The sequence below is a fragment of the Perca flavescens genome, chromosome 18, assembly GCF_004354835.1.
Source record: "Perca flavescens isolate YP-PL-M2 chromosome 18, PFLA_1.0, whole genome shotgun sequence".
In the NCBI taxonomy this organism is placed as follows: domain Eukaryota; kingdom Metazoa; phylum Chordata; class Actinopteri; order Perciformes; family Percidae; genus Perca; species Perca flavescens.
The window spans coordinates 1-65,000 of NC_041348.1; the positions used below are offsets into that span (position 1 = coordinate 1).

General features: G+C 42.3%; 2 protein-coding genes across 4 annotated transcripts in view; both read right to left on the minus strand.

Moving 5' to 3' along the window:
- Positions 1-946: 946 nt before the first annotated feature.
- Positions 947-33,322, minus strand: lbr (lamin B receptor). 3 transcript variants are annotated; one of them, XM_028605844.1, is made up of 14 exons: positions 33,174-33,322; positions 29,278-29,452; positions 28,286-28,501; positions 27,509-27,592; positions 24,201-24,384; positions 22,126-22,322; positions 20,317-20,371; positions 19,835-20,029; positions 19,643-19,746; positions 12,010-12,135; positions 10,999-11,167; positions 10,732-10,812; positions 3,153-3,275; positions 947-2,706 (listed from the first exon to the last, which is right to left on the minus strand). In XM_028605844.1, exons 1-14 carry the CDS (start codon positions 33,182-33,184, stop codon positions 2,546-2,548), a joined length of 1,881 nt encoding a protein of 626 aa, XP_028461645.1. In that variant the 5' UTR covers positions 33,185-33,322; the 3' UTR covers positions 947-2,545. The 3 variants fall into 3 exon arrangements, with proteins under 3 accessions (XP_028461645.1, XP_028461647.1, XP_028461646.1); XM_028605846.1 differs by lacking the exon at positions 33,174-33,322 and adding an exon at positions 32,019-32,129; XM_028605845.1 differs by lacking the exon at positions 33,174-33,322 and adding an exon at positions 29,659-29,827.
- A 2,620-nt stretch (positions 33,323-35,942) lies between these two features.
- Positions 35,943-65,000, minus strand: part of enah (ENAH actin regulator) — a 46,977-nt gene continuing 17,919 nt past the window's right edge. The window contains 12 exon segments of the mRNA XM_028604531.1: positions 35,943-39,473; positions 42,159-42,216; positions 42,986-43,070; positions 46,612-46,678; positions 46,802-46,856; positions 47,661-47,709; positions 49,139-49,281; positions 49,722-50,017; positions 52,361-52,520; positions 52,523-53,148; positions 56,572-56,858; positions 63,691-63,763. Of these exon segments, the coding sequence (XP_028460332.1) occupies positions 39,436-39,473; positions 42,159-42,216; positions 42,986-43,070; positions 46,612-46,678; positions 46,802-46,856; positions 47,661-47,709; positions 49,139-49,281; positions 49,722-50,017; positions 52,361-52,520; positions 52,523-53,148; positions 56,572-56,858; positions 63,691-63,763 (1,937 nt within the window). The 3' untranslated portion in view covers positions 35,943-39,435.

A 65,000-nucleotide genomic window follows, 5' to 3' on the forward strand; every position in this document is an offset into this window, starting at 1 on the left:
CGCCAATTCTTCATTACTTAATTCGTTTAGCAACGGTTGCTTGTTTAGAATGTTTTGAACAAACCTTGAATTCACAATCCAATTGTAATTAATCAATTTTATCTTACCGTGCTGCTTGAAATCGCTTCCTGTTCGTTTTTAATGGAGTGGAAAACAGTCAAGAGCTCTCCGCGGTCCTAACCCTCTTCTCTCTGAAAAACCTTTTTAAGGTTAGAGGTATGAGGCAGGTGATTTTTGATCCCTGGATAGCCAGTCATCAGAGACCCAACGGAGCTCTTTTCTCTGTTAACTCAACAGTCCTGCTAGACAACGCCAAATTGTGGTGGAAGTTTTCCTTGAAGCAACAGCGTTAGTGATATTCATGATAAAATCAAAACCAATAACGACCGTTTGAGAATTAAACCAAAGTTTGGTCTTTGAGTATTTATTTACATTTGTAAATGGAGAAAACTGTTTCAAAGGTACACGCAGCACAACTGAAAATGTCTTTCTAACCTAAAGTCTAAACATCCAAACATCATATAGTGAAGACCTCTGTTAAGCCACCCATCTAAATGTATCTTTTAGTATGGCCATAGTTGAAAAGAGACATCATTAACAGTCACACCATTGTCTCACCTTCCTCTCTGCTCCTGTTCTTTTCATTAGCCTAAACAACAGTTTATCTCAGGAGGCAGGAGACACGGTTTGTGGCCTTCTCGACTTCATCTGCTATAAAGTCAACAATGTGAGAAGGTTCAAACTAGTAAAACTAAATAATTCTACTGGGCTATAGTTCACGGTTGCAAAATATTTCACTTGGAGCCTTTTGAATCTACACATGAAGAAGCTAAATCTTGTGGCGTTATAAAACAATCATTAAACCAATGGTTAATATCATTAAACAAATGGTTAAAATAAAATTTGCCACCACACTGCACATGATCAAAGTCCAAAGAAGCAGAAAAAGGAAATACTGTAGATCTTTATTTCATGCTGCAACATTTGTACAAATAAGCTTTTTCCAGCTACTGTCACAGATGGGAGTCATCCTAACTGACAGTCAGGGCCCACTTTACTTCTCATTCACTGTTGTCAGATAGTACATCCAACTTATTGCTTTGTACTCAGACTGCCGAGCCAAGGAGACATAAGATATTTATATTCTACATCACCATAATGTGCCCTGTGTTCTCTCTGACCACGGAGTGTTACAGACCATTTGATTTCATGCATGTTGAACTATTGTCCAGAAACATGGCAGATCTAGGTGTAGACAGAACTACAGTGGTCAAAATTACAAAGTTAACCTAAAAAAAAAAAAAGCAATATTAAATATCTATTAAAAACGTTACTATTACCACTACTGTTGCCAGTTTACTGAAAAAAAAACATGATTTATTTACATGGTATTCAGTCAGCACAGCATCAAAAATGCTATCTAGTCACTGTATTGCTACTTTTGTACTCCTCTTTAGCTGCACAGGTGTAAAAATATTTTTTGGGGTTAGCAAATGCAGTTTGTAAATGCTACCACAGTCAACAGCTCTCCATGTTGTCACAGTATAAACATCATCAAAATAGTCATGACCCGCAAGTTAAAGCTTCAAAAGGTTCAGACCAAACTCATGTGGCAGTGGTTGGAAATGAACAGCCAGTTCATAAAAGAGAACAAAAAACACATGGTTTCATTAGAAAAATGTAGTTTAGCCTGAAACATGCAATATGGTTAAACAGATACTACCATTGTTGTTGTTGAATGAAAAACAAGTCTAAGTTCTTTTCCGTTTTAAGCAGTGACATCATGCTCAGAATGACACAAACTGCCCTCTGGAGGAGTGAGTGAACCTGAGGTAGCAAAGCCAAATCAAATACCTGTTTGGGACTGATAATGGAAGGAAAAAAACATGCATCTACACATTAGTGCATTTTCTTGAAACCTCCAAAATCATTTTACACTCTCAAGTCAAAACTAGATATCTATATAAAAGACACACAATCAAAGTATTAAGACAAAACTTTTCCAATTAAACTTCTGGGTCCTGAGAAAGAATATGAGTCCTAGTTCCACTGCGCACGTTACTAGAAACAGATTGTAAGAAGGCGTACTTATAAAATTATTCATAATAGCCAGGCTGATACATTGGAACATTTTGAATATGGGAGCAAAGAGCAAAAAATTACCAAAATTATTCAAATGGTGAGATATTCTTGAAGTATAAAAACAAATGTGTATATACAAAAATATACATCCTAACAAGACATTCCTAGCAAGGGGCATTTCTATTTTCCCCCAGAGTTTGCAAACTTTGAGTTTATATTTTTGAGTATTTTCTATTAAAAAGGCAATTTTTAAATAGTCCACAAAACCAATGATTGACAACCAATGATTGACAAATAATCAAGTAATGTAGCTCCTTCAGTCCAGAATCAAGATTTGAAAAATCCAAACACAAAAAAAGATTATAAAAAGTCAAATCAGTCAGTCAATCCATTCATATTTGAGTTTTTGGTAAGACTTCACAGCCATTATTTGGGTTAAAAGCCCTTAGCAGTGCCAGGTTCCTCAGTAGACGCGGGGAATGATCCGGTAGCGAACCGTTCGGCAGTATTCGTCCCACGCCGAGCCGTACTTCCTCCTGCACTGGGTCATGTCGCGGGAGTCTCGGTGCACCAGCAGGATGATGAAGTAGACCATGTAGTACCACGGCAGGAGGTGGCTGAAGCCTGCAGGGATGGACGTCAAAAACATTTCAATGGGACTGAATTCATCAGCTGGTAAAAAAACAATGTGGATGTTGATAGCATTGTGATCCTGTTGCATACATTCATAGTGGTATTGGGGGCGTGTATAAAGTGCACCGGGCTTTGAAGCCAATTTGACTTTGTGGCCAAACGTTGGAATTACAACTTCTGTGTCAGTCACGTGATGCCCTCCCGGTCACATCACGGCCAATAATGTTTTTGCTATTTTTTCACATAAATCTTAAAGATAAAAAGGTAAAAAATACAACTGAGGAGTCATAGTGCCAGGAGTGTGTAAGCTATTTTGTCTGTGTGGAAAACATGCAAGCTAATGAGTAAAAAATGTAAATCAGATTTGACTTTGTGAATTCTATGTCGGGACAGCCATAGAAGGAAAATCCTGAAATGCTTTGTAGTTTGAGACTGACCACAGGGCAGAGACCAGGCCAGAGCCATCAGCAGGTCTCCCAGGTAGTTAGGGTGGCGGACCACCCCCCACCAGCCGGACACCAGCAGACTCTTCCCTGTGGCTGTGGGGATAGTCTTCACATCTGCAGGGAACACACACACACACACACACACACACACACACACACACACACACACACACACACACACACACACACACACAATGTAGACATATTATTATCATGTACAGTGGGGTAAAAACTTATTTAGTCAGCCACCAATTGTGCAAGATTATGAGAGACCAAATAAGAAGTAAAAAATCCAGAAAATCACTTCATGATTTTTAATGAATTAATTGGTAAATTCCTCAGTAAAATAAGTATTTGATCAAATCAAGAGGCTCTTCTTTAAGAGGCTCCTCTATCCTCCACTCGCTCCCTGTATTAATGGCACCTGTTTGAACTTGTTATCAGTATAAAAGACACCTGTCCACAACCTCAAACAGTCACACTTCAAACTCCACTATGGCCAAGACCAAAGAGCTGTCAAAGGACATCAGAAACAAAATTGTAGACCTGCACCAGGCTGTGAAGACTGAATATGCGATAGGTAAGCAGCTTGGTGTGAAGAAATCAACTTTGGGAGCAGATGGAGAAAATGGAAGACATACAAGACCACTGATAATCTCCCTCAATCCGGGGCTCCACGCAAGATCTCACCCCGTGGGGTCAAAATGATCACAAAAACGGTGAGCAAAAATCCCAGAACCACACGGGGGGACCTAGTGAATGACCTGCAGAGAGCTGGGACCAAAGTAACAAAGGCTACCATCAGTAACACACTACGCTGCCAGGGACTCAAATCCTGCAGTGCCAGATGTGTCCCCCTGCTTAAGCTAGTACATGTCCAGGCCCGTCTGAAGTTTGCTAGAGAGCATTTGGATGATCCAGAAGAGGATTGGGAGAATGTCATATGGTCAGATGAAACCAAAATAGAACTTTTTAGTAAAAACTCAACTTGTGTTTGGAGGAGAAAGAATGCTGAGTTGCATCCAAAGAACACCATACCTACTGTGAAGCATGGGGGTGGAAACATCATGCTTTGGGGCTGTTTTTCTGCAAAGGGACCAGGACGACTGATCCGTGTAAAGGAAAGAATGAATGGGGCCATGTATCGTGAGATTTTGAGTGAAAACCTCCTTCCATCAGCAAGGGCATTGAAAATGAAACGTGGATGGGTCTTTCAGCATGACAACGATCCCAAACACACCGCCCGGGCAACAAAGGAGTGGCTTCGTAAGAAGCATTTCAAGGTCCTGGAGTGGCCTAGCCAGTCTCCAGATCTCAACCCCACAGAAAATCTTTGGAGGGAGTTGAAAGTCCATGTTGCCCAGCGACAGCCCCAAAACATCACTGCTCTAGAGGAGATCTGCATGGAGGAATGGGCCAAAATACCAGCAACAGTGTGTGAAAACCTTGTGAAGACTTACAGAAAACGTTTGACCTCTGTCATTGCCAACAAAAGGGTATATAACAAAGTATTGAGATTAACTTTTGTTATTGACAAAATACTTATTTTCCACCATAATTTGCAAATAAATTCATTAAAAATCCTACAATGTGATTTTTTTTTATTTTATTTTCTCATTTTGTCTGTCATAGTTGAAGTGTACCTATGATGAAAATTACAGGCCTCTCTCATCTTTTTAAGTGGGAGAACTTGCACAATTGGTGGCTGACTAAATACTTTTTTGCCCCACTGTATATAATAAGCAGTCAGAGGATGGGATGAATAAACTTTAGTTTCTTACACAAACAATCATAACTTAATGTTATTTTTTAACAACAGACAAAAACTGTGGACATACTGTAACTCAGCTCAAAAAGCCAGTCAGCCTTAGTGATTTTCCCGTGGAGGGTAATCAAGTCATAATCAGGGTGGGGAATTAACTTTTTTGCCACAGTGGCTGGTGGATGCCCAATTTTACCAGCCACTTTTTTTTACCAGCCACTTTTTCCGGAATTCAAATTTATAAAAAGTGCACTAGCATATTTTGAATTGCTTTAATACATTATTTTTTATTCCATCCATCCATCCATCCATCCATCCATCTTCGTCCGCTTATCCGATTGTCGGGTCGCTGGGGAGCAGCTCCAACAGGGGACCCCAAACTTCCCTTTCCCGAGCAACATTAACCAGCTCCGACTGGGGATCGGCGTTCCCAGGCCAGGTTGGAGATATAATCCCTCCACCTAGTCCTGGGTCTTCCCGAGGCCTCCTCCCAGCTGGGCGTGCCTGGAACACCTCCCTAGGGAGGCGCCCAGGGGCATCCTTACCAGATGCCCGAACCACCTCAACTGGCTCCTTTCGACGCAAAGGAGCAGCGGCTCTCCGAGCTCCTCACGGATGACTGAGCTTCTCACCCTATCTCTAAGGGAGACGCCAGCCACCCTCCTGAGGAAACCCATTTCGCCGCTTGTACCCTGGATCTCGTTCTTTCGGTCATGACCCAGCCTTCATGACCATAGGTGAGGGTAGGAACGAAAACTGACCGGTAGATCGAGAGCTTTGCCTTCTGGCTCAGCTCTCTTTTCGTCTGGCAGTGCGATAGATTGAATGCAATACCGCACCCGCTGCGCCCGATTCTCCGACCAATCTCCCGCTCCATTGTCCCCTCACTCGCGAACAAAACCCCAAGGTACTTGAACTCCTTCACTTGGGGTAAGGACTCATTCCCTACCTGGAGAAGGCATTCCATCGGTTTCCTGCTGAGAACCATGGCCTCCGATTTAGAGGTGCTGATCCTCATCCCAACCGCTTCACACTCGGTTGCGAACCGATCCAGTGAGTGCTGAAGGTCGCAGGCCGATGATGCCATCAGGACCACATCATCTGCAAAGAGCAGCGATGAGATCCCCAGCCCACCAAACTGCAACCCCTCCCCACCCCGACTACGCCTCGATATCCTGTCCATAAATATTACAAACAGGATTGGTGACAAAGCGCAACCCTGGCGGAGGCCAACCCTCACCTGAAACGAGTCCGACTTACTACCGAGAACCCGGACACAGCTCTCACTTTGGTCATACAGAGATTGGATGGCCCTGAGTAGAGACCCCCTCACCCCATACTCCCGCAGCACCTCCCACAGTATCTCCCGGGGACCCGGTCATCGCCTTCTCCAAATCCACAAAACACATGTAGACCGGTTGGGCATACTCCCAGGCTCCCTCCAGGATCCTTGCGAGAGTGAAGAGCTGGTCCGTTGTTCCACGACCAGGACGGAATCCGCATTGTTCCTCCTCAACCCGAGGTTCAACTATCGGCCGAACCCTCCTTTCCAGCACCTTGGAGTAGACTTTACCAGGGAGGCTGAGAAGTGTGATACCCCTATAATTGGCACACACCCTCTGGTCCCCCTTTTAAAAAGAGGAACCACCACCCCAGTCTGCCACTCCTTTGGCACCGTCCCAGACTTCCACGCAATGTTGAAGAGGCGTGTCAACCAGGACAACCCCTCCACACCCAGAGCCTTGAGCATTTCTGGACGGATCTCATCAATCCCGGGGCTTTGCCACTGTGTAGTTGTTTGACTACATCAGTGACTTCCGCCTGGGAAATCGGCGACAATCCCCGTTATCCTCCAGCTCTGCCTCTAACATAGAGGGCGTATTAGTCGGATTCAGGAGTTCCTCAAAGTGCTCCCTCCACCGCCCTATTACCTCCTCAGTGGAGGTCAACAGTGTCCCATCCTTACTGTACACAGCTTGGATGGTTCCCCTTCCCCTCCTGAGGTGGCGAACAGTTTTCCAGAAACACTTTGGTGCCGACCGAAAGTCCTTCTCCATGTCTTCTCCAAACTTCTCCCACACCCGCTGCTTTGCCTCTTTCACGGCAGAGGCTGCAGCCCTTCGGGCCCCTTCGGTACCCTGCAACTGCCTCCGGAGTCCTCCGAGATAACATATCCCGGAAGGACTCCTTCTTCAGTCGGACGGCTTCCTGACCACTGGTGTCCACCACGGTGTTCGTGGGTTACCGCCCCTTGAGGCACCTAAGATCCTAAGACCACAGCTCCTCGCCGCAGCTTCAGCAATGGAAACTTTGAACATTGTCCACTCGGGTTCAATGCCCCCAGCCTCCACAGGGATGCACGAAAAAGCTCCGCCCGGAGGTGTGAGTTGAAAGTCTGTCGGACAGGGGCCTCCTCCAGACGTTCCCAATTTACCCGCACTACACGTTTGGGCTTACCAGGTCTGTCCAGAGTCTTCCCCCACCCCTGACCCAACTCACCACCAGATGGTGATCGGTTGACAGCTCTGCCCCTCTCTTCACCCGAGTGTCCAAAACATACGGCCTCAGATCAGATGAAACGATTATGAAATCGATCATTGACCTTGGCCTAGGGTGCTCTGGTACCAGGTACACTTATGAGCATCCCTATGTTCGAACATGGTGTTCGTTATAGACAATCCATGACTAGCACAGAAGTCCAACAACAAACAACCACTCTGGTTTAGATCAGGGAGGCCGTTCCTCCCAATCACGCCTCCAGGTGTCTCCATCATTGCCCACGTGTGCGTTGAAGTCCCCCAGCAGAACAATGGAGTCCCCACTGGAGCCCCATGCAGGACTCCAGTCAAGGTCTCCAAGAAGGCCGAATACTCCGAACTCCTGTTTGGTGCATATGCACAAACAACAGTCAGAGTTTCCCCCCACAACCCGCAGGCGTGGGGAGGCGACCCTCTCGCCCACCGGGTAAACTCCAACACAGCGGCGCTCAGCCGGGGGCTTGTGAGTATCCCCACACCCGCCCGGCGCCTCACACCCTGGGCAACTCCGGAGAAGAAAAGAGTCCAACCCCTATCCAGGAGTATGGTTCCAGAACCGAGACTGTGCGTAGAGGTAAGCCCCACCAGATCTAACCGGTAGCGCTCCACCTCCCGCACCAGTTCCGGCTCCTTCCCCCACAGAGAGGTGACGTTCCACGTCCCCAGAGCCAGCGTCTGCCGCCCGGGTCTGGTCCGTCGAGGCCCCTGACCTTCACTGCCACCCATTAATATAGGCAAATAAAAAGTGATGTGAAAAAAGCCTGCAATACCCTGTTTAATTGTGTTTGGTCAATCATAATCTACAGTAATTGTAGGCCTACATGTTTAAGAACAGAAAAAATATTGACTCTCTCAGTAACATAGAATTAAACAGTCCCTCCAGGATTTTGCGGCCTTTTCTTGAGATTGTTGCGGCCCAAAATGCCTGATTTGCGGGAGCTTTTGTAAAAAATTGTGATAAAAGTTGCGATGCCTTTTGTATTTTTGTTGCAATGAAGTTGCGAGAGACAGTGAAAGTTGCTTTTTTGTATAGTTCTTTAAAAATAAAAAGGAAACTTATTTTGGAGAGAGTAAAATTACTGTCCTAGTAACTTTTCCAAAAAGGCTCAGGATGCTGCAAATGTTGGTATAATATGAAAATGGCTGGTGGATTTAAGACAAAAAATAATAATTTCTTGAATAGATTAATTTGAATATTTCTGTCAGTGGCGTGTTGATCTTTGCATTGTTAGTTTATTTCCTAACCTGGCCTGGGACACATTCATACGGTTTGATAAAGGACTTTAACTTATTTATTGTTTCACTTAAAATAAGTGTAGATGTCCTCAATTTAGGTCATCCTGTACGTTTCATCTCCGGTTTTTCCTGCATCCACTGTATGTGTGTGTGTGTGTGTGTGTGTGTGTGTGTGTAGGCCTGTCACGATAACAAATTTTGCTGGACGATAAATTGTCCCAGAAATTATTGCGATAAATGATAATATTGTCATCGAGAGACCATTTGCATCTAATATAATGATAATGTCATAATAATAATAATAATACTACTACAGGTACACCTTTTCAAAGATCAATACACTTTTATTTCTAAAGAATATTTAACACTGGAACTGGAAGACATTTTAAATATCCACAATATGTCTTTGATCTCCTTTGGTATGTCGTCTTTCACGCTGATGTACAGTTGTGGAATTGCCATTTGTGACACGTAAGTTCTCAGACTAGAGACTCTGTACTACATTTTACAATTATTTAACACTAAATATTACATTTAAATAATATATAATTAATAAATAAAATCTATATGTATGGCTATCTGCCACGTGGCGAGTAAATGTACCAAAATAGTTCTGTTTTTCAGTCTTCATTTTGGCGAAGGTATGGCTTCTGCTCCTCTGCAGGTCGGAGCTTCGTGGGTGCGGGCCGACACACACACACACACACGCACACACACACACACACACACCAACTCTGACATACTTTCCACACTCCATGTCCGCGGACAGCTGTAGGCTTGTACCGTTAATGTTCTGTGCATTGTCGGACACATGCAGCCACTTTCCTGAAACCGCTTGCGAGACTGACGAGTCTACAGCGGCGTGTATGTCCGAGGCCGTCTCCGCAGTCTCCACCTGCAGGTTGTCAGCTGTGTGGTTTGGAATGAAAGGGAGAAAACGGGACGCCGAGTAACACGGTGGATGTCGCTCATATACTTTTTTTTTTTGACGCCGCCTTAACTGCAAAGTGCTGCAGGAAACCCTGCTCCAACTCTCTCTCTCTCCGCCCTGAGTAGCCTACCGCCCACACAAAGACCATGCGACTGACAAGAGGGTTCACTCCTCGTTACGCTAAGGAACCGAGAGTGGTCCTTCAGTCTCTTTGGTAGAGAAAGAGAGGGAGAGATGAGGAAAATAAACAAGCATGCAAATGGAAATTATCGCGGCCGGAAAAATTATCGAGCTCATTTTTTTTTTTTATCATGCGATAACTCGATTTATTGACTATCGCGACAGGCCTATGTGTGTGTGTGTGTGTGTGTCAGTCGCGGGGGGAACTGAGCAGCAGAGAGCCGACAGGATTAAAACGGCAGCAGCTTTCAGCGACTGAAAAATCGTTACAGTGTACATTGAAGTTTAATACAGGTTGGCAGGACGGTCTAAATGTTTTGCACGATCTTTCGCTGTTTGTTTTGTCAATGCGCCACTTGTTCCAAAAGTAACTTCTCTTATTCTTTACTTCGCCCTCAACAGTTGGTACAGTTATAGCCGTGGAGGGCCTCTTAACACCAGGGTTATGTCACCACATTTTAACCGATAATAATCGTTTTGTCTGTACCTCAGCTCAGCTACATGGTGTCACGGATTAGCGCTGAAAACTACTCGACAAAAGTCTGGAGTTGACGGAAATATGCGTGGCCAAAGACACGGCCGTGAATGGTTTTCATTTCCTTGAAGTTCTTCACTATAAAAGTCCTCTGTTATTTTGGTATTTGAATGTTTTTATTATGAAGCAGCTAAATCCGGAAATGTTGGGGACTCATTAGCAGTAACATAACACGACTCCTATAAGCATTTTGCATTGTTACTTAGCAACAACATTCTTTGACAAAAGCTGTCCAATCCGTTACAAGGAATGTTTTACAATCCACCCTTCTGTGGCTGGTATACAGTACAAGGCAAAGTCAGCCGCCACTTTGAAAAGGTACCCGCCAGTGGCAGTTGCTAATTTCCCACCCTGGTCATAATCAGCTTTAAGCCAGCAGGAGAACTTACCAGAGTGTTTGGGGTCTGACGGGTTCCTCCTGAAGGCATTCTTCTCAGAGTTGGACTTCCTGAAGATGTAGAAGCCACCGACTGAAAGACAGAGACACCCAGAGAAAACATTAGCTTTGGAAACTGGGAAAATAGAATGTTAACTTTATCTCTTTGGGACTAGACAATAAGTCAATACAATACATGACCTCAAGATAACGTAAGAAAAAATAAAGACAAATGCAGTTATGTAATCAAAGCGAGATGCTCAGTGGCTTGGTTCCCTACGTTTGAGTGTGACGAGGGCTGCCACGGCGGGGGGGCTCAGGGGGTTGGGATGGCTGACCAGGTAATAGGCCTGCAGGGTGTAGGTGAAGGGAACCCACACTAGATCACCAAACGCCAACATGAAGCCAAAGCCATCGTGCATCAGGTCCATGGTGGTCAGGATGGCCTCCTGAGGACACAGAGAGACAGTCAGAACAACACATTCTCTTTTATGTATCAATGGATTTTTCCTGCTGCCTGCCGCGGGTTGTGCGACCGTCTATCAACATTAAATTGAGACGTTTCATAACCTGTAAAATTGTCTCGTAGCCGCGTTAAATACTTTTCCCCATGCTTTGGTACAGTTATTTAACGCCTGATGTGTGCCGTATGTTAGTATGTTATGCATGAAAACCAAAGTTTTGAGTGCTTTATCGGCATTGCCCCGACTCTCTGCTGAGCCCCGTTCATTTAACAGCAGCAGTTAAACTATATTTCACACTACGATGGTTACATTTGCTATTAATCCGCAGTTCACATGCCTGCTGAACCGTAGGGGCGGTTTGTTACTCTACTGTAGGCCTATAGGCTATTATTGTACAAATCTGTAATAGCAATTACATTATATAAGTCACGCCTACATTTTTCAACTGCTCCTTGGGAGAAAAAAAAAAAGATCTGTTTATGCCCTGTTCATACTAATCAGATGAACTGGTCTTTGTGGTCAAGTAAAAGCCACCTTCCCTTACTGCATAATATTCCATTATATTAAAAAATTTGAATTGTTACCTGCCACCAGAACTTTGTATTTTCCTTGACATATATTAAGATATTTTATCATAAATATGTGCCTGAACATGTATTAGAACGCAGGAAATTAAGTCTTTGATGCTCCAAATCTCCTGGGGCAGGACCCCCAGACCCCACACTTCATATGTGTCCCCCCAAAGGCCCATTCTGAGCCAGGGAAAAGTGAAACCCTGCAAAATCATTGATTGGTACTCTGGAGACAATGTGCTGAGCTGAGCATACCTCGTTCCAGAGGCCGTCGGCCACGTAGAGCAGCTGGAAGAGGTTGACAAGGATCATGGAGTAGGACGGAGCATCCAGAGCCTGCTGCTTCATCTCAGCCAGCGCCAGTGCAAAGTTGATCAAACACTGAACAATGACACACAAATAACATCCAAAATCATTAGCAATGTTTAATGTGACCATACCTAGGGCTGCACGATTATGGCCAAAATGATAATCAGGATTATTTTGATCAATATTGAGATCACGATTAATTATCAGAATTATTTGTTGATTTAACCAAAACAAATTTGATTGTCACATAGGCTAATTATAACTGCTTTTACATCCATATTGTGCTACATTCCTCCTTTATTGAAGGATACTGTGAATGAGTATGCCATTTCAGCTGTTGTGCGACTGCTTTCCATACATGCACGTTTGCCGTAAGGTATCTACCTGACGAAATAGCAACGCGGATTTCATTGGTTCATTACACTGATACTTACATGTCTGCGTTTAGCTCTGATGCTCCGAAACCCTCGTTAGAGGCAACATAAACATTGCTGCATGTCACGCTAGTAAACACTAATAACACGTTACACAGCAGGTAGCGTTAGCCTACCATGAGCTACAGTAAACACTAAGGGTGTGACGAGATCTCGTTTTACAAGATCTCGCGAGATTAAAACGTGACGAGATTTCTCGTCGAGGTGAAAAGTTGTCTCGTGAGGCAATGTGATGTCAGCGTGATGGAGCATGAAATTATTATTGAAGATCCCCCTGCCACTTTTAAAACATTTGTGTGGCAACATTTTGGTTTTCCTGCTGAAATAATAAATGGCAAAAGAGTGACAGACAAGACGAACACAATATGTAAACATTGTAAGAAAAATATGCCGTATACCGCGGCTAACACGAGCACTATGCAAAAACACTTACAGCACCACCACAGCTCTCTACTAACTACTGCACCCGCGACGAAAACATTTACAGTGGGGGAAATAAGTATTTGACCCCTTGCTGATTTTGCAAGTTTGCCCACTTACAAAGAATGCAAAAATCTACAATTTTAATCATATGTACATTCTAACAGTGAAAGACAGAATCCCAAAGAAAATTCCAGAAAATCACATCATATGAATTTATTAAAATTGATAACCATCTGATGAGGAAAAACAAGTATTTGACCCCCTGGACAAACAGCATGTTAATATTTTGTAGAAAAGCCATTATTGGCCAGCACAGATGTCAAACGGTTTTTATAGTTGGTGACAAGGTTTGTGCACATTTCGGCAGGGATGTTGGCCCACTCCTCCCTGCAGACAGCCTCCAAATCATTCAGGTTCCGAGGTTGTCGCCTGGCAACTCGAATTTTAAGCTCCCTCCAAAGATTTTCAATCGGATTCAGGTCTGGAGACTGGCTAGGCCACTCCAGAACCTTGATGTGCTTCTTCTTCAGCCAATCTTTTGTTGCTTTGGCGGTGTGCTTAGTGTCGTTGTCGTGCTGAAACACCCATCCTCGACCCATCTTCAGCTCTCTCACTGAGGGAAGGAGATGTCGGTCCAGAATTCCACGATACATGGCCCCGTCCATCCTCCCCTCAATACGATGGAGTTGTCCCGTCCCCTTGGCTGAAAAGCACCCCCAAAGCATGATGTTGCCACCACCATGCTTGACGGTGGGGATGGTGTTCTTTGGGTTGTACTCTGTGTTCTTTGGCCTCCAAACACGACGAGTTGAGTTGAGGCCAAAAAGTTCTATTTTGGTCTCATCTGACCACATCACCTTCTTCCAGGCCTCTTCGGAGTCGTCCAGGTGGTGAATGGCGAACTTCATGCGGGCCTGTACATGTTTCTTCTTGAGCAGGGGGACCTTGCGTGCGCTGCGGATTTCAATCCATGACGGGCGAGTGTGTTACCAACCGTTTCTTTTGTAACTGTGGTCCCAGCTGCCTTCAGTTGATTCATCAGTTCCCCCCTTGTGGTTTTGGGATGATTCCTCACCGTTCGCATGATCAGGGACACCCCACGAGGCAAGATCTTGTGTGGAGGCCCAGACCGAGGGAGGTTGGCGGTGGTGTGGTGCTTCTTCCATTTCCTGATAACTGCTCCGACAGTTGATCTTTTCTCTCCAAGTTGCTTTCCGATTCTCTTGTAGCCCATCCCAGCCTTGTGCAGATCAACAATCTTGTCCCTGATGTCCGTAGAAAGCTCTTTGGTCTTGCCCATGGTGGTGATGTTGGATGCTGGTTGTTTGGGTGTTGACAGGTGTGTTTTATACAGGTAACGAGGTGAGGCAGGTGTATTTGATGTAGATAACTGGTTCGGATTGGGGCTGTGTCTTAAAGAAAGACTAACTGGCTTGTAGGAGCCAGAATACTTGCTGTTTGTCCAGGGGGTCAAATACTTGTTTTTCCTCATCAGATGGTTATCAATTTTAATAAATTCATATGATGTGATTTTCTGGAATTTTCTTTCGGATTCTGTCTTTCACTGTTAGAATGTACATATGATTAAAATTGTAGATTTTTGCATTCTTTGTAAGTGGGCAAACCTGCAAAATCAGCAAGGGGTCAAATACTTATTTCCCCCACTGTAAAGGGCAAACAACTCTAAAAGCCTTTGCATCTCTGCCACCGGTAAGTGCAAGAGCCACGGCAATAACGAGGGACATAGGCGTTTTCATTGCAGCTGATATGAGGCCATTTTCTGTGGTGGAAAATGTCGGATTTCGGCGACTCCTCCACACACTGGAACCAAGGTACGGCATGCCATCACGCACGCATTTAACTCGCTCGGTAGTCCCAAACCTCTACAAAGAAGCTAAGGTCAAGGTTGTACAGAGTCTGAAAGAGGCAGAAAGCATTGCCATTACTACTGATGGTTGGACTTCTAGGTGTACGCAGGGCTATATCACAATTACAGCCCACATAATCAACAGTGACTGGGAAATGGAAAGTTTTGTACTGCAGACTCGCCCACTTTTCGAGTCCCATACAGGGGCAAACATAGCTGAAGTTTTACAAGCAGCTGTCACTGACTGGGAGATTAAAAAAACAAACCATGGCATCGCAATTGTGACTGACAATGCGCGTAATATGGAAGTCGCTGTGCGTGAGGCGGGATTAGAGCCGTGTAATGGCAAAATTACATTTAAGCACAATTCCTTATATTTTTATGTTTTATTTCTACTTTACTGCTCTCACAAATGCTGAAAGAGTCTCTCATTCCCACATGCAGATTTTGATTCTAACTTTGTGAGACATGCAGTCTGGAACATTATGTGAGCACTGTTAGCCTGAACCGATAAAGGTACAAGGTCACCCTAAAACTATCTCTAGTTTTCTCATGCCAGTTTAGCTGTAACTGGGGGTTGACAGTCGTACAGGGAGGAGGTGAGATGGCTCCGAGATGTCTCTTGTATTCATCTGATTGTCTTCATGTGTATCAGATTGCCTGTCAAAATTGTAGCGTCATAATAATCCAAGTGCGTGTGTGTTGTCACTCTGAAGATGCATATAAGCCTAGTGTTCTTGTTCACTCATTTGAGAAACTGACTCCACACTGGGCTGCGGCCTTTTGTGAAATCATGTTGATCCTATTTGCAAATATATCTTTTTTAATAAAATACAAAAACCCAACTTGGTTTTAGTCTCAGTCTGTCTTATTTGTTTCAATTTACTAAACTCTGAAATTCCCCCCCCTGCTGCAAAGGAAACTTCCATAACAGCCACACATCAATTGCTTTGCACACACGATCAACCTCGCTACCCAGGCTGGCCTCGCTTGCTTGGGCGGGTGAGACGAGTAAGAGCTTTTTTTACCGGAGTTCAACGGCTGCCGCGTTATTCACGTCCAAGCAGAAGCTGCTACAACTGCCACCACACAAATTAATCATGGACGTTACCACGCGATGGAATAGCACTTTAGATATGCTGGTTCGTTACCTGGAGCAGCAAGCTGCCATATCAGCAGCTCTCACCATCCCTGAGATGAGACAAAATGCCTGTAACATTGACACACTGGACAGCAGCGATATCGTGAATGCCGAAGACCTTGTGAAGCTGCTGAATCCTTTGAAGACAGCCACCACAGTCTTATGTGAGGAGAAGAGCCCCACAGTGTCTCTCATTGTGCCTCTGAAGATCATGATTGAACAGAGCATGGCTCCAAAGGACGGCGATTCCCCCACCGTGGCAGACACAAAGAGAGCAATCCTCAGTAATATTTCAGGGAGATACAGCGGAGATGTATACAATATTCTGTTAGAAAGCACTGCGCTGGACCCAAGATTCCAGACTCTACCGCAACTAGACCATAACCAATGCGAGTCTGTCTTCCTGAGTGTGCAGAAGAAGGCAGAACAATTGCAGCAAAATCAGGTATACATCAATTTGAATTGCTTTACTCCTTTTGTGTGAAAGTGTGTGTGATTTATTTTTTTTGTACAAGATTTATGTTCCCAGTACCAACTGAAAATGTTTAATGGATTAATGCTGTGTGTGTGTGTGTGTGTGTGTGTGTGTGTGTGTGTGTGTGTGTGTGTGTGTGTGTGTGTGTGTGTGAAAGAGAGAGTGTGTGTGTGTGTGTGTGTTAGAAACATGACCGCATCTGAGTGGGTGTGTTTGTGTTTAGAGGGAGAGGGGGGACTGCTTTGCTGCTTAAGGTTAAAACCAGTGTGTCTGCTGTTTAAAGACCACAGGAGAGAAGAGTACAGAGAGAGAAGAGGCAGCAGCTCACTGTTCCACACATGGAGGAGAGGGGGCTCTGGGAGTCGAGTCAGAAGAGGGAGAACCTGTTTCCAAGAAGTCAGTGCTTGAGCATCTACTAGGGGACTCTTTCAGACAGACAGAAAAGTCCAGCAGAGGGACTGAGAAGGAAATTGATCTCTACAGAAGAGAGGCCCTTATCCCACTCAGTTGCTGCCCTCTGAAGTGGTGGAGAGAAAACAGCTCTAAATATCCTTTGGTGTCCCCACTTGCCAAAGCATACCTTTCCATCCCTGCTACCTTTGTTCCAAGTGAGCGTGTTTTTTCTACTGCAGGAGACATAGTTACTGCCCAAAGGTCTCAACTGCTGCCAGAAATAGTCGACATGCTTATATTCTTGAAAAAGAACATGACCATATCTTAGGCTGTTCTGTGTAGTTTATATTTTTTTCATGCTTGAAGAAAAAAATTGTTTGTTTGCACTTGTAGTTTTGAGAGAGCAGTACTTTGGTTATTGATACACTTACTGTTTGCATTTAAAGTGTTATTTTTCTGTTATTTACACATTTATTTTATTTTTCAGTTGAATAAAAAACTATTTTCCATTCATATATTTCATCATTGAGGATTTCTTTAAATTTTTTCTAAAAATCTCGTCTCGTTCTCGTGAACCCAATCTCGTGATGTGTCTCGTCTCGTGGAGTAAGCGTCTCGTCACACCCCTAGTAACACGTTACACAGCAGGTAATGTTAGCCTACTGTTAGCCACAGTAGTAACTGGATTAAACACAGCTAAAATGCTGACAGCTAAACGGTGTAGTGTGACTGTATTTCCAACAACGGGACGTCAAACAGTCTGCTGCTAAAGCTATGAGCTAACAGACACAAACTAGCACTATGGTCACTGCTGTTGTCTGAAAAACAAAACATACGGGACATAATGTTGCGTTTACTGGTAAACTCGTAAACATTGTGACTGGCTTATGATGACCGACTGCTACCTGTTGTGGAATTTTCCTCACGTTACTCTGTCCTCTGTGACTGTCTACATCTAGAAACTAAGCTGCGCGGTGCAGGGAACAACTCTGATTGGCTCGTGGCACGTGATCCAAAGCGTGAGACAGTGGTTTATGGAGCGCTAGAGTCATTGCTAGAGTGGCTTTGCAAAAACTTTGATAAGGAGCGTTCTATGACGTATTTAAATATTGCTTGATCACACAAATTTGATCGTGGGAAGCCAAAATCGTGATTAAAATTTGATTAATTTTTGCAGCTCTAATACCTGACTAGTCTCATTCAAGGTTCTGATTAAACAAATGATTGCAGTCTTGACGCTGCATCAAACGCTTCAGAAGTGAAGCCTAGGTAAATTCTTTACAACAGCTTGACAACAGTTGATTTCATGCTAACCGGCATTTGTCGCAAATTAAAAAGTAGCAGACATCAGCAATCAGTGCTGAAAGCGTTATTCAATTTATTCATCTGTTCTTTTGGTGGTCAGCGACAGGAGTTTTACCCTTTGTATATTACCACCTACCCATAGAGGGGTTTTCTTGCACCAAATGCATAACTGCAATGCACTGTGGGTGATATCCACCTCTGGAGTGACCATAGTTCACTCGCTCCCTCAGCCGTTTGAGGCTCCATCTCACCAAGTTCACGTGAGTTTTTCAGACACTTCTAAAGGCGGCGTGGTAAAAGAGGGCGTGTTGAACCACTATTGAAACGCAGCACTAGGCGTAAAATTTGGTATACAGTTCCGGTTTTACACCGGCCCAAGCCTGCCGATCACAGGGACCCATGTTCACAAACTGTGGTTCTCCAATGCTATAAAATCTAAAGTGAATGTCTGCATTAGCCTCATAGCTACAAGCAAACACAAGGGGCCCTATTTTAACGATCTAAGCGCACAGCGTCAAGCATAGGGCGCAGCTGCGTTTAGGGCGTGTCCAAATCCACTTTTGCTAGTTTGACGGCAGAAAAAAGGGTCTGTGCGCATGGTTCAAAATGGCTGGTTGTACACTTTGTGTCTTCAATAATTTTAGGTGTGTTTTTGGCGTAACATGCAATGAACCAATCAGAAAGTCATCTCCCATTCCCTTTAAAATCCAGACACAGTTGGACCTTGGAGCATTGCTATTATGATTCATAAAATCATGATTATGATAAGCAGGAGAGAAGAGAGAAGAAACTGATCTGCTCGTGTGTCAAGTGAAAGCGCGTGAGCAGATCATATAATACTATTTCACATTGTAATACTTTTATTTTTTGCATGTTTGTGTGCTGCTGCACATCCCTGCGCCTAGGCTCACTTTACGACTGTTAAAATAACAATGAAATGCTGCATTATTGACTTTAGACCAGGTTTTTTTGGTCAATGGTGCGATCACTTCCCGCTGCCTCAAGATAGCAATACGCCCAGAATGCACCTGAACACACCTCCCTGTAAGACCAGCACACCCATGGGCCACAGATGAGCGCAGGTACATTTGCTATTTACACAACGTGGGCGCTGGACCTCATTCTGAATATTCATGAGCATACCATATTTGGAAGAAAAGCTCTTGTTCCAAATAGAGCCATATTCACAGGGTAGTTAAGGGCCTAATAAAATAGCATTAGGGCAATTTTCAGCCCAACCAATGTTACATACCCCATTAGGAGACCTTAAGGAACAGTGTAAAATACCCTATATAATCAGTCTATCACCCCTTTAAATATACGTTTTTCTAAAATTATACTTTAAAAAAATCCCAATATATCACATGGTTAGTAAGGATCCTACGCACAGTTTTAGAAATGAGACCCCAGGTCTTTTTAAATCAGTTTCCAGGCGTTTCCATGACTGGATTCTTTTTTTCAGGACACCTGGGAACCCTGATAGTGCTCACTAAATATATTTTTAAGACAAATGTTTGCTTTAGTGTCCCATGACAACTCACCCAGCCAATCAGACCAGGGCGCATCTCGCAGAAGAATTTCAGATCGAAGTCTTTGATGCGGGGATTGAGCTCACGTCCTTTAAAAAAGTCATAAGCCACATTGCCTGGTGAAGTAGAGGGAGAGAAAATGAATGAATGAATAAAAGAGGCACAACACAAAGTGATGTGATCAGTGAGTAATATGGATCTTACCAGAGCTTCCCCCCAAAGCCAGCTGCTCTGCAGCAGCTGAGCGAGAGCGTACATACAGGTAGAGGCTGAGCACGACCGATATGAGAAAGGAGGCCGTAGTCAGCTGCAGGAAGTGGCTGTGGATGTAGGTGAGGTCAACACCCTGGTGCACAGCTGCTGCTACCGCTACACTACTCACCACCATGGCAAAGAAACCTGGAGGGACACAAACAGGTTTGGATACAGATGGACTTTAAATGCGATTGAAACTACAGAGCATGGAGGGTTAAAAGATTACATTTGAATAGGACAGCAAAATCGTTGTCCCTTAATGAATATTTTAAGCCTGTGTGATCCATTAATAAAGCAAAAAATGAGCCAGCACCTTAAGATTAGTTGTCAGCATTGGTGAATGGTAGTAAAAACATAAATTCACTGAATCAACGGAGACTTGCGTGCAGTTAAAGACACAACTGGCTCACATTTCCTTCACTCAGCCTCACCATTGGTTCTGTACTTCAGCCTCTCCCCAGACCGCAGTGGCATGCCCTCGCTCAGCTGAAGACAGAAACACAAGAAGGTGTGATTAACAGACAGGGCTCCAGACTAACTTTTTTCACGAGGAGCACAGTGGCCCCCTACTGAAAATTTTAGGGGCGCAACCAGAAAATTTAGGGGCACACACCGTAAATCAACATGCTAACCAAATATTCACATTTCTACTAATTTCCACTGTATTACTAATAAATACTTATAGATAATAGATATAGATAATAGATGCAGAAATTACAATGTGCTGTTTCAAATTCAGTGTCACTTTTGAAGATGCAACATAGAAGGCACCATTGCTGTCTGTAAACAAAATATTAAAAAAATATACCAACTCTAGTCTACAATTACAATGAATTCACCTTAAAATTAAACATGCATTGTTTAGGCTACTACCCTTAGAGTTGGGTACCTTTCGCATCTGAACCAATATTGGTACAGATACCTGACATTATAACGGTAAATTTTTTCGGTACTTTCCCTCTATTAATTACAAAACAATTATTTCAGTTGTAAAAATAATTCCAAACCTATTTATCCTATGTAGTTAGAACATTATGTTATTTTATTAGAATATGTTACACTCTAAAGAAATTAAACAAAAATAAAAATCACCAGGGCACAGTTGCACACTGTTGAGCCTGCTGCTTGTCTCAGAGGAAGTGTAACGTCAACAGCACCGTGACCGTTTTTAATATCATATCGCAGCAAACGCTGTCTGCGTGAAGTTTTTAAAAACTGTAACCATTCTTGAAACCACTTTAGCGGCATCACTCACTGTGACTTCAACAAAACAGCCGACGTAGTTTGCGCCGATCGCAACTCTGCACGTGTGTGCGAGTGTGTGTGTGTGTGTCGGAGCACCGCTCTCTGTCAATTTTCAGAGAGGACAGATAAGTTTGTGCTTACGCGCTCAGGTACCTACGTTTCGACATTTAACGTGTAAAAAATGGGGGCAAATTTACTGGTCGCACATGTGCGACTGGATGTAAAATTCAGTCGCACACTCTCAAATTTTGGTCGCAAAATGCGACCATTTGGTCGCAGTCTGGAGCCTTGACAGATGAACGAGAGCACATTGAACTAACCGTGATGGAAATGACCAGTAAACACATGCATGCTAATGACATTTGTAGATAGGAATAAAAGCTACAGACACGTTTGCTTCTCCGGTAGTATTGGTTTTCATTCATTTCAGACACCAAGTCAGTATTTCATTGCAAACATCTGTTAGGAGAGACGTTTTTCCTCATTGTACCAGAAGATGAAAGACACACTGCACCAGTGAATACACCTTACTACACTGGTTGTACTGGTGAACTACTGTACTGATAACTGAGGAGAGGCTGAAACAGATGGTGTTTGTGTGTAATTGCTCTTAATTAACTCATGCATGCATTTTTACATCTTTCCCCATTTTATCAGAAGATGAAAGACATAATATACATCCACTTTTTGACTACATTAGAAGAAAGTATTATTTGGACTGAAATCCCACCAAACACAAAACAATGTTCAAAAGGTTTATCATTGAGGAGAGTAAATTCAGTTGGAGAAATAAGAACTAAGGGGCAAAAATGACTCAGTGGGGAAAGAATGAGAGCTGTCTGCCTCCTGCCACATCTAACACTGTACCAGTGAGTACTATACTGGCTGTACTGATGATGACGGAGGAGAGGCTGAAACTGTGTTTGTGTGTAATTTCTCTTAATTAAGTCATGCATGCATTTTTGTGGGTACCGCATTTAGCTCTTCTAGCTCACCTTTCCAACCGGCAGGATGTAGAGCAGGACCTGGAATAAGACCCACAAGATGACAAATCCAAGAGCCTGGGCATCCCAGAAGGCATGGAGAGGGGGCAGAGGAGGGGGGAAGTTGGTCAGGCTGGGGTCCTCCAGGTTGACTTGGAGTACCAGGAAGAGAACCCAGGCTGGCAGGAAGAGCAGCCAGAAGTATGCTCCTGGAGGAAGGAAACACTTCCTTTACCACAACTTGTCTGCATGTTTAGCTAAACACCAGCGCCATGGAGACACTGGTGCAAATAAATGAAGTGACTGCTTTCACACAGACCACTATTATGCTCCCCAACATACAAGCTATTGCAGTGAATCCTTCTCTGTAAAGCTGTGCAAAGTTTCTGAGAGCACAGAATATACACGGTTGTGTTAAAACCTTACCAGCTATAGCTGGTCAATATGGAAAAAAAAATTCAAATATCATGATATTTTTGATCAAATACATCAATGTCGATATTGTAACAAAATTGTAGGGTTGAATATTGGTGCTTTCACAAATATTTACACAATGAAAGTTTTGATAAATAATCACCAGTAATGTGGATACAATGACTAAGTGGGTAAAGGAAAACAATAAAACTGTCACATGACATCACTTGACTGTAATGTAGCCTTTAAAACCAAGAAAAGACATGATATTAATATTGCCCAGTGCTAGTTTATGCTACATTCTGTCTTCCCGCCTGCGCTGCCAGGATCTCTGTAGGCCGTGAGCCAACTAGTTCTCCCAGTGATTTACAACATATTAACACCAACAAACTAGATGAATATAGAGTAGGGATACCCCGATTGATTCACTGTCAATCATTATCGGTGATCAGGTGCTCAGCATTCATCTCTTCTAGCCAATAATAAACTACTACTCACATATTGTTAAACACTTGGCCGAGAACAACAACCACATGCCTGTGCCTGATTGGCTGTTCATGTGTAGTGAAGTCATCCTGCGGCCACTTCCCACCCACCTTATTGGCTAGAAGCTGCACGTGGTTGCTGAGGCGCGCACACACACTAATACAAACAAAACAATAGTTGGAGAGTCGTCACCCAGCGGAGAGTGAGAAAAAACAGCACCCAAACGCCAGATAGTGACGTAACGATAGTAACAAGCAACTATAACTAGTTGTTTTGGTGCTTATTCCTAACTGCTGCATGATGCTCTCCCCCCCCCTAATTCATAGGTCTACTAAAGAGTGACCCACCATTATATAGCTGGTTACACTGCCACCTGGTGGAGATCCCGATACACTACAAACAGGCAAACTGGCAAATGCTTGACACAGCCACATCAGAAACACAAAAATGATTGACATCGGCCCTCAATCAGCAGATATTGCTCATTGATGATCGACAATCGGTATCGGAGGCTAAAAACTTTATCTGGCATCTCTAATATACAGTACCCTGAGTTACTACAAAAAGTACAATGCAACGGTCTTGTAAAAGATTAAATTCTGTTGTTTCCACTGAGTCAGAGAGGCAACACTAACACTAGAGGTGTTGAAATTAATCAAATAATCGATGCATCGAATCGTGGACATGGACGTTGCTGCATCGATAATCGGCAGGCTCATAATCGATTATTATATCTGTTTACAATTTAATGGTGGCCTAACAACATTTTTGTTTACATATTCTGTTATGTTTTGCACATTCAGGCGCACTCAGTGCCATGTGCTCAGTGGTGTAGTTTTATGTATCCAATTTATTTAGTATTAGAGCACTGCAGAATATTTTGTTTTTGAAGCTTGAAAAGCTATGAATTAAATATCTTACATGGCTTTAATAGAAAACTTTATTTTAACACATCGTGATGCATCGAGATATCGAATTGAATCGCTGACATGATAATCGTAATCGAATCGGGAGATCAGTGAAGATTCACACGTCAAACTAAAACAGAACACAGCCTCAAACACCGGAAAATTAAAATTCAGAAATGACTAATCACAGTTGTGTGCCCTTAAACAGCAGCGCTGGTTTCAATGATATAGATGGTCCTCCGGCTAGTTGCTGACTGTTGGCACCATACTGTAACCTACCTAGCTTCCCTCCAAAGTCCAAAGGGAGGGGGGGGGAGGCAGCAGGAGCTGCAGCCGGCTTAGCCTCCTTCTCCTCCAGCTGCTGTGCTTTGGCCTCAACTGGCTTGGTTTCGTCCTTCCTGCGGCGCAGATTGTAACGGCCTTGGTTCTTCTCAGGCTCTGCCTCTACTATAGCATCAGTGATCTGAAGGAAGATTTTTGGTCATTAAAACATACAAAGCCAATTAGCAATTTCAATAAAGTTCTTGTACACCATAAAGTCTTAGTGACAGGTGCAGAGGATTGTGGAAAGAAAAGAAGAATCCAGTCACTGCTACATTTCTGACAAACGTTAGGGTAGAACAGATAAACGCATTAAGATTCCTAGTTCTTCATTTCTAAATGGATTCTTGTATGTTGCTGATGTATGTTTTTTTAATCCCTACATAGTATGTTTGTTGGATGGACAAAAAAAGACTAAACTCAGTGCTGCCAGTACACAGTGCAGTTGAATACGCTGATACTATGGAGAGAATTTATTCTATAGTTAGACCGTTAATGGAGGTAAGTATTTAAATGCATTTTTTATTATGTGCCGTAAGACAAAATATGTCTTCATATAAGGGGTATCATGTAACAATATGTTGTTTCTTCGTCAACATCACAATGTGAGTATGTGGGATATTCACATCGCAGTATGTGCCATGTTAACGCTTTTCTTTTTTGCTCCTTGATAGAAAAGTAAATGTTCACTGTTCTCCTTTTACATTATTGTTAGCAGCAGACCCTTCCCCTTTAAGACAGGCGGCCATGTGGGAAGGAAGACTCGCCCGTAGTACCATAAACTAAACATAAAAGTACCATAAGACACAGTGATGAACATGCTTTTCCATGGGTAATGAACCTACAGTAGTCAGTGTTTTATGTTCACTGCAAAGACGAAATGAATCACCTGATTAATGCAACGTTATCACGACGTCTCCTAGCTATTTTCCACCGAGAGTTGCCAGAAAGCTGTTACAATTCAGGCTAAAGCTATTATAGTTAGCCTTAAGAATCAAGGGGTCTGTCCCAACTAACGTTACGGTTCGGAGCCACGAAGCTGAAAACGTAACACTAATCTACAACAGCAGTCAGTGTCTGATATAAACTAACTGATTTAAGTGTTCTAGCAGGCCCCGCTAGTCAACCACAACCTGAAATTTACAAGAAGCAACATGCATGCACTATTAATATCATTGGGCCTCATTCACCAACCGTTCTTACGAATAAATGTGTTCTTAAACCCTTCTTACGCACTTTTTACGAAGATTCTGACATTCACTAATGTTTTCTTAACTTGGATTTGTTCTTAGCTAAGAACAAAATCTACAAACACTGAAAAGCACTCTTACGTAGGGCTGGACGATTTTGGCTAAAATCATAATCACGATTAATCGAACAAGTTACCTCGATTACGATTATTTAAAAAAAAAAATCTTTTCTTATACTGTAAATATGTTCACGTTATTTTTTCTAATGAAAGAGTGCATAATCCTATCTTTGTGATTCTAAAATAAGATAGCAACGCACAGATAGCAATTAATGCTTATTTATTAAATATTTCAAACAACTGAACTGAAATCTACAACAGTAGATTTTACAATGAAATAAAAACGTCTTATAAAAAAGTAATTTAAGATTTAATGTAAAAAAAAAAGTTCATCTCTGACATGTGATCGACTGGAAAATATGCTGTCTCAAGGCACCTGTTGCGCAGCTTCCATTCATCGTCAATGTAGGGCAATGTAAGGCTCGAATATGCGTCCATCGTCCTACTTGACCACAGATCAGATGTGGCTGCAAAGTGCTTAACAGACTTAAGTTCAGCAGCTACTTTTTTACGACATGTTTGGTACATATTGGGCAGCGCAGTTTGGGAAAAATAGTGTCACGATGGCACAGTGTATCTTCTGTCGAGTGTTTTATCGAGTTGTTTAAACCCACTGTGCTCCACCGTGTGTCCTTCGCGATGTAGTAACTAATGGCGTCAGTTATTTCTCTCCATTTTCTTGAATCCTTTTCATATTGTGTATTATTTGTAAATGCGTGTGTTATTGACACCTGCTTTGTGGAGGCACTTGTTGCTGGGCAATTGTCAGCCTCTCTCTTTTTTTGAGCCATGCACTGTTCATATTCGGTAATGTGATTGCGCTCCAGGTGTTGAAATAGATTGCTCGTATTTCCTTTGGTCGCTGTAACAGTTTTTCTGCAGTGTTTGCATTTGACTTGAGTTTGTTCGGGGTCGTCTTTATTGAAACCAAAATGTGTCCAAACGACGGACACTGCGTGTTTTTTTGGTACAAGCGGCTCTGGCTCCTGTTGCTGAGTTGACTCGGTGTTTGAGTTCTCCTCCAGGTTGCTTCAATGTTGCAGACTGGACGGGGCGGAGTCACGTGACTACACACGCAGAGGCCGCAATATGTTTTAAGGGGTAAGTACATTAACACACAGTGGGCGTCAGCGGAAATATTAATAGGATTAAAAGACCGAAATAACCGACTTGGTAAAATTACGTCGGTTATAGGCTCTGAATTTCGGTTTCGATTAATCATCCAGCCCTACTCTTACGCACATTTGAGTGATGACAATTTGCTCCAAATAATTGGTTAATGCATTTTATTTAATTCTACAGTTGTTTACAATGATAGTATTGTATTTCTGATCATTTGTTGAAAAAAAAAAAAATCGCTATTTATATGGCCAAAATGCAGTGGTAGAATGTAACAAATTCTTCGTAACTGTACTTAAGTACATTTTTCACGTATCTGTACTTTACTAAGAAGACTCAATAGTGCATAGCCTACTTTTGACTTTTACTTTGTTACATTTTGCAGCAATTATCTATACTTTCTACTCCACTACATTTCTACAACGTTCCCAGATTAAGATTCCCAGATGTTTACCGTAGGAGCCAGTGAAGCTCTGGTAAAGTAAAGTCACATGTTGGTAGCCATGTGAGGGGCTAAATGAAGCCTGATCTTGTGAGGGGGGCCTCTCTCAGCTGGAACGTGCATGCATCATGACATTCCATTAGCTCTAACATACCTCAGAGCCTAACAGTAGTAGAGCATGAGTAGCAGCTGGAACATCAAGTGTTGGTCTATCTATCTGACAAAACTCATCTCAACCTCAGAGATACGCAACAGAAGAAAAGCTTTGAACAAAAAAAAAAGCATTAATGCTTTTAAGACATGTGTATTTCATGAATTTGGTCGGTTTTCATCTGTGTTAATTTTCTTGTGTGTACTGAGAAGAAAATATTGTTTTAGTTAAAAGATTGAACTCACCTCATTTACTTTGTTAGCAGTGTTATTCTCCTCTTTCTGCTCATGCTTATTGTTGCTATTGTTCTCAGCTGGCTTTGTCTGTTGCTGCCCATCACACAATGGAGGGACAATGATGGAGATGAAGAGAGACAAAGAGGGCAAAAAAGCAACGTGAGGACAAGGCAGAGGGCATGTGAAGGGTTAGGGTCAAAATCCAGCATGGCAGACAGAAAGTGACACATTTCCCCTCGATGACAAGCTACTGATGATTTAGGACATCGGTGCCCTAGTTATGTTTTATAGCTATAATGTCTGAGTAGTAGGATGTGTTTATTTGCTTTGGCATTGTTTGACATGCATGGAGGTGTATTATAGTTGTGTATTGCAGGTAGGCCAGCAGTGTGATATACTGAATGGCCGGGTTGGTGTCGCAGGAAGCTACTTCCTCCACGTTCAAGGCACTTTCTAGGAATAAGATGTGCTGCTCTGGAACAAAGACTGCTGCCTAGTAACATCATTAACAACAGAATGTAGCTCCACTTTGCTTAGTGTTGTAAACGTTTTGATTAATGACTGCTGATTGTACATTTTTCATTTCAAATTCCACACAGGCTATCATTTCTTCAAGAGATTACATGAATTTAATTTGGTGTAAAACTTTGCATGCCAAGTTTGACAAGGCAACAAGGCAGTCCGCTGGGCCACATTACTCTATAGCGTTAGATAGACGTTCAAACAGTCATGTATCACAGGTGAACAGTGATTGGCAACAGATGAGAAGGCAGCTGTGGCACTCACCAGGGGGCTGAGAATGACTTCCTGCGCATCCTTCAGCTTAGTATCCCTGCGGGAGGCCGGTGCGCTCTCTGTGATTGCTGCAGCAGCGACGGCGGCCGCTGTGCGGGAGGACGAGCGCCGCGTGGTCCTTGCAGGGGAGCGGGAGCGGCTGCGACGGCGGCCCGGTGATCGTGAACGCGAGCGGGAGCGTGGACGGGGCTGGAAACCAGCAGCACTCTGAAGGAAAAAGAGGAGATAGCAGCCATTATTAACAAACGGGATTGTTTGTTTTTTTATAGGTGAAACTGCCTCATATTGTGTTTAATATTAACTTTACATATCATAGTTTAGTAGAGGTCGTCTGCTACAGTGGTATTCCTCCAAATCATTAAATAGACGAGACATTTTAAAAATAATAATAATAATAATTTGTGTTTCAGCGCTGGGCAGTCTTCTTGCAGTGTTCCTACACATTGGCTAAAACTGCCATATAGCCTCAACAATGACAGGAAAACTACATTTTTAATTCTTTAAAAATATTTTTCAAGCTGAAATGTGGACCAACATGGGAACTCCCTTTATCTGCCTGAGTAAAGCAACATGTATCATTAAGGTCAGCAGCAGTAGTACCCTTTGGCTTAGTTATCATTACCACTGTAGATGCTAGAAACTTTAGCTTCTGAACCTTCCCCTAACACACTTTGTTAAATAATTCCCCTGTGGTTTGAGCCTGCACTACCTTGATAGCTGATAACAACCTAGAATTTTAACAAGGGCTGAACAATTAAAAAGAATCAGATTAGCTAATTGTTAAGACCGCAATTAATCAAATGTGCAACATTTAGTCAAATTTTGACTAAATGTTTAACCGCTGAACCTTCCCTTAACACACTTTTGTTTAATAATACCCTTGTGGTTCAAGCCTGCATTAGCTTGACAACAACCTAGAAAAAAAGATGATTACACCACGATCAAAGTGTGAGAAGACTGAGTGGAGTTGTGTTTGGGGCTACCTTGATGTCCTGCTCCCTGAGCTCCAGCTCAGTGCCATCCTTGTAGATCACGGTGTAAAGCTGACTGTTGGCATCAAAGCGCAGCACCTTGACCTCATAATACAGGCTGCTGCCAGGCCAGCGGCCCATCACCATGTCCCCTCTCTGATACTTGACAGAAGGCATTGTCACTGACCTGAGAAGAAGGCAAGAGTGGAGCAGAAGATAGAGTGAAGGGGAGGGAACAAAGAGAAAGTGAAAGAGGGCAGAGACATGAGAGCAGACAGACAGAAGATGCGAACAGAGAGGAAGGGAAACAAATGGAAAGTTTTTCATCTAAACAGTGTAGGCTGGGTTTTAGATTTTTTTTTTAAATAAATGTATGATTGGAATCACACGTACATGGAATTATTCACTTAGAAAAGCAAATTTGCCATTGATGCATACAGTGAAGGATGGATTGTCTCTTTCTGTTCCCTTAGGTATGCTGCACCCTGTTGCGTGGCGTGATCATGACGTTTCAGTTGCGTGGCAGCTGTGTGGCGTTTTCTATGTCTTTGCACACCAGAAACGTGTCTGACGCGGCGCTGCTCGCCTTGTCTGTACACATGGATGTTTCCCATAAATATAAATATATACCGATTTGATTACAGCAAAGACAACGTTGGCAGTATTGACGGCAAAATAGGCTACAAATAATTAAAATAACATTTATATCTGCATTTATGTCAAAACCTCAAGACTTTCAAACATCAACATGTCATTATTAAATGTACTTGTGTCAAAATGACATATAAACATCTTTTTCTATTCCATTTTGCATGGAAACACTTCCAACACGCTTGCGTGTCGCATGAAAAATAGGCGTCGGTCCTATTTCTAGCACACACGCGTTTTCGGCACGGCTTGAGCCGTAGCTTTTACCGTGCATGTCACGCGGCAGTGTGAAAGCTTTAACCGGTTAACATGGGAGCCAAAATAAAAACAGACACGCCACGCGGCTGACACGCTCACGCCACGTAGCCAGTGTGCAGGAGGCCTTACAGTCCGCTGAAGCACAGCATGAGTTCAATGATAACTATAGAGCCCTCTCAAAATCTCAATGGGCTCATTGTCCCTGTCTCTTTATGGCACAACTTTCTGTCTCTCCACTGGAACTACAACTAACTGCTCACAATACAATATCATTCCAAACTTCCATGCAATATAAAATAGCGACAGCTGCTGCTGTAATTAATGAGAACAACTTACTTTTCACAATCATTATTGGGAAATGTTTGAGGCCTGGAACACCATGAAAAATACTCAGACAGGTAATCACTGAGCTACGCAGAAAAATGTTTCCGATTTAACTCGGTTTGCTCATGTGTGAAAGGAAGCTAGGCAGATGAATGGTACAGCAAGGTGAGGTCAACCTTTTACTCAAAAAACACACACGTTAAACTCAGCCAACTGCCCTGCTACATGTAGCCTAGCTGTCTGTGATATGGATTATTTGGCTGTACCTGCTTCAGCATTGTTCAGATAACTTGATAATATCCTGTGAGGGGTACAGTGACTTTACCACAAAGGTCAATACAGTATCACAATATGTCAAACTTCATTAAGACTATGAATAAGACCATTTCCATCTCTTCGGTTTGAAATGCTGTCTGTGTTTACACACCTGATCAAATTGTTACAAGACCATGGCAGCATTTTGAGAGTCTGGGCCACATCCATAAGCTAGCACTTTAGAAAGGCCCAATGTGACTGTAGAGTGCACCCCTGACACAAAGAGGCAGGCCAGGCCAGGTCAGCAGCATTAGTGAGTGAGCAGGAGGCTCCGTGTCCTACTGCAGAACTGCTGACAGGTATGTCCCTGCTGGGCTCACCCAGAGCTGTCTGTCTCACAGAGACACTGTACACATGATGACAGGAAACTAAACTGTGCTCGTAGCTTTGCCAAATCTGCAGCCTAAAGTAGTGATATGTCACTGCACGCCCACTGAGTTCTGTGGACTTTTCTGCCATGCTGCAGAAACCAACCGCTGAATAATTGCAAGATGAAAAAAAAAGAAAATGAAAAAGGCAAACCATGCATAGACATACACTTGTGTCACACACAGCTCTTTCAAAAAACCTTCATAGAGATAAATGGAAGCATGGACATGTTTCTGTCTCTAAATCACTTTTCCACATCGGCTTGCCACTGCCAGCATACAAACAAAGGACTCATTGCAATACGAAGGAATGTTTGATTAGTAGCACCTTAACAACAAAAGGAAGTTACTGAGAGAAAAGAAGACTGACTTAAAACACATTCTTTGGTTTCAGCAAAGCAAATGTAGGTCTTTAAATTTTAACCACATAGTATTGCCTAACGTAGCCTCCATTCAGCATCCCTGCTAATTAAAAAGCCAGTGGTTAACACAGCGCCATACTTCAGTAAATGGCAGGTATCATATAGAAACTGCTTTGAGTTGTACAGGTTGAACTTTTACCCTAAATTATCCATCTGAGGATAAATTAATACACAAATCAAAGAACCCCTTTGTATTCAAAACTGACAATAAGAGCTGATCATTGACTACTAAACCATTCTGCGGTCCAATCTAATCTCCTGAATGCCTCTATACACAAAATAACAACAACAGTCCTTTGAGAAGTTGGTTTACGGGGAGAGTCACACATAGGCAGTCAACCCCTAATCCATTTGATCTAAGATTGTAAAACACAAGAGTCCACAACATGTAAGTGAAAAGCACGTGGATATGACACACCCAAAGTAAGTCCCTGTGCTGCTCTCCTGGCTTGTTCCATATGGGATGTGGAAGTCCGTTTCCCACCATCAGATCTCATGCTGGGCTGATGAAAGGATACGAACTGGACTAGGAGGAGTTTTAAATACAAGTCTCACACACACACTCACTCACACACACTAACACACACACACACACACTAACACACAGCTGTTTAGCTTCACCTTTGAAATGCAATATGTGAACTGAGTTGTGTTATCACAGCAGCCCCTAACCCTAAGCCATAGCAGCAGGAGACATCTGAGCGCATTCCTTTAATAACACGGCAACACAAACTCCCGCCCTGTTTTGATAACCTGCCATCACATGTGTCACTGCTTATTATATTACTCTGTATTGTCAGGAGACTTTATATAAAACATAACGCCATCAGATGTAATTAGATAACAAATTATTTGGAACAATGTTGTTATTTGTTTTGTTAACTTAAAGTCACCTGCGTGTTTTTACACTTTCTCAGTTACACTATTTCTACATAAAATTTATATATTTTACTGGCGGGCGATTTGTCGTCTTGAATAGTAGTAAATGGTATTCTTTTTAATGTAATGTATGTATGTATGTATGTAGCTATAACCTGCGGAGCGGTCTCTTTAACCGTAACTTGGTTAGCGTTAAGACAACAGACAGCCTTTAGGAGGGAACACGTCATGCATTCAAACACAACACACGGCAACGGACCGACCCGCTGGGAGCAAACAGTAAAACATCTAGCTAACGTTACCTTCATTAACGTCGGAATCAGGCGCCGTCTAATCACTAGCTACATGTATATATGTGTGTGTGTGTGTGTGTGTGTGTGTGTGTGTGCGTGTGTGTAAACTCAAAGTGTCCATAACGTAACGCTATAATGTTAGTTGACGTCACAATGCTGCTGTCAAACATTTCTAACATTAACCCAACAAATCTCCAGTATCTTTATTAAAACTATTCAGGAGAACATATATCAGCTAGCAACTGCCCCAGTACCTTTACCTGGACCAGTGGAAACAAGTTAAGATTCCAGGGACTAGTCGGAGCCCAGTCTCTGTTATAACGTTATCTTCCCAACAAAGACAAATGTAAAGCGACTTGCTGTTTCAGTCACAAGCACATGCGTTGAACGGACGCACTTACCTTATTACCATGCGAGTAAAACTGATGAGATATTCCCAAATAAAACGAGGAATTAATACATTAAACTTTATATTTTAATAAAAACGGACGGTGCTGACGTTTGACGTAGCGTTCGTTCTCCCTCCCTTACTGGGCAAAACCCACCAGTGACTAGGAAGGCGCGAAGGCTGCTGATTGGCTTGTTCAGCGTTCATTTCAAACTGCTCTGCAATTTGATTGGTTATCGGTGGATTTTAACTGCGTTGGGATTGGTTTTGAGGGTCACGACTACTTTGTTTACTAGTGTCATATTACCGTTAGAGAGAGTCACAAAATGGTAGAAGTGGCAAAAACCATAATAAACTCTCCATCACATCCAACACTAACACCCGAATTAATAAATTAATAAAATGAGAAATAAATAAATAATTATTGAGAAAATGACCATAAAAAATAGTCAAATATAAATCCACTTAAGGTTACGGTTATTAAATTACTAACATTACATTTAGTATTGATGTGAGATAACACTTTCATATAGGTCTATATTGTTTAATAATGCAGCCTGTGGCTAGAATCCATTTTATGCATCTTTATGGGTAATAAAAAGTGACACTAGATGTTTCTGCTCCTGTCTAATCCTGAACACTTGTTGTCATGCTGTTAATCAGATGCATTACGTATAGACTGCACTTCGATTGCACTGTGTTCACATGTGACGCTTTATCACAGTAGCTACATTCATTCTAACATGACACATATTTGCATAATTGTTGCATAGTAAACACTTATCTGTCCTCATATTTCTGGTTTGTTATGAGGAAATCTTTCAAATAAGAAACTTGTCAGGTATTCATGAAACATTCATGAAAAGTAATTATGTAGCTGATCATACTGTAGCATCTCTGTGGGAAATTGAGAAGCAAATGCGTATGGGTGAGCTGACTGCTGTGACACCTGTGACTCATATAAGCTCAGAAACACATTAGGAGGAAAAAAAACTGATTTTGAAAATTCAAATGGTCCAATCCAATAACAGCATCATCGTTGTCTCAGCTTCCTCATCTTTCTCGCTGCAGTCACCACAGCACAGCCCCTCTCTGGAAGCGAGTCAAACAAAACCTCAAGTGAACTGCAGATGCACTGCCAGACCTCTCTATGCCCCGCCCACAGGAAGTGTTGCTGCCCAGAAACTTTTTTACAACCAGTAAAGGGCAGCAAGTTTCTTTAATCTTAAACAGACCAGAAGTATAGTAATATTTGTAGCAACTGCAGTTTTTGCAAGTGTCACCCAGAAACTTCTAATAACTTAACGTCAAATATGTTGTATTTAGATACTTTGCTTTTCTGCATACTATCAAACAAAGAAATACAAATAACTGACTATTCATTATTTTGCAAAATACTAGAGATGGTATCGGCTCTGATACTGCGTAAAACGCTGGTATCGGTATCGGGAAGTACTGGAGTTCATGCACCGATCCAGTACCATGTAATAAAGCCCTAAAGAAAATCTACGTTAAAGTAGTTTATTTATGTTCTATTTCCGTTATAACTGACTGTCAAACTGGATAATAAAAGAAAGTTCTGTGGCGTTCATTGTTTGTGTTTGTTCATGTTTCACAAAGAGTTTAACCTGAGCCAGAGAGACAACAAAGATAGAAATCATATCACATCCATACAGGGATAGTAGTATACAGCTGTTAAATCATAATAAAATATATGACACACTGGTATTGGATCAGTACTCGGTGTCGGCCGATACGCAAGTTCAGGTATTGGAATCGGTATCGGGAAGCAAAAAATGGTATCGGGCCATCTCTACAAAATACCATACACAAAAATTAAAATGTAGGCTACAATGTCAAAGGCAACGGATAGACAGCTGAGCTGGAAATAAGTAATTACACAAAACCAAGGTTCCCCAAAACATAGTTGTGCAGGAGTGTAAAAAAGGGACAAAACCCTGATTTTGCACAATCAAAAACATTTAAAATATTGAGGTTTGTTGCATCTGACTCTGAAAGGAAGGGTCAGTACAAAGTCCTCTGAGAATATCTCTTGTGGCCGAGCACAATGAAAGTGCAAACCCCAGCTGACCCCGGTTCAGTCACCCTTTCACCATGCAGCGCAGCAGCAGCAGTCTGGCTCAGCTCACTGACAGACAGCTGCACACGGAGGAAGGACTGCAGAGAGACTGCATGCATCATCCATCAGGCTTGAAGAAATAAAGAGGCATGCTCTTCCTCTTCCTGTGCTCTTCCGCCAAGCATGAATGTGAGCCGCTGTCAGACATGTTGTCGCCGTTATTGAAGCCGAGGCTGAGCTGCTGTAATGACAGACGTGAGTACACCAGGAAGCGATAAGGCCTGCAGGGACTTCAATGTCAATATTCACTTATAGTGAGACATTTTACCATTTTAAAGAATAATTAATACAATATTTCTCTTACAACCAAAAAGTTGAACTCCTAAGCAATGACACACACCATGTCTAAAGTTTGCAAACATTACATTTATAGAACTGAGGTTAAATAAATGTAATGTTTGCAAACTTTAGACTTACTTACTGAGTCAGTTTTCTGACTAAAGAGTTAGTAAATTAGTTACATATGGAACTCTCATTTGGAGTTAAAATTTGAAGAGACGATGAGGGACAAAATTAGCTAAAATGCAGTTTGACAGTTGTTATAAAAGTCTGAAAAATAAGATGAGGCTAAAACAAGTAAAGCTGAAAACCACGCTCAAGGTTCCTAACAGTGAGCATCATTTTAAAAGAAACAACTTCTAGTCTTGTACTGCAATTTTTATTTAATTTGCTCAAACAAATCAATGTTAGCATGTAAGAAAAGACTAACTAACATGAGAACAGTATGGTACAATGCAGATGAGAAAAGAATAAATCTGGAATCTCACTTCAGCCAAATGCATCAGTGCCCTCGGCAGAAAACTGTGTTGAAGGACAAAGATAAAGGTTTCCATCAGTAATCTGACATCAGCATGGGGCAGACGTCACTACAGATTTCTAAGCGTGTAAAGAAAGCTGAGATGCAGAACACACACAGTCAGACTCATCTGGACTTCAGGTTTAGAAAAATCATGTCAGAGCGAAGCTCATCTTTGAACCCTTCCAGGCCTCATTTCTCAACGCTTGATTGTACTCCTGAGCTGTTAGAAAAGCAACCTCACAGCTGTATGGAAATAAATCACGAAAAAACAAAGATCTTGGTGCAAAGACATTTTCTTTGCGGGGAACAGTACCAAGGTCAATAAATTCTCCCTTCAAATAAAAAACAAAGCCAAACTTAATAAAAACTGCATGAGATCATAATGACAGTCCCTAGATATTATTACTAGTCATCTTTATGTCTTTGACATATTAAATGCAACTTCGGAACAAGGCACAAACCACACAGCATCACAAAGAGTTTGTCTTGATCACAACATTTCACCTGCCATCACGGACTGAATATAGAGACAGACATCTTATTCTCGTCAAAATGATACAAAAATCAGAAAGTCGACTTTGTTGAGAGTGATTATGTTTAGTTGAATCCTTTGGTGAGGAAGCCACACTGTTGGCGACAGAGGCTATGTTGTCAGAGCATGTTGGATTGCTCTGTGAGTTTGCTCTTAAAGTGCAGTGGATGTAAAAACTCAGGACAGGGACCCTCATGGCTGGGTCAGGGTCTCCATTTAGAAAAGTGGATGAGAAGAGGAAACGACTTTATCGACAGAGAGAGAGAGAGCATGAAACAGACCTGACCATAATTAACCCATTCATTTTTCTCATCACAGTATTAAACAAACTTGACCTAATCCAAAGCAAATGAGAGCAACTTTCTCAAATCTGTGACTTCTCATCTTCAAACATCCGAGCCCTTGAACATCGTCATATACATAGAACACAGCCACTGAGTAACAAACCTTTGGCTCGCGGTAGCTGCTTCTCTCCATCATAATAAAGGGGCTCTCCTATCACACAGTGAAAACAGTTGTATAATGTCTTCTGTGCTTCTTGATAGGCTTTGTCGAGTCTGAGAAAATAACCGTGATGACATCATAGTGATGTCACCAGAGTTATCTCGGCCTAGGCTTGGAGACTACACGTTTAACATTACAAAGTGGGAGTGTGGCGTTTGAAAGATGTCTTCATTTATCAGGCAGGGAGCGTCAAATGAAAAGATGCTATGGAATTGAATTATGGGAATTGTAGGACTAAAAGTCAGGATATTTCAGCCATTGTTGATTCGATTGTTAACATTCTTTTTCAAAATAGGCCAAGTCTCCCAACTTTATGAAAAGCAATAAATATGAAATGGGTGAACTGTGGTGATAGCATGCACACTGTATTGCCTTATAAGTTCTCAATTATAATGCATGGAACATTCAAGATACCACACGGCGTAGATGCTAAAACATAAAGCATCATTTGAAAACCGATTCAAGATATCCTATCACCTTGGATTCCTTTGGAAAGTCAAAAGATTTTTGTCCTGTAAAGCCCACGGAGAAAGACATATCCGCAGAGTCTTACCAGGACAGAGTGGGACATAGACATTAGCTACAGCTCCAACATATCCCTCTCAAGTTGATTGTACTTTTAGTGAAACAAACTCAGCACTGAAGTTTTTTAGAATAACGTGACATAAAGTTTTTTGTGAAATACAGTTTCTCATGTTAATGATTTGACATTGGCAGGAGAAAAGAAGATGAAACATTAAGCACTAGAAATAGTAAATGGCACATTCATGTCCTCATATGGACACCATCTCTCACACATTTGGGTTATCCTGTGCACCTTCCAAAAGGTTAAGTTTATAAATGCAGTAAAATAATAACACTTAATAATAAAGGGTAAAAAGACACAGTATCCTTGGAATACTTAATAGAAAATGAACCAAAAACAAAAAGGAGAGTATTGTGACTTAAAAAATGATGCTATTCCATGAAATCATGTCTTACAGTGTTGCTCTGGTATTGTGTCCTGTCAGCCTTCAGGGTCACAGAATATCTGCGATAAAGTTGACGAGAAGTGGCGAGGTGTCCCACAGTAACATTGTCCAATGGGGACGGACAGACATGGAGACATGTTTGGTGGTGTTAGGACTGGGACAGGTGGGCCTCCAAATAGATGCTACACTTATTGCTTGTTATAAAACTTGTGACAGCTAATGTCATTCCGTGGCAGACTTGTGACCCTCAGCGTTTAGAGAAAACAACCATGCATGCAGAGTACCTAAATATGACAAACATGACAGAGACCCAGAGAGTCTTCAAACCAAAACGTACAGGAAGAAAAGTCAGTTCTAGCTACACGTCACGTCACCATGGTCAACTAGCATGACAGGTATCAGCCAATCAGCGCTTTGCGTTGCCAGAGAAGGTTTGGTAGAGAGCTATGACGGCTGCCGTGTGATTGGCAGCTGCCCTCTGTGTCCGTCCACCTGCCACTCAACAGCATGGACAAAGACATGACGGGAGACAACAGCACTTGTGATTATGATTCCACAGACGAGAGAGCATCCTGTTTAAAGACTGGATTATTCAGCTACTTGATATGGCCGTAGATCTACACGGCGACAGACATGGTGGATAGATGCTTTTTTCTAAATAACTTTTTCTCTCTTTTGTACATATTCAGGTTAAAATAGTATTTGAGGAAGACAAGCTTTACAGTGTCCTGCAGTGGTGGACTTCACCAGAGACTGTCAGTCCCCATACACACACACTCTCACACACACACACACACACACACACACACACCCTACCCCTATGGCATTATGGGAAAAAAGTTGATATTTTCCATCCCCCATTCTTCCTGCCTCCCAACTCTCTTAATTAAACGTGCCTTTTCATTCATTTAATATCACAAGAGTTCTGATTCTTAGCATCACCGTTGCTGTTCACTTATGTGCCAATAGTTAATACAGAGTCATAGAAGAGTTCAAGATTGTTTTGCGTTTCTTTTTCTTTCTTGTTGTTATAGGACAAGGAGGGAGAAATCTACTTTGCATAAAGACATTTGCTTCTGTTTCAGACACTGTCCTCCAGGATGCGATGCCCTCAGTGGGAGGGGGCGGGGGCAGAAGGCTCTCAGAGTTACAAGCCTCCCTGTCCATTGTTGTTCTGTCCAATAATGTCCTCTCTCAGTATTAATATGATTATTGTCATCATCACCGTTTGTTGATTTTATTTTCCGTTCTGTCATGTCTTAAATTGACCGGGAGTTTGTCCGTCGGGTCACGTGGATGTCCATGTTTTGAAGAGGGAGTTTGGTTCCTCTACGCCGTGCTGGACTTCCCCAGCTCCTCCCTGATTGCTGAGGACACAAAGACAAAGACAGACGCATCATGTGAGAATCACACAGTTCAGAAGGCTGCATGTGGTGTAAAGTAAGGTACCAAAACACAACTTAAAGACAGTTATAGAGCTCAACAGTCTCCTCCGAGAGACCTTGGGTTCCTGAAGTAAATTTCCCATTCATTTCTCCCATTGACGTCTGGAAAAATCCGTATATAAAGAGTTTTAGACCATGCCTTAGGCTAACCAGCTACGATGTGACTCATAAGCATACAACATATCATTTTGAGTGAAAAAACAAACAGAAAATCCCCAAAAAGTACAAGGTACAAGACTGTGTACATATTTTCATTATCGAGCAAAGGAACTACTCATTCCATAAACCACCACGCACCACTGAATAAAGGAAGCTACGTTAGTTTAGCTAACAGCTAATTCGGCTAACCGCTAGTTGAAACAGCATGTAATAACTTTAAAAGACCTTCAAAATAAAACCTGAAAATAACTGTTAAAATATATAACAGCTGTTACATCAGCTGTAGTATCCGTTGTACCCAGTGTTTAGTTTGAGTTAACGTTATTTTAGACTGAATCAAGCTATCAGCTAGCAGTTAGCTGAATTAGCTGTTAGCTAAACTAACTTCCTGGCAGAGGATAACAGCAGAAGCGTGGAACAGATCGTGATTCATGCAGTGTCGTAAATCCTCGTAAAACAGGATTATCATCTTGGGCAAGCGCATGATGGATCGTGCAGGCAGCTCCCGGCAGCTCCCCCTCCTCACCAGCATTAGTTGAGTTCCACCAATCAGGGGCATCACTGTGGGATTGTGGGATTGTTCAGCATTGTGGGTAATGAAGTAGCTACTTATCCAAGACATCGTGAATAAAAGACATTTATCTCAAAACAAAGTTGGTGCCCCATAAACTTTTGGCGTCTATATGAGCTTATACAATCGCTGAGTCACGTCGTAGCTGGTTTTAAGTCTACCATTGACGGTTACGATTATATGGCTTATACTCCAATTGTCCATGGAGAAATTGCATTGTATTTTTACTTCCGGAACCCGCTGTTGAGCTTTATTACACGGCCTTGTTGAATGCTTGATTCTGTTTGGTCAATCAGGGCATTCTACAGTCTGTTATATACTGTCTATGGTTAAATCGGTATAGAAGAACGTTGCTAAGTATAACACACTGTTGCCATGGGCGGAGTTCTGATCATTGGACCATATTTAAATCAATAAAATCATTTTTAAATCAATATTTGTGCTCAAACGAAGCTCATGGTACTGATCAGCGGATCCCAGAGAGAGGGGGTAGGAAACGGGAAGTGCTAACAGTGCTAACAGCGCTAACAGCTACAGTGCTAACAGAGCAGTAGCTAGCTCAGCCACCGGGGCGACCCGGCTTCAACCAGAGCACTGGGCTCAGCAGCGGTAAAGTTCACCATCCCGACCTGTATGAGGAGCCCTGTAAGAAACTGTGTAATAAGATTTGTAATAAGCCATGGAGTAGGCAGTGTAATAAGCTGTGTAAGAAGTGAGATTGCGTCGCGGTCCTGCATCAACCAAAAATGGCCGGTACAGTATCTTTTATGTAATGCCTGTGAAATCCAGAATATTGAACGCAGCTAGTTAATGGTGCATCATACTGCCTCTGTCATAATTCGGAGTTCTCCATCACATTGCATTGAGTGCAGCCACTGGTAGCCTGGCGTCATATTGCAACAAAAATGCAGTTAGAAATAGTATGCATGACATAAAGAGGCTGGGACAGATGATGATGCACATGACAGGACTGTTGACCTCTTGAAGGAAAGCTTTGCTTTATTCCAACTTATAGCCATAGTTTGGGCCTTATTCTTATCATTATAGTGTGTGTATTATATGTGTATACATTATACTCATCTGGAAAAGGGCGACATCTCTAAAAATAAGTTGGATTTGATTATTATCGACACTTTGAGTTTGTTTAAGACCTACAATCTGATTGTATGACGATTTGTTTTTGTTGGCCTGCAGAAACTACTTTGGTAGGTACAATATAGATATATAAAGACCCAAGTTGTAACAAACTAGAATTGTACTTTCATATATTCAGGACTGGATCAAGCCATTAGTGGGCCCCGTGTGTTCTCATATTCCTTTGTAAGTATAACTCCTGCTAGCATTGCTAAATGCAATCTTATTTTTGAAAGGCATGTTTTGTTACTTTATACAAAATGCTGATCCCACATTTTGGCTTAAGGTGCAGCAGACAAGCAGCTCATAAAATAGTTCAGAACACTGGTTCACATTTCGGACTACCCATCCAAAAAGCGTGGAGCAACATGGGCGCGCTCTGCCCACGTACAGTAGTGTCTGTTCGGGCTGCTGTGAATGCAGTCATTTGTCATCTGCAACAACATGAGTGCTGCAGCTACATACACTGATGCATGTGAACATTATTCACATTTTGAGGCATAACAATACATTACCTTTGCGCTCAACCAATGTATTACTGTACGTTTGTGAGAAGAGAGTATGTTTTTTTCACATTCTGTCTTCAGCCAGCATTTCACTTTAAACAGAAGAAACCCCTGAAATACAAGTTATCTTAACAAACTAAAGTAAGAGTGCCTGCTGCATTGCCATTTGTAGTGTTTGGTGTATAGATTCACTGTTAGTGTATGTGAAAAGAGATCACAGGTTTCAATGATAATTACCATCAATGAGCTCTTCTTTTAGCTTTGACAGCTCCTTCCTCATCTCATCCAAAATGTCCTAAAAAATAAAGAAACAAAGTCACCTTTGCATACAAACAGCATAAATGTCAGACTCCACCTTCCACTCCCTTTGGACATTGCTAACACAGAGGCTTTAGGACTTAGTTAGGTAGAGGCACTGCCTGACTGGCAAAGGGAAATTCTATGTCTTCTTTACGCAGTGTGGGACTCCCTGTGAGATTGTTTTCTAAGATTCTAAACTTAACCAACTTAAGTAGTCTTGGTGCCTAAACCTAACCAAACTGGGGCCATTTCACAACGTTAATGACGTGTTTAAAATTGCGACCGTTACCTTCTCTGGATTAGATATGAAACTCTCCTGTGGGTCATATTAGAGGGGGGGACAAACCACCGATATCATCGTATGGGTTGCATATAGTACTAGTCCCTGCAAATAGGAGGTTCAGGAAGAAACACTTCTCAAAATACATCCAATGGAATTAAATAAGAAAGCCAAACAGATGAAACATGAACATATGTGAAATGTGGAAGTAATTAAAGCAATTGTATTAAACCATTTAACATGTGAAAGTCTTATGAAATCCTTGTCAGTGACAGAGAGGTAGAACAGTACACTGATACAGTATGAGTGGATCATCTCACTGACTCCAGTACAGCGTCAGTGGAAAGACTGTCTGACTTGTTCTAGTCAGAACCGACCTGTAGAGGAATACTGATCTGGTTGGGTCAGGGTCAGTCACATTTGTATCATGTGCTGTGACAAAGCATAAAGTCTCTAAAATGAATATTAAAGTCGGTTCACCTACCTGTTTTAATCTGTCATAGTCAACAGCTTCTGTTGGCACACCGTTGGCACTTAAGGATGCAGTAGGTGTAGGAGTGGATTTAGGTCTGTGAGGAGAGACAAAGAACCCAAAGAAGCTCAGAGGAAAAGAACCAGAGATAGGAATGAGGTGGAGAAACAGGATGCTCAACTCTGGCTGCTACATTGTTATCATGTATATCAAATTTATACACATTTTGAATTCACTGTGATCACTCAATGTGCAGCATCTGACGTAACCTAAAATAGAAAATACATTAGACTGCAACTCATCTTATGGATGAAAAACAACTGAAACTAGAGTATCACTGGATAAATATCACACAAACTGTGCATGTCTAATGAAAAAAATAAATATAATTTCAACATTTTGTGCCATAAACTTGCAAATCAACCCTGATTCTCATCACACCCAGGGTTATTTGCTGTGGCATCTGACAGCAAAAACCTGTTGAATTTACTTCAGTTATTCTCTAATAGTTTCATAACGTGCACACAAAAAGATGCTGCTAAAACTGCATTTAGGAACCAAATCCTGGACATAGCATGCACACTTACCTAGACATGCATGTAAACACATACATATACACACACACACACACACACACACACACACGGCTCTCAACAATTTATAAAACTTAATAAGGAAAAGGTCTCTGTCATTTCTCTGTCACATTTCTTTTCAATTTGCATCTTTCATTGAAACTTGCTAGGTGCAACCTTTTTTCTTCTCACATGTCTGAAGACAAGCGCTAAGCCAGCAGGATGCCAGCCACACTGAGAGGGGTCCTAGCTCTGTTCACATAGCAGCCAATCACTTTCAAGAGAGGAAGCATGACAGGAAGTTGAAGTGAAAGAAAAGGAAATGAGCTCTGCAGCGGGCCATTTAGTAGCTATGGGTTGGAAATACTGTTCCCAGTGTAAACATGATTCACAACTGCACAGCTTACACTCAGTCCAACAAGCTAACTCTTACAATATTCAATCTGGGAAATAGGGGAATAATGCTTTAACAATTTAACAGTAGTTTGGTAAATAAATAAAAAAACATCTTATTCTTCAAATCATGTGAGTGATTTATTTCACTATAAAACAAGTAACTGATTTTAATATCATTTGCTTAAGTGTTTTGATAATGGATCAATTCAATCAAATTAATGAATAATAAGAAATAAGATTGTGTTTGTGTGTGTGTGTGTGTGTGTGTGTGTGTGTGTATTGGCTGCAGTGATGTATGTGTGACTAATACTACTAAATAATATTTGTGGTACTTACCATTATGGTTATAGGATGTGCAATGCCTGCAATATATATATATATATATATATATATATATATATATATATATATATATATATATATACATATATATATATATATATATATATATATATATATATATATATATATATATATATATATATATATATATATATATATATATATATATATGCTATGTTATATTTGATATGGTATTATGCAATTGGGCATTGTGCAATACAGAAGTTATTGCCCACAGCATGAGATGACAGGAAATGTGCAAACATTATCAAAATGAAGTGGAATACGAGGGGGAGAATGTGTTGTGGGTTCTCTTCTGTTCTTCTGTGATTGTGAGGAAAGTGTGTGTGTGTGTGTGGGGGGTATTGATGTTCATTGAAGCATTGGATGAGATAATGTATGATTATGTTTCTATGTAGGTTAACTGTATGTTTATTGAGTGTTTATGCGCGATGTGTCGCCATTTTGTTTCTCAAATGCACAAGACGAATTTCTCCTATTGGAGACAATAAAGGCTTATCTTATGTTAAATTGCCATGAGTGCTGCTTTTATGATAATAATCATAAAATCTATAAAAACTAGTGTGAACTAGAGATCTTCTGACACCATTATTTCCTTCTAATACTACTATAATAATTCCAATACCTGAACTTGAAATCCATTAACAGGGCATTTCAAATATCTACTATATTATTATTTTACCAGCTGTGCACTACTAACCCTGTATGGTTGTGATATAATTGCTACCACTGTTGCACAGCCTGTCTCAGGTTAAACCCTTTGTGAAACATAATCAGATAAACACAGAGAAAGTTTTTTTAATATCTGGTTTGACAGTCAGTCATAAGGAAAGAACAGAAATAAACTACTTCAAAGTAGATTTTCCTCGGGGCTAAATGATGTGGTATGAGATCAGTGCATAGACTCACATACTCGCCGATACGGATACCAATGTTTTAGGTATTATGGGATGCTTTTCAGTTACTGGTATCGGTACTGAAACAACTCTAATGAAAACATGTGCAGGGTTATAAGTTCATGTGCTTAACACGTCTCTCTGTGGGTCACATATTGAAGTTATAATAAGCGCTCATCTGCTCTCCTCTCTCATGCATGCGTGCGCGCACACACACACACACACACACACACACACACACACACACACACACCGCAGGGCCTTATCTGAGAGGGTCTGCTGGATCTGTTCTGGCTACAATGATAACACTGTGCCAGGTCTCCTGTGCACTGGGCGGACTGTGTTTGTGTGTCTGATAGGGCGGGTGTATAATGTGTGACACACACTTTTGGATTTCCCTATTTTAAAGAAAAAGGGCAGCAGGCAGAGAAGCATGCAAACACAAAGACTAGATCTCATAAGATATCAAACCACAGGAACACATGATCCATTCCAAAGGTTTGATCCAAGCATTAGAAAATAAAACCACGTCCATCACAGCAAACCTGGCTTGTTCTGCACAAGCCTGCAGGGCCTTTTCTCTCTACCTGTTGGAGGAATCTGCTCCCATGGGATTTCTCCACGGAGCCTCTCGTCTGTGTGAGCAGCAGAGACACAGCTGAGTATCTATGTGACACCCCCCAACCTAATGAGTCAGGGCTGATCAGGACGCCCGCTCAGCTTTGTTCTGAAGGTATTTTCTCTACTGAACCTTTAGCACTGTTTTAACTATACATATATGTTCTATATCTATGGTTTTAACCCTCAGTACACTCCAAAGCATATATTACTGTCCTAACTAATTACTACAGTTGGATCTTGAAGTATTACTGAGCAGTTTCCAAATAATGTGTTTACTGGGGTAGAGAACTAGACAGTCCCAGTTAAGATGAATGCAGTGTCATGTGTTTCATATAAGGTTGGATGTTAGCAGTGAAATGTACATGTGGTTGGGATTCATTCATCCAACATACAATCCAGTCAGTAGCCTTGATAACTGCTTAGCTAGATGTGATACGCAGCATTTCCTCTTCATTGGCACACAGTCCCCTCCGCTTTCGTTGGGTATCTGACGCGTGCATCAACGTGCACATGAAGGCAACATAAGCTTTAGTGATGTTAGCCAGTGATGTTAGCCAGTGCTGAGTGGCTCCAGCAGTGCATCATGCTAAAGCTAGCTGATGCTAATGTGTTTTAATATGCCCCTATGGTGGACGTTTAGTAGCATCGCTGCTAGCCATTCAGGTAGACAACACATGAATTCAAATGAATGAAACTTCTGAACGATTTTAGATGTAAAATGTACAGTAACATTACACAACAAATACAGAGAAAGAACATGTCAAACAGAGGAGTGGCGAAGATGCAGTACCTTCCGATGACTGGAGATTTGCTACCATTCATGGTGTTTGTTCTTTCCCATGGCTTCCTGGGCATGTCTGCAGAAAAAGGAAACCCATATGAAAACCAAACTTCTCTACCCATGAGACCGGATGTCCAATATCAAACAGCTGTGATGAAAGTGACTGCCGTGGATCAGTAGGGTTCCCTCTGATACTCACCTGGTGTGCTACAGGCTGACACTTTAGGGGTTGTGTTGATCTCGCCCCCCTCCTCCTGTTGGACAGACAAGGGTCAAAGGTCAAACATGAGTCCCACTCAGAGGGAGATCAGGGAGTTTCTACACAGACTGCATATCTTCAGCTGTGTTTATCAGTAACACAGATAGCAAATGTATCAAATGCTGTGAAATAATAAAGCGGTTACTAATTTCCCTAATAACACCCCCCATGTATCTATACTTATATATATCTTTTTTTCATTGAGGTGTAGATTATAATGGTGCTACTAATGTCCCATGGCGCCGATGGTACACCTGTGTAGTGCAGGTGATTTGTGACAACCTATAACCCATACACTGACTTAGCCGTTGTTTTCTCTCTTTTAAAATCAGATGTTTCAAATATGCATGGTGAAAATAAGTTTTAAAAAAAACGTTAGAAGTCTTACTCTGTAGTTTAGGTCAATTAAGTGACTACAAGTCAACACCTCATGCAGATGTTTGACATTAAAAGCCTTCCAGGAAAGGGAAGGATTAAGCTCCATGAAAAAACAGCCAAATCAAAGTGACTAGAGACTGGTGAGTATGACATGTTGTACTGATGGGATAAAAAAATATGATAAAACACTATGCAGGCCTAGTTTTCTCTGCAGATGTTAGGGTATGTGAGAGTACTGATTAGACTGTAGTGTGTCATGTATCACACTGTGGACAGGAATGTGGTGAATGTGGTACAGGCTGAGGAAGCCATGGCTGTTACTACACAGAGGAGTGTTTGTGTGATTCAACAGTGAGCCGTGAGTCAGGATATTTTATACCTAAATAAACAAAATGTTGCCAGGACTGAAGCTGGTACTTACTGATCTCTGGTCAGGTTCAGGTGACGAGCCCTTCTCTGCAATTCTTCTCCTGTGAGATACAAAGCCCAGATACAGTTTAACTCAAGTTACATAGAAGAGAGTCCATCAGGCGCATGGCGTGTAGCATATATATGTATACATATTCTCGTCTTATTGTTTTTCTCCTCAGCATAAATGCTGGCTGTTCATTCTGACATTTAGAGCACGTTGCTGTATTTTCAAAGTGAAAACACCCTGTTTTGGGTGCCTTTTATTATTTGAATCTGCTATTCCTGACATCCAGTGAATACACATGGAATGTAGCAGTATGATGGGCCCTAAGGTAAGGACCAATGGGATCTAATGGGAATCTAATGTCACCACAAAATAAATCAATAAAATTAAGATTAAAATAAGCAAACAAAAGAATGTTTATTTCAAATTATGAAAGTATATGAAACAAGATCTGGATTTCATCAGAAACCGTACGGCTATTTTCCCAGAGCCTCAGGTGATTGCCTGCAGGGTGCTGCGGCGGGGGGAGTGTCACTTAAACGGCCCATTTGTGTGACGTCCTGCTGTGTTCTTTAACCCCCCAAATGTAGACTTTATATTTTACAGTTATTGACAGCCTGGAACTGTCTGAATGAAGTCAATTCTTCTTCTGCAAAAATGTAAACTGAAATGATTTGAGTCCATGTTTTATTTTCTTTCTTGTTGGTTTCTCTGGCCTGCTAGTGTAGTCTCTGGTAAGTTTTGGATTCTCCTTGAAGATTTGAGTTTTTATTAAGGTTCAATTACTACATTACTTACAAATTATTTTCCACTGCTTATTAATGTTTTGGTTTGTGTTTAACCCTGATCTGGACTGGTTCTAGCTCCATCTGTTGGGATTAATGTGCTGTATATAATTAAACCCACCTGTGTGTGTGTAGTATTGGTTGTAGTATTAAACCTACCTGTGTGCAGTATTGGTTGTAGTATTAAACCTACCTGTGTGCAGTATTGGTTGTAGTATTAAACCCACCTGTGTGTGTGTGCAGTACTGGTTATAATTTACTGTACACACGCTGAGGAAGGGCGTTGCCCGAAATGTCTGTTGTGTGGCAAAAAACTATGAGATTGGAGTGCTGTCCTAGTAGCTTTTTTATGACTGACTGAATGTGCCATAAATGTACGTTCTGAGCTTGAGAGATAGATAGATAGATAGATATAGATATATATACACATAAAGATAGATAGATAGATAGATAGATAGATAGATAGATAGATAGATAGATAGAAGAGAGACAGACAGATTCAGTGAGATATAGTGGTTAAGGGGTTATTTTGAATTAAGAAGTGTGATGGCTTGTGGGAAGAAGCTGTTGCAGAATCTGGCTGTTCTGCACCCAATTCTGTGCAACCTCTTGCCAGAGGGCAGCAGAGAGAACAGTCCATATTTATATTTATTTTATCTATAATGAAGCTAACAATATAATCTGACAATGGGACTCTACCTTCTGGCCAATAGGGCACTCATCTCCTCCATAAGCCCTCCTCCTCCAGGCAGAAGGCCGTTGCCTCTGGCTTCAGATTTGGCTCCCGCGGCCCCTCCAGCCCCCAACATGGCTGCTGCCAGAGCAGCCCCTGCATCGTCACTCTGAAGGGATACAAGCAACACCTCATGTGAAATACAAATGTAACAAGTTCTTTACAATTACACGGAAATATCAACCTGGTACTGAACTGAAATCATATGATTGGTTGTTTTTATGTTCATCCTATATCAGAAAATCTATAAATATAAAAAAACACACGCTGTATGCGTCATTTCATTATCATTTGTTTATCATTTCATTATCATTTCATTATCATTTCATTATCATTTCATTATCATTTCATTATCATTATCATTGTATGTGTGTGTGTGATGATGATTATGAAGATAATGTGTGAGGGCTGTGTGTGCACATGCAGCTAATAATGTGTAATAATGTGTTTATGTACTATAGCTTGTATGGTACAGATATGAAGAGCTATGTGAGTACAGACATGTGTTGTCCAGCCTTCCATTGATCAGACAACCAATCAGGTGCTCACCCTTGGCACTTTGCGCAGTTTGGCTCCGGCGAGGGCGGCAGCCAGTCCTGAGACGGGACGCTCCTCGGCAGGGCAGAAGAGTCCGGCGGGAAGGGGAGGCGCCGGGGGAGGGAGGGGGGCTCCAGGAGGAGGGGGGGGACCTGGAGGAGGAGGGGGGGTCCCGCCTGGAGTCAGTGTAGGAGGGAGTGGAGGAGGTGGGGGAGGGGGAGGGTGGCCGACTTGGGTGGAGGGGATGGAGGTCACAGTGGAGCTGGGTGGCAGGGGTGGAGGTGGGGGAGGGGTGGGGGTGGTCAACCCTGGGGTCTGCACCACGTCTGTTGGGCAAGGGGACAAAGGGTGGGGGATGGGCGAAGATGGAAAATTAAGTTCAAACTGTCACTTGTTAGGAAAGCATCCCAGAGTCATTCAGTTTTGGTCTGCCCCCTCCCTCCCTGTAATCTTCATTTACTGGATAATTGCTGGATAAATGTTCCACCGGATGTCTCTCGCCTTGCAAAACTCAGTTTGTTTTGTGAAACAACAACTAACTTGTAGCTAGCGAGCTACACGCTGAAAATGTCATGTTTTAAAGAAAAGTTGGACGGTGCAACAAGACAGAAAGACCTAACAAGACCTAACCCTAAGTGGGAGGTTCTATAAAGAATATGTTAGATAATTTCCTCTCTAACTGGGAGGTTCCATAAAGAATATGTTAGATCATTTCCTCTCTAACTGGGAGGTTTTATAAAGAATATGTTAGATCATTTCCTCTCTAACTGGGAGGTTTTATAAAGAATATGTTAGATCATTTCCTCTCTAACTGGGAGGTTTTATAAAGAATATGTTAGATAATTTCCTCTCTAACTGGGAGGTTTTATAAAGAATATGTTAGATCATTTCCTCTCTAACTGGGAGGTTTTATAAAGAATATGTTAGATCATTTCCTCTCTAACTGGGAGGTTTTATAAAGAATATGTTAGATCATTTCCTCTCTAACTGGGAGGTTCTATAAAGAATATGTTAGATCATTTCCTCTCTAACTGGGAGGTTTTATAAAGAATATGTTTAATATAATTTCCTCTCTAACTGGGAGGTTTTATAAAGAATATGTTAGATCATTTCCTCTCTAACTGGGAAGTTTTATAAAGAATATGTTAGATCATTTCCTCTCTAACTGGGAGGTTTTATAAAGAATATGTTAGATCATTTCCTCTCTAACTGGGAGGTTTTATAAAGAATATGTTAGATCATTTCCTCTCTAACTGGGAGGTTTTATAAAGAATATGTTAGATCATTTCCTCTCTAACTGGGAGGTTTTATAAAGAATATGTTAGATCATTTCCTCTCTAACTGGGAGGTTTTATAAAGAATATGTTAGATCATCTCCTCTCTAACTGGGAGGTTTTATAAAGAATATGTTAGATCATTTCCTCTAACTGGGAGGTTTTATAAAGAATATGTTAGATGATTTCCTCTCTAACTGGGAGGTTTTATAAAGAATATGTTAGATCATTCCCTCTCTAACTGGGAGGTTTTATAAAGAATATGTTTAGATCATTTCCTAACCCCTAACCTTCTAAAACACCTGTTAAATCTTCTTTAACAGGTTACACCATTGTGATTGAATCTGTGGTGCAATAATGAACATGGAATACAACATCATGCCACATCATATCACAACACATTGTATTTGATCAACATGCAGCATTAGTGACAGGGTCCATAGTTCAAACAGGACTGGGCAACATGACAAATGTGGTTAGTTACACATGATTATTGTATTGAAAATAGATATTATAACAGATATATTAAAGCTCAACCCTATCTGGAAGGAATACATTCTAATAATGGAGCTGAGCCATTGAGAGAGACACATGTATATACACACACACACACACACACACACACACACACACACACAGTGTAGTCGTATTAATCCTAATTCACATGCTTAAAGAGGATTTATAGAAGAACATTTATAATCTGATAAATATAAGTTTTGTTCCCTTCAAACAAAATAACCAGATGTTTACTAAAGTTATTATAATAATGAATAATAATTACGTTGCTCTCAGTTTTCATCACAGACCTCGATTCATGATCAATAATCTATGGTGGAATGTGAACATACTGAGCTGTGATCAATATTAAAGGGGGACCTCTGAGGTCAGAGGTGATGAGAACAGCTCCCGAGGCCAATCAGAGCAAAGGAGAGTTAGACTGAACCAGGATCTCAGTGAATAATTCTAGTGAAATGTTTGTTTTTGTTTCCAAATAAATATCAAATAGACAGACATGCCATGCTGTAAGACCAGACATGTTTCATATGCAATGAAGAGTCATCAGACAAATGGACATACATGCAGGTTATGAAATCAGCCAGGCCTGAGCAACAGCCACTTCATCCCTCAACCATCAGTGAGCAGTTGTTTTAATCAACAGTTGAGGAGAAGTGTGGCTACAGCAGCCAGGGCCGACTCGGACCTCCTCTGACATCATCAGCCTGTGTTATGGGACTCACTTTGTGCTGTGGCCCACTCAGTAGCAAGCTAACACTGTTCACTAGCCCCTGTGTTAGTGTGTGAGTCAGGAAGCAGTGAGACACAGAGGGGACAAAGCCAGTGAGACAGAGAGACAAGAGTGTGGACTGGAGGCCTTACCCTGGGGCGGGGGTTGACAGGAGGAGCCCCCATCTGGGCCTGTAGCTGTGTCCGGCTCCCCCGGCCCCGACAGGCCCAGGCCCACGTGGAGGGAGAGGTGCTCAGCAGAGGCAGAGGTGGCGGCGGCGGCAGCAGCAGGGGGCGCTGTGGAGGGAGAGGGCACACCAGGAGCCTGGAATGAGGAGGGGGAAGACGAGACGAAGGAGGAAGACGGAGGGGGAGCTTTGGGGGGGGGAGAGGGGGGGGTAGGGGGGGAGGCGGGGTGGGGCAGGCGTTGCTGATAGGGGTGTGGCTGTGTAGGATGGTCACGGGAGAAGGTGCAGGGAACATGGGCGGGCCGTTGGGGGCCGGAGAGGGGGGCTTCTGGGTGAGAGGGGAAGGTGCTGCAATGGGGATGAGCGGCCGCGGACCGGCAGCTTTCCCTGGGGGACTGCTTATCATGACAGGGGGTGAGGGGGGCAGGGGAGTGAAGTTGCTCGCTGACCACACCACAGACTTGGGTGGAGGAGGTGGGGATGGGGCGGGGGCCAGAGCAGTAGGAGGGGCTTGGGGGAAGGCTTGCTGTCGCCTCGGGACAGTGGCGTAGTGAGGCAGGACTGGGTGGAAGGCAGAACCAAGAGAGGTGGCGAATCTGGAAGCCGAATGCCTTAGAGGCGGGGTTGGCGGCGTGGTGGAGGAGGGTGAGGGCGTCCCGGGGGCTGGGTAGGTGGGCGTGGATGGGGAGAAAGGTGTGGATGACGTCCTGCTGTACTCCTGAGGCGTGGGAGTGTACAGGGTGCTTTCGAAGGCTAAATGTACGCCACGTGATTGGACGAGCCAAGGACAAGACAGGACAGTAGGGAAGGAGAGACGGAAGGAAGGAAGGAAAGAAGCAGCCGTCATGCACACAGAAGGGAAAGACAGCAGGTCAGGAAAGAGAGAAGTAAGTAGGGAGGGAGGAAAAAAGAGAAGGGGGCAGATGAAGCAGGAAAAAACAGCACAGAGCTCTACCAAAGTCTTATTCCAGGCTGTGTGTACTTTGTTGGGCTGAAGTGATGCGTCTACGTTAGTGGACAGGTGTTAGCACTGTGGACAGAGCCAGAGACACGCAAGACAAGAGAGGACAACACAGCATAGATGCTTTAGTGTAGATCTAGAGTCCCATTAGGCTAACGGCAAACACACCGGGCCCATATGGGAAAATAATGTCATTGTGATTTTTTCCTGATCTTCCTCTAGCTTCTTCCTTATCCCTGTTCATCTCCTTTGGTCAGTAACAGTATTGTAACAAACTGCACACCGACGACGGCTCTACCACTCTTGTTGTAAACATGTTGTTGACCGGTCCTGTTTCAGCTTCCAGACTGGGGTTGGGACATTGATGCTCTCTTCAGGGCTAACCCCCTTCACAGGACACGGGAATTTACTGGGTTTTAATGAGCGACAAACTGAAATCTACACTGTACATTTACTACCACACTGAAATAACTCAACATTTTCATTTAGTCTCAGGACATTTTACAGGTAGAGGGTGGTCTTGACGTAGGCTTCTCTATCTATAAAGTGTCCTGAGATAACGTCTGTTAGGATTTGACACTATAAATAAAATTGAATTGAATTTTGTGAGAGGATTAGGGCTGTAGTCAACCATAGATCTTGGTCGACCAAAATTTTACCAACTTTTCAACCAATCGATTGGTTGATGGAGAAAAATGACATGTTATCTGTAGATGAACTACATCATCTACAGAGCACTGAGTGCGCTCTACCTATACGGATATTCCGTAGCATAGCAACCAAACACTTTGGAGGTACTAGGCCTTATGAATGTAAGACCAATTAACACCTGGTCAAGGTGTCAGCCCCAGAGAGGATGCATTCCCTGACTTCAGCTCCACCATGACGCTAATACTGGTGGTTATGAGTGTCTATTGGATGGATTGTCATAAAGTTGTTGATCACCTGACATTCATCTAACATTTTTATTTACAATACTTTTTTTTTTATTGACCAAAAACATCAGCTGTACTTTGTGTTTAGTGCTAATTAGCCAATTAGCACATGTTAGCATGCTACCAGGCTAAACTAGGATTGCGAACCTGATGAACAGATTAACTTCATCATGTTAGCATGCTGACAGTAGCAATTAGCCCATACCCGCCCGTGGAGCAAGGCGCTGCCACATGTCTTCTGTGTGTGTGAGGATGATGTAAACTTGTTAATCATGTTTGCATTCTGCTCCACTTCCCCTTACCAGTGATGTAATTCTACCCTTTTCTCTAGTCCTTATTCTTATGACTGGATTTAATGTTTTTGTTCAGGTTTGATACTACAGTATATACTAATTAATTCATTAATTAATTAATTAATGCTTGCTCTTGGGGGGAATTGTTGGGTCTATGTAAATTATAGAGTGTGGTCTAGACCTACTCTATCTGTAAAGTATCCTGAGATAACTCCTGTTAGGATTTGACACTATCAATGACATTTAATGGAACCAAATTGATTACTGCATTGGACAATAAGCCACAACACTGACATAATATTAATGTTTCTGTCCCAATTTTATGTTGTACGGTTTATTCAATCAGCTGCTTCAAGTCTCAGGCATCTGATCAGGAATATGAGCAGGAACACATTCACGTGAACAACAGCTGACCAGCAGTCAGCTGACAGATAATATCTACAGCTCATTTATCCTCTCCAACTGGAGTCAATGCTCATCCCCACTTCCACACCACTACACACACAATCTCTCTTGCATCTATTTTTCATTAATCGAGATTTCCCAACTTCCCCGCTTTACACCTCCACACTGACTATCTCTTCCTGCGTCACTCATCATCTGCTCCTTTCCCTAAACTTTGACCTTTCCCATACTTCTTTATCATTCCTTTCATCCTCTCTGTAGCTCTGGGCAGGTCATGTGACTATGAGGACGCAGCTTTGCTCTGCTCCCAACAACTAACACACGATCACAACGCAGTGATTACACGCAGAGCTGGACACATGCACACACATAAGAAGAAAACAGAGCCACACTGCAGCTAAGCTTCTCTGCACCAAACCAACGTCAACATAAAAACAGTAGCTCCACCTCAAACCATCAAAATAAAAGAAATAGACACAGAATAGACAGCTGCATGTTCTTTACACACACACACACACAGGCACACACACACACATCCCCTCGGGGTCTCGATCTATCACAGCTCCACTTTAGAATCTGTGTGTGTGTGTGTGTGTGTGTGTGTGTGTGTGTCAGTGTGAAGTGTCAGAAGTTATGTGTGTGTGACTGGTGCAAGATGTTTAAAAATAATGCACTCAACCCTAAACTCACGTGCAAAGACTAGCACGCCCCAGTGATTAGCAGTCTGTTGTTAGCGCCTGTGCAGCCCATGGGCAGATGAGCAGAGTGTGAGCCATACTGTAGCTTAGCACCGACAGCAGAAGCTAACCGTTCTACCACTGAGGCAGAGAGCTGCTCTTATTGGAAAGCATGTACATCTAGACTGAACCTATTACAGCTCAACATTTAGATCATGTTAAAGTTCAACTGGCGGTGTCCCAACTCCCCCCTACATATGAATCCAACCAGGGTCTGAGCATGTATACTTCACACTGAAGACACAGAATGAAATATACTCACTACACTAATCCTGCAAATTAAAAATTGCTTGATTTTGTGTTGAGTGTGTTGATGATGCAAACTATTTTTCCGCTATGCAATGCACAAAGGGAGTGGAAGAACTGCTCACTGCTGCAACATTTAAAGCAAATTGTGGATGCGGTAAAACATCTTTGTAAACACAACAGAAATGTAATTGGCCGTGTCATTCAAGTTAATGTTTGAAAGCAATGCACTGGAGCATGTATTTGAAGGCAAAACAGTACTAAGACTGATAGATACTAATTAATAAACTGATGTATAATACAGTTAGGATACAGTTTGGGGAATGGGGACACAACTCAGTCCAGAGTCAGCTTCACATGTTTTAGACAAGATTATTACAAGAAACTACTTCCATTCATAAAGCTCCCTATTCAAACATTTGGCTTGTAGTATTTTCTTTGCATAAGAATCCTCTGCTGAAGACGTGTTTCAATCGATTGTTCAGAGTAGCAAGAACATGTTCATCTTTTAACATATTAATCAGCAAAACTCTGCACATTCCTCTCGTCCAATAGTGTCAGAGACTCAAAGTGTGTGTGTGTGTGAGTGCATCACTCACCGGCGTTGGAGATGCGTCTCCCTCTCTCCCAGTCCTGCTGCTCTCTGTCCAACTGCTCCTGCTGCTCCCTCTCAGCCTTCTCCAGCAGCTCCCGCTCACTGCGCTCCTGCTGCTCCAGGCGCTCCCGCTCAGCCTGCGCCTCACGCTCCTGACGTTCCTGTTCCTGACGTTCACGCTCCTGACGCTCGCGCTCCAGCATCTCTCGCTCCAGGCGCTCCTTCTCCTGACGCTCTCGCTCCTGATGCTCCCGCTCCATCTCTTTCTGCCTCTGCAGCTCCTGAAGCTGCCTGGAGGACACAGGAGAGGAGACAGGAGATGAGAGGAGATGAGAGGAGAGGAGAGGAGAGGAGACAGCAGAGAAGATGAGATGCGAGTAGAGGAGACAGGAGACAAGAGAGGAGAGGAGACAGGAGAGGAGACAGGAGACAGGAGAGAAGATGAGATAGAAGAAGAGAGGAGAGGAGAAAACACATTAATGCAAAACTCACAACATATGAATCTACTGTGTCTTGTGAAATGTCACAATATAACTTGTGTTACTCGAGACCAGAGTCCAGAAATATATATAATATTGAAGTAAAACAGGCAGAGTGAGTAAAAAGGAGTGGATTAGTGTAGTCTGTGTTGACCCACAGGCAGTTACTGTTGTCTTAATAGAAGTCATTAAAAACACACAGCGAGGATATTGTGTCTGAGCAAAAAAAAACAGAGGCCACATATATTTTCATTTTTGTTTTATTTGATGCCAAATCATTCCATGTGATGTTAATGATGTGGAAGCATGGTGTGTTCAGGGAGCTTTTCATGTGCAAATTGTGGCTGCAGATCCAGGTTACACCACTGGGTGTCAGCAGTAGGACGGTGCATGTCCAATAGAATATAAACAATATAAGTAAAGTATAAGTATATGTACACAGTATACAGTATGTATTAAATTAAAAATAAAATATTAAAAATAAAAGATAAAAGATGGGAGTAGAGGATGGGAGTAGAGGATGGGAGTAGAGTTTGGTTCGGTGTTCGGCAGAATCTTAACCGGTGGATTTGGTATTTGGCCGAACCCCAAAAATGTGGGTTCGGTGCATCCCTACTTTTAATCCTGTGTTGTTTGTAAGAGCCAAAAGTCTTATGGTGTACATATTTGTCTCTGTATTTATTGTTTGTTTATTTCATATTAATGTTTAATATGTTTATGTATGCACAACCAAGGTAAATCCCTTTTAAGTGCTACTTACTTGCCAATCAATCCTTTTCTGATTCGGATTCAGGGCTTTCTAGATCGGGCCTTGATAGAACGAAGGACGTCCAGTAGATGGCCAGGTAACGTCCCGGACGTCAGCACAACTTTCATTTTGGAACTATTTTGAACTATAACAGGACATCTTGATTGGACGTTCAAACAACGGTCATTTAACGTCTCGGTGTTTGCCGGGTACGGCTCCCTTCAGAGCCACATTAGTCTGAACTGTCATGATTATGTGAAAGATGTTTATGGTTTGTACCAGGATGTCAACAAATTATAAAGTGGTTAATGATAGAAATTTGAACAAAGAAGATGACTAATCTATGAAAGTCAGGCAATATATATGTTATGCCGAGTCTTTTAACAATCAGGTAGAATGGTCATCCTTCTCTGTGCCCTCCTTTACACACCTCCACCCACTGGAAAGGATTGTATCAGTGCATTTACCTAATGCAGTGTTTGGTTGCATTATTAAAGTGAATTTAGGTAGCACCAAAGCTGATTCTCTCAAACCCACAGAGCTTAGCTGTGACATGGCTGCAGAGGGCCCAGGGACTCAGATCCACCTATCAGCTTCACAGGATTATCATGAGCAATACGATGCAAGGGAAAAGTGTGATGGAGATTTCAGAAAGTTCTTTTTATGTCTGCTAAACCTCCATCTCCCTTACTCCCCTGTCTTTTTAATAAGAGACTGAGCATAGCATGGGATTGTCCCTATCAAAGTTTGTCTCTTTCTCCATCGACATAGAAAGAGAGATGGATGGAGAGAGACCGAGAAACTATAACATTATACACACCATGGCACCATCCTGATCCAATATAAACACATGCACGCACGCGCACACACACACACACACACACACACACACACACACACACACACACGCACGCACACAGACACACACGTACGTACGCACGTACACACACAGTGTCCCAGTTCTCACAGTGTCTCACTGGTCCATTAATGTAATTACAGAAACACAGGGGTACGCTGGATTTACGGCCGATGGAAGCGTGGCAGGGTCATGTCTCTGAGGATTCTATCCAGTCTCCTCGAGGGGCTTCCCTCATCGACAGTAATATATTTTCTCTCATGGAAAGAGTCCCTGTGGGATCCTCTGCACTGTAAAAGCAGTGCATCTTCATACAGCTCAAGATGTAATGTTGTGACAATAGTAAAATCTAATCAGGCCGATCAGAGACAGAAACATTTTTTATTCATATTCGTGTGTGTGTGTGTGTGTGTGTGTGTGTGTGTGTGTTTGAATACATGGGGCACATGAGCATGCAGAGCTGTTCAAACCTGACTTGTCAAAGACAGGTGTAACTTATAACTTATTATAACTAATTGCTGCATTGCAATAATTGGTGGGCGTTAAGGATATTAGATTCCTCTGTGCATTTCCTGCTTTAGTATGTCAAAACAGGTTTATGATTCTGACTTTTGGGAGTGCTCTGATCAAGACTCAGAATGTCAAGATTCATCCAGAAAGCAAAACAACTTGTAAAGCACAAAATGGATTGACTTGTGATTCTGAACTAGTTGACTGTCAATAAGAGCTCTGTGTCTGGTTTTGGGCTTTTGACTCTGCATTTGCAACATAAAATAATGAGAATAATGGGTGAAAAGAAATATATAGTTCCTGTTCTTGATAATAATAAATTCCAATTGGCTTCTTTTGTTACTAGTTTATCTGTTACCGTTATAAAAATGCAAACAATATAAGTGATGTGAAGCCTGTTGAGTGATACTCAGTACAGCTTAATACTCTACTTGTGACTGGAGGGTGACAGTGTATTATTTCTGCATTATATGTCAAAAGAATAATTGAAAACATACTGAGCATTTGGATGTAGTGGTGGAGATGTTCTATGGACATTGATTTTTTTTGTGTGCACTTACAGTGTCACTGTTGGAATGAATCCACTGTAAATGACTTTAACAGCCATCTTTCATGTCTTGATGGAGACAGATTCTGATCAGAGGATCCCTTTAAAAATATCAATTCCAGAGGCGACAATGTTAATATGAACTAAGAGTAATGAGCATCGTTTCATGTATTTTGTCACTTCCAGAGGACTAATGCAGTGACTCCTACATGCCTCCCCTGCCTGCACTGTCTACATATTTCCTGCCTCTGATGGGTGGACCTAAAACAGGTTCGTCTTCCCTCCACGTCCCTCTCTGCCTTGCAGGGAAACGGCAGGATTCAAAGCTGTGAAAAGCCTCATGCACGGTTTAACTGGCGTCTTACTCTCCTCCTGACAAGAGTTGCCTGGGAAACCGTTGCTAAGGGAGCGTGGGCTGCGGCAGGGCCTGAATCCCTACATGCACATAGACATACGGGCACATGCACATTTATTCCTTTCCTCTTTGCATTAACCCCAAGACACTCTGAGGTAGAAGTAAGAGAGGATTTGGGGCAATGATGGAACATCAAATGGCTTATTGTCAAAATTAAGAGCCAAGAAAGGAGGAAGGAGGTGTGCTGCATGACAGAATGCAAATAACGTTATAATAGGATCTTCAGATAAATGGTATAAAGATCAAAGGTTTGCAAGGCCCTCAATACCATTTCATTCTTTCAGTTGAATAGTTAAGGGTGAATTCATTAGCTACAAAAATGAAATAACTCTGCAGTGGAGATAAAGCTGAGCAATTTATCCAACCGACGATTTGACCTAAAACATCTTAATGAACCAAAACAACTGTTAGGATATCCGTTTAAACTGACACATGACATTAGGGGGGCGTGTGTGTCTCATTGGCAGGTGTGTGGATGAGAGACTGAGAGGCTGGAACCAGTGGCAAACACCAGCACACCAGACGCTTCTACACAGAGAACACTACCGAGGACAAAGATGCTGAAAAGACTATTCTTGTTTTCCCACATCACAAACTTTTGTAAATACGCCTTCAAAACCTGAACTACAAAAACAAGGAAGAGCAGGGCTGGCCCAGCGAGGACGCCGACGGAGCGGACGCCAAGCTACGCCGTGGTCCCGAGGCAGCCATCTTCACACGCAAAATTCTGGGCGAGTCAGTTTAACACAGCACCAACCCCTCTAGAAGTAGGAAAGACATACAATCATCCAGGCAAGTTAGTCTCATTCTCACGCTGATGTATAGGTTTGTACATCCACCACAGGTGGTGCAGTGATGTTACGGTGTGTGAGCTGCTGTCTGTGTCGCCCAGGACGTTTCACCTCCAGAGGGAATTCCCAAAACGTTTCCAAACTGGTGTTTACATTCACTCCAAGGCTGACCGGCAGCCCCAAAATAGTCTTCAAAAGACAACGAGTATTGGATGCTATAACTCCACTCGTCTTTGAAACATTTCGTGAACCCATACCCTTCTGGTTTTCTTTTTCTTTCTCTGCGCTACGTTCAGCAGCAACAGCTCATTAATATCCATGCAGGGCGTGTCTTTATGTTGCCTTGAGATGAAATTATGTCACATTCAGGTTTTGCCACAAGTGACAACTGTGCTAAATCTCCAGGGACACTGAAGTCTGGCCAAATCGGTTGGCCAGCTGGACTCAGTGGCTTGCCTGATTGGCTCACAGAACCAGGAAATGTTGCATGAATGGATAGGAGCCCAGATGGACCATATGGCCATACTGTAGTGAGGATCCAGTCCAAGTGCACACGCACACACACACACACACACACACACACACACACACACACACACACGCACACACACACACGCACGCACACATTTGTGTCAACTGTCCACTAACTAAACCCCAACCTTGTTATAAAAGCCAAGCTAACATATTGGTTTCACAGATGTTTCTGTGTGTGTGTGTGTGTGTGTGTGTGTGTGTGTGTGTGTGTGTGTGTGCGCGTGCATGCTACCAGCTAACACACTCTCTGTCCTTACTATGTCTCCATCCTCACTTCCATTCAAGACCATGTAACACACTTCCTCTCTGTTCCACACTGCCTTGCTCCCACGCACCACACAGCTATTTATACCACAGCCTATTATTTCCAGCTCATGTCTTTTTAATTTGAGAGTAGCACCCTGCATTTGTGAACAGGTGCTTTATCTGCACTCAGCCGTCCTGCTCCACTCTGCTTCATCCATCTGTGTCTCAATGAAAAGTGATGAAGGAGGAAGACGAGTACAAGGAAAAGAAGATGTGCATCATATTTTCCAGTACAGAGACCATTGAACAGTCTCTCCATAGGTGAATAATCTCCATGTTTACAGAGTGAGCCAGAGGATGACTATGGAAATGGCTGAACATGTGTGCCCACTGAGGACTGTTAGCTCATCTTATTTAATGAGGCCGAGAGGAACATCCCTCTCCCTCATCCATATCTACAATTCTTTCTTTTCTCTTTCATCTTCCATATCAGGCTTATACAAAGGGTAAAACTCCTGTCGCTGACCACCAAAAGAAAAGATGAATACATTGAATAACGCTTTCAGCACTGATTTCTGATGTCGGCTACTTTTTAATTTGCGACAAATGCCGGTTAGCATAAAATACACTGTTGTCACGCTGTTGTAAAGAATTTACCTAGGCTTCACTTCTGAAGCGTTTGATGCGGCGTCAGGACTGCAATCATTTTCGGTTTCGGTACCCAACCCTATTCACGGCTCAGTGTGACACATGATGAGAAGCATTACTGAAGTAAGATGTAGCCAAACATCAGCGGCCATGTTATAAATCATTTGACAAACATCTTAGGCAGCTTATTTTCCACATTATAAGCTTTGTGTTTTTACAATGGGCTGACTGTGTAGACTAATATTCTTTAACCATTGTTCCAGCCAGAGAAACCCCGAGCAGACCTCTTTCCATAGTGGGACAGAGGCTGGCAGCTGGTTCCATTAACTTATGATCTGGAGTGATATAGTTAGCAAACTAACTGTTTGAGTGTTTGCAGTGCCGTGAAGGCTGGTAAAATTAGATTTCTAGAGTAAGCCATTTTGGAGCAGTGTAAAAGGGGGTGGGACAGTTACACTAGTTAGATACAGATAAAGAGAGGTTGGTAACAGGTCAGACACATCTACAAAGTCATTTATGTAGCAAATTAAAATCATGGAAACGCTTTGAAGAAAGTTTATGATTGAAAACTTGGATTAAAGAATGATTCAAAAGTCTGTGTACTCCCTGCGTTACTGACAGCGAAACAGCTGCTCAAAAACAACCTGACAATGGCCATCAGACGGTTTGAGAAAGTGACCCAAGTGGCGGGCCAGAGAGGTGTGGGGCGATACTGGCCCCTTTACACATCTCTCCACAATGTTTGGATAGGATGACCATCAAAGCCACGTATGGGAGCATCTGCATTCATGAGGTTTCTCCTTGACTCTGATGTTACGTTATGTTAGTGTTACGTTGCCATTCATGACATTACAATGTGGTGAGCAGCAGCTGGCCTTTACCTGACCTGCTTACTGAATCAGTCATCATTGTTTGGCTCATGTAACGGATACTAAAGTTAGAGGTTTACGTGTCTCTGTGTGTGAATATAGTTCTGTTCAAGATGCCCATGGCGCCTGTGTTTGCATGTGAGAGTGCGTGTAGGCAACTCATTCTCATAAATCCTTGAACAAGGTTCTAAACCTTGGCCATCAGCTGGCCTCCATTAATTCAGCTCTGGGTGTATGTATGCAGGTATGTGTGTGTTCCAGAGGCTCATTATTACCTGAGGGAAAGAGTGGCCTTGTATGGGGAAGAAAAAGAAATGTGAGTATGCAAGGCTTTGTCTGAGTGCATGTGTGTGGGACACTGATAGATAGGTGTTGAAAACAAGAAAAAGAAATAGAGAAATAAAATGGGAGAAGAGGGAGGGACGCAGAAGATGGAAGAAACAATGGTGCCTCCAAATGGACGTGATCTTTTGTCTTTACCTTCTCTGCAGCTCCATCTCTTCTGGCGTGGGGCCATTCTGAACCTGGGGGCCCTGTCTGGGCAATGTGGGGCCTGTAGGGGGCGACACACACACACACACACACACACACACACACACACACACACACACACACACACACACAGCTCCTGTTAGACATTTAGCTGACATCCTCATTATGACTGACTTTTTCAACACCCCAGACACAGCTCTATGGTCCGAAACAAGGAAATAAGTGAAGCATGAGCTCACCCAGCACTAGACTTTGCTTTAAATAACAGTAGCCTGTCAGTTCTTAATGGAAATATTAGTTTTTACATATGAAATTAAAGTGCAGTAGGTTAAATACAATGAAAGGAATATGTGTTGCCACTGTATTATTAAAATAAAAATCACTTAGTGCAACATAAGCCAAACACACACTGTACACACTGCTCTGTTCATTCTATCTTCATATTCCTCTGCAAGAAAAATACACCAGTGGATTTCCCGTGTTGCTGAAATGTCGGAGGATATTATAGCGCAGCTTAATGTTACTTTAATCCCATTCTGGTTGCCATGGCAACACAGTGTTTGCCTTGCATTTGCCCTGCAGGGTATTTAGCTTCTCTAGCTGTCAGGGCCAAAGGCTTGTGGAGAAGTCACCTGTCATTTGTGTGATCTGTAGAGTCTGTAAATATGAAGGAGCGTGAGCAGAAGAGTGATGATTGCAGAACCTTTAACTGGTCAGGGACCATAAAATGATGTGAGATGGATAAAAAAGTATTAATACCCTTCCCTTGAGTGAAAGTAGCAATACCACATTGGAAATAAATACTCTGTTTCAAGTGAAAGTCCTGCATTAGTCCTAATGAGGGCCTAACCTAGCCTGGGAAAACCCTGACCAACTTCCGGCAAATTTCAGATTTGTTCTGCAAGTCAGTCTGGCCAAGAGCCCATTCAAGCCCATTTCCAATTTTTCCAAATCAAGGCACCAATCACAACCGTTGAGGTGGGCTTTACACGATGACGATAGGCAGCAACGGTAAGCAGCATATTGTTTACATTCAACATGGCGGCCACCGATGCGCAGCGACCCGTTGATGCCGCTGACGCTGCTACGTCACCCGGCTCAGTGGCTCAACATTGAATTACACCCTGGGTGAGACCCCCTTCGAACACCCCCCCCTCCAAAAAAAATAAATGAAAAGACCAAAGCTGTCTCTCAATACTTTCCAACATTCCTAAGCCCATTTATTTCAAGTCAGTCTTAAAATAATTTGTAGTAAATGAATGCAACCTGACTTACATATTTACATTCACATGCACTGT

What these genes read in the sequence shown, in the direction of transcription:
- lbr (XM_028605844.1), bottom strand. An exon ending in TCAGGGAGCAGGACATCAAG is followed by an intron (nt 28,502 to 29,277) that starts GTAGCCCCAAAC and finishes TTTTTCCTTCAG; the next exon opens with AGTGCTGCTGGTTTCCAGCC. An exon ending in GGACTTTGGAGGGAAGCTAG is followed by an intron (nt 22,323 to 24,200) that starts GTAGGTTACAGT and finishes TCCTTCCTCCAG; the next exon opens with GAGCATACTTCTGGCTGCTC.